General features: G+C 46.4%; 1 protein-coding gene across 1 annotated transcript; it reads left to right on the top strand.

Annotated features, from left to right (window-relative positions):
• The first annotated feature begins 57,577 nt into the window (after positions 1-57,577).
• On the top strand, positions 57,578-68,682 carry LOC119394928 (zinc finger protein 830). Its single transcript, XM_037662226.2, has 4 exons — positions 57,578-57,766; positions 62,095-62,172; positions 67,709-67,785; positions 68,385-68,682. The coding sequence occupies exons 1-4, from the start codon at positions 57,578-57,580 to the stop codon at positions 68,545-68,547; spliced, it is 507 nt and encodes a 168-aa protein (XP_037518154.1). The 3' UTR covers positions 68,548-68,682.
• Positions 68,683-72,089: the final 3,407 nt, after the last annotated feature.

Below are 72,089 nucleotides of genomic sequence, written 5' to 3'. Positions count from 1 at the left end.
TGTGAAACATCGTGTATATATGAAACATCAAACTTTTATTGTACTGTTGGTTTACGTGGTCCCTTCATTATCACTTGTGATCGGTGAAATGCAAGGAAGAAGTCCGCTCCCGATCGAAAGAGCGCCAAGAGCGACCGCATTCCCCGCTCGCCCTGTGCGAATTAAAGGCAAGGCTAGAGGGAAGACAGGACGTGCGTTCCACGACGCGAGGTCGGTGGCATGCCCAACGAAAGCCAACGGAACGCGATCGTGCAAGTGCTCCGGCTTCGCATCGCCTCATGGTTCCATTTAGCGTCCCAAAACCAAATATATTGCTCAAGGTGTGCCTTGCGTTTTTCGTAGAAATAATTTCTTTATCATGTACATTAAGACGAAAAGTTGAAAGCTCACTAGAGTGTATCGCCCGCAAAGTATGTCTTTTAGTGTGATTTAACTCTCGTACGGCAGGGTCCTCGCGCCGTTGCCGGTCCACCTCGCCCGTTGACGATCGGGCGAGGTGGCTACATACAACTACTGCTACTACACTTTAAGAAAAACACCTGGCGTTCTTTCGTTCTGCTTTTACAAAACATCTGGCGTCTTTCGTTGGTTTATTTCATCAATCAACGGCGTTTTGAACAAAATTTTTATTGTTTAATCACGCACAGGAGAAATCTCACCAGGCACTACCTTGGAGGTAAACAATGGCTGCTAATGGGAATGAGAGACAGAAGAAGTCGGCTTTTAGCTAACACTTACACTTCTACTTCTACTAACGTTTCCTACTGGAACATGCCAATGGCTGCTAATGGGGAATGAGAGACAGAAGAATTCGGCTTTTAGTTAACGCGCACGCTGCGAATTTTTTATTGTTCAACAACGCACAGGAGAAATCTCCCACCGGCACCACCTTGGAGGTCAAAGCGTAAGACTTGTTACGGACTACTACGATGACGACGATTACGAGGGACGAACGGGTGCCGTCTTAAGGAGCTTCGCCCCTAAAAAGAAAAGTTTAGGGCGTTGTACCACGCAATTCTCGTTTCCCCGCAGCAGCACCTCGCGGTAGCTACTGCAGCGCCACCTGCGGCGGCAGCTTTTTGAGCCTCACGAGAAGCTCCTCGCTTTTGCCACTACAAAGATATTCTAGTTCACTGAGTTCACTGTACTTCAGCGGCTACTCGCGAACCACGCGGAAGTGCGTCACAGTTCTGTGTTCTGAGGTGAACGAGCGCTGCACCCGCTAGGAGGTGTTAGTTGCACCCGGCGCTTGTCGTTTTTGAAACCGAAACTGACACTGCTCGGTAATAAGGAGCTTGTAATTAATTATATGTCGCGCTCTGCCGCAAACGACGTGCTGTGTTAGGACTAACAGGCCCCCAGCAACACATTACAGCAAAAAAACGCAAAAAACTTTTTCTGTCAGTACCCCTTTAAGGATATTACATTGAGCTGGTTGCGTATAGTTATAAGATTATAAATGACTACGAATTTATATACTAGGTGTCGTTCCTTGCCCTTCTACTTTTCCCAGCTTGGGTGAGGGGTGGACAGAAAAGCGGTGAAGTGGCCCTTTACTCCTTCCCTCTGGTTCCTACGTACGTAAACTGTGTAAGCTGAAATTTTCCTGGAAAAAATGTGGGTCATTATAACGTTAAACTACCCCGCATTGTTTCCTTCCGTATAGGTAGTTAGCTGTTAATGATTGGTCGAATTTTTCTGGGTCATGCTCACAGCACCTGCTCGTAAAACGACGCAACAAATGACGCGTAAGTGATCGACCGCGTAATTACCGCTCACGCATGACTGCCTCAAAAATAATAATAATGAACTATTTTCAATACGGCGTATTGTTTGTCATTGGTTCTTGGCTATTCCTCAAAAATTTTTCATTGTGCCATAAAATCGCCTCTACGCAACGTCATAAGTCTGCGAAAACTCGCGGCGTTAAAATGAAGTGTGCGCAATAAGCAGCGCATTACTGTGGTGAACAATAACTCATTTTTTTTTCGGGATAGCCAGACAGTGTCTCTTTCTGAACGTAATTTCAGAAGGCTGCCCGCCAATCACATTGGCAGCGGCTGGTTATAGCAGCGGGAGAGATGGATTCATGAGTGTATAATAGATACTTTCAGTTGTAGTATAACAATGCTGAGCTGTTCTTGCGCGTGTGAACTCATCGTTGTTGACAAAGAGGTAGAGATAGAAATAAACATTATTAGGAACAGACACAGTCCTTTCCAGCCTTCCTAGTACAGAAAACCGTGGACGCTGATCATCTCCCTGGTGAGGTAGATCAAGTAATGGGGCAAACTCGAAAGCTGGGCTTCTCAATGAGCTCGAGTCCACTGCCTCGTTACAAGCCGCCGCGATCGCTGCAGGCTACCATATGATAGGCCATGTGAAGCAGGATAATCAGAGACTAAAGTGGGAATCTATTTTAGCTGTCCTGGCTAGGCACAACTAAAACACTGGACACTTCTGCACACTAATGAACTCACATCAGCTTGGATATGGAGCAGTGGCTATGCTATTCGTTTTCAAAGAAAGAAACTGAATTTCCTGAAAAAGCAGAGCGTTTGTTCGGGCTATAAGACGTTTACTGGTTCCCGCCCGTATTTGTGTCGCCGATTACTTAAATTTCAGGCCAGACAGGGCAAAATAAAATCAAGACAGATTGCTGTAATGTTATAGAGCCCGTGCAGAGCGATAGCCTCCTCTGCAATGCTCGAGCGCAAAGCGCGCAAGCGTGGAAAATAAGCAGCCCGCACCGCAGGTAGCCTACTGTGCGTGGTCATGACGCACGGAGGACAGTCGTCACAGCAGAATCGGACAAATTTTATTACATAATTACTTTATTGCTGCGTTCAAGTAAAACTTTGCCTGATTTGTTAGTTTCCCAGTCTGCAGCCGACAATAACAACGTGTCGAAAGTGGGGGGGGTGGCTCTGCCCCCCCCCCTAGAATTTCTCAGTGGGGGGGGGGGGCTAGCGCCCCTCTGCCCCCCCCCCCCCCCCCCCCCCCGGTAGATACGCCTATGTACGGACACCACGCGGGTGTGACCGCAACAGCGGCGCCGGTCACCACGGTGCTCCCACCGACCGCCGCCGCCACCACTGCGGGAACTACGTTTGTTTCCAGGGGCGTCAGCTACGTGCTACCCCAACAGCAGCCGCAGCAGCACCACCAGCGCCAGCAGACGCTGACGACGGTGCATCATCCGGGGCAACAGCAACAGCAGGCGCCCCAGACGCAGCTGCAACAGACTCATCAGTCCAGGGGTTCCAAGAGCAGCGGCCAGATGAGGGACAGAAGTGAGTGTGGGCAAGCTGTGCCTACCACGTGACCTGCTTTTCGGCACTAAGGTGCTTCAGAGTATAGTTAGGTATGATTAGATGCACGTTCTTCGCGTCTCATTCCAACACCGAGGCATGACGCACCGCGTAGTGGATAACCTCCCTTAAAGTATTCTACGTCTCATAGGAGTGGAGCATCTGTGCTTCACCAGAGGTCTAATTCTTGTTAGTAAGGTAGGGTGAACTCCAACAGTAAGGGCTTATATTCAACCCGGCGACTTTAAAATATAGCGCGTCCAATTTGGTCGTACATGTTCTGGCACACACTCAAGTCGCAAGGCGACCGGATGCAAGTAGCCGTAAATGGTTGCTTTTGCTGTAAAAGTGATTGTTTTGGCTCGCGGCTCGTGTACGTAGTAGCCAGTGTGTAAGTTGCGACCAACGCGGTCGCGCGACCTCTGGAAAACGCCAGTGTGTAGTAGCGCTGTTACTAGTTTTATGTAGTTGCAACGTTAACAGGTGGCACTTGTACAAACAACCGTTGCCTACCCATCCACACAAGGACAAACTAAATTAAACAAGCAGAATGAAACAATTTTCCCAGTTTTCTTTTTCTTCTTTTTTTTCATACTTGACAGCAATGCGTCAGTCTGAACGTTTTGCAAATAGATTTGTGGATATCAAGTTGTCGCCACGGAAATAGGCAGAGTAGAGGGACTTTTTGAACATTATGGCAGAACAGCGAAAAATACGGGGCAGTAAAACACGCAGGACACGTTCATGAACTAACTATCCCACCTTAGGACCATTGTGCGATTTTTTGAGCTCTGAATTCAGTTTTCGCAAACAGCGGCTATCAGCACCAGACTCCGGGTATACGCTTATACACCTATATGTGATATCAAAAAGAATATATTGAAAAATCAAGATGATTCAAAGAGAGGAAAAGTAGAGAGGTCAGAAAGGCGTACGTCTGGTGCACTGCCTTGAAAAATAGTGAGGGGGTAGGAAAGAGAACAGAACGGAAGAAATAGGGGACCCAGGCCCTGCCGGAACACAAGAGGATGCGTCTACACAAGGAGAGGCAATGACAAAGCCTTTAGGCCGTTGCATTGTTGTTGCATATAGAAGCCTACGCACAGTTGCATGAAGACTTGACATGGTCTACGTCTGAAATCTAGGCTTTTCTTTCGTTACTGATAGCTATCAGACCTTCAGAATAATAGTTCACACACGCCTGCAATAAGTAATACTACATATGATTAGGACAACCGTACACATGGCCAGAGAACTCGTGTTCCAAGTGAGCGGCACCTACTGAATGAAGGAGCAAAGGTTCCGAAAGCTGCCTGCTGTGCGCTTCGTTATATTTCTTCAATTTGAGTGAAACCGCTATGCATAATGTGCGCAGTTTTACCGGTTTTCGTAATGAGGTAGCTAAAGTGCCGATTTGCCATCATGCATTATCAGTCCAGCAAAGATTTGCTCGAGTCACTAATTATATTAAAGGTACACTTCATGACTGTGATTTATAAATCTTACAGTTAACATTTATTCACCTGAGGGACAGGATTGTGTGGTGTGGATTCACTTGGGGGAGGGGAATGTTGTGGCTTCATGGGAGATTTCACATTCTGCAATCACGTTGAAATGTAGCACAGCTAAGCAAAATGCGGCACAGTAACTGAAGCGGTGTTAGGAAAGCCTCTACAGAACGCCGCTCGCTGTTGGAATCCTCTTTTAAGTGCTTCGGGTTATTACACTTCATTTCGTTTAGCCTCCTGTGCATTACATAGGTTAAAACTGAACACATAATTTTGTGACAGCATTATTGGGTCTTCTATATAATACATGCGTGAGAGTGAACACAGTGTAAAATGCATGAGGCTGAACCCACTGGCTGTGGGGAAAGCTCTACCTAATGGCTACCGCTGTCGAACGTATATATATACAGACTATACACGTAGATTGTTTTTAGATGAGTGCACGAATCACAGTTTAGACTGTCGTCGACACCGGTCAACGGAGCACGAAGGTCCAGCGAAAGCAGCATATACATCTAGTCATAGCATATATACGTATAAATATTTCACAGTTTTTCATCTTGCCCTGCTAGTAAAATAAGTACGAAATCCTGATCAACTAAAAAAAGGGGGAACGCGCCTCTTGTCGGGAAGTAGATTATGTAGCAGATGCAGGAAGAATCATGCATGATGTAAAGAAGCTAGCAGGCGATTGTCACTTGGACCCGTATTCACAAAAAAGTGAGATTGCTGAGGTTTGGTGGGTTCACTTTAGGTGCGTATAGCAAGACGCGTGTAGCAAGCAGATGACAGTTATCTTTTAACCGAGCTATGATGAACGCTTAACCTGTTGTGTATAGCCTTACTGTGTTGTCTGTAAAAGAAAGGCTACTGCGATGTTGCGCTGCATCAAAACACACAAACACCGAAGTTTCTCAATGCAGGCCTCAAAGGTGTACAGGGGATTTCACATGTATCAGAATTAGATGTAAGGCACCGGCACTAAGACACAATAACAAGAATGGGTCGCTGATGAAAAAAAAGGGAGAGAGAGAAAAAGTGAAAAGACGTAGGACGCAGTGTGCGCTCTAAATACTCAAACGAGAAATGAATTTATGAATTTTGATAAAACTTGAAAATAATACATCTTAAAAACGGAGATAATAACTCGTAGCACGCACAAAGCGACGCATGCGTCAATAACAGTCAGCTTGTTGTCCTTTTTTTATTTACACGAAGTATTTTCTGCACGAAAAATCAAGTAAACCTCTGAAGGATGCCTAGGCTTCCAGATCACAACTTCTATGGGAAAAAAAGAAAAATCAACATCTTGCAGTGTTAAGAGTTCTGTAATTCTCGGGTGAAATTGATCCAACGGGCAATGTTTTAAGACATTTTCCTACTTCGCCATCCGTCATGTCATGGCTGAAATCGAGAACATTTCAGTAAGCTGCGTTAAGTGTCATGAATTTCCCCGAATGCACTTTTGCAACAGCTTATCTTGAATTTAGACATATATCAAGAATGCAAGTGAGAATGAAGGTCAAAATATTCATTTATCCTTTGGTCATTTGAAGCTGGAAAGAGCATCCAAACGGATTTCTCAGAAATCAAGTTTCTCAACTGAAGACATATTCACCCGGGTCCGGTATTCATGCTAAAAAACAGGTAGATGACAACCTTTCCCTTTCACGAACCGCGCTCTAGCTTGTGGGCTTCGGCAGAACTGCATTGCCGTGTTCAAAGATGCAAGGTGAGCAGGAAAATCACTGTAAGTCGTCGCCAGAGTTGCCGAACGCTGTAACGTCATCTACAAACTGCGTGTTCCTGAGGCACTCTATTACTGAGCAGATGAAATCAAAACTATCTCTCTTCTCCTTAACATTATCATATATTCGCAATGTTTCAGCTGCGGTCTGTGTTGTGAACGCTGTCGTTGTCGCAATTCGGGTCTACGAAGCAAGCGTCATCGCGCGGTCGTCGCTATCATATTGTCATCACTGGGCAACTACTGTTGTTCTCACTGGCACTTAAAGTTCGCTTTCAGGGCGTCAAACTCACGTATAGCTCCCCTTCCCTATACACGGAGGAGTGGGGAATTGGAAAAAAAAAGGGAAGAGGAAGATCATAATTAGAGGACGATAAAACTCCGTTCATTGTGAAATCAAAGGAAGTCACAGAGCGCTCAGTATATATCTTCGGGAACCTTGTTTTTCAAATAGTGTCATGCGGCAAGCAAAGTCTGTCTTTTATTACAACAACGAAAAGAAAATGCAGTAGATAGGTGCTATGACATTGTGGACCCCTTACAGACACACACGCACGCACGCACGCACGCACCTAAATTACCATTGTCTGTTCTGGCCATTCCTATAGGTAGATATAGACTATCAATCACCTGTGAAGCATACCCGTACACCGCAGCCCGTGGTAAACGGGTATATGACACACGTGTCTGGAGTAAAGGGTTTGACGACGTACGCGACAGGATTTTCACGTTATTCATGTCATAACCAGACAGTCATATTCCCCAAATCCTCTTACCCTCCCATGCAAATTTTGGTACACACCAAGTTAACGAGGCGATCAAGAGAGAACCCAGACGTAGGCGGTTAGATAGATAGATAGATAGATAGATAGATAGATAGATAGATAGATAGATAGATAGATAGATAGATAGATAGATAGATAGATAGATAGATAGATAGACAGACAGACAGACAGACAGACAGACAGATAGATAGATAGATAGATAGATAGATAGATAGATAGATAGATAGATAGATAGATAGATAGATAGATAGATAGATAGATAGATAGATAGATAGATAGATAGATAGATAGATAGATAGAAACGCTCAAAGTGCCTAAGGTTCGCTAAGAAATGTTTCTCATTTAAAATAGAGGTTCCCAATATAGCTCGAATAGATCAATATGTAAAGATCAAATTGCACGACGAATGACGGGCTGAAAGGGGCTTACATTTGAAATAATCGACGCGTCGAGCAAGTGATACAAACTTTGCCAAAAGCACGCCGATGTATCTGACGCGTTCGTACGAGGACCGCAGCGGCAGTAAAACGTTAAAGCATCCGCCTCCAATGTGGAAGGCACGGCCGCTACATAGAAAAGAAGGTAGCGGCCGTGGTACTGGGCTCGTTTCCCAGTGCCGCCTTGCATCCACCTGTTTTTCTAAAGGTGAGAGAGGTACCCCGACCTGACGCTCCGTAGTGTACGGGTAGCAGTAGCAGTGCGTTTAGAGGAAAGACGCTTATTTGTGCAACCCAGGACGGAGCACGATGCAGCGTCGTTGGGTGGAGGGGAAAGGGGAGTGAAAGAAGGGAGAGGTAAGGAGAGGCCATTGGATTGGATTGGAAAAACTTTATTTACGTCCTGCAGAACGCGCTCAGCGCGTAGCGGGCGTCTCCCACGTAGGGACCGACAGAGAATACCTGGCGGCCGCCTCGTGGGCCTGCTGGACAGCCCATTGCTGGTCGGCGAGAAGCGAGCTTCTGAGGGACGTCTCCCACTTGTGTGAGGTAGAGCCGGGATGAGCGTTTCTACACTCCCAGAGCATGTGTGTGAGTGTCGCCGTGTGTCCGCACGAGGGGCACGTGTCGCTGGGGTACGCGTCGGGATAGAAAACATGAAGCTTGGCGAGGTTTGGATATGTGTGCGTTTGCAGTAAGCGTAGGGTTAGCGCCTGCGGCCTGTTAAGTTTCGGATGCGGGGGCGGAAAAATGCGGCGTCCAAGGTAAAAGTGTTTTGTGATGTCGTTATACGTAATGGGTGCGTCCCGGTTGGCTTCTAACTCGGCGAGATGAGGTTTCCCTGTGACGGCGCGGTCGGTAAGCGCGCGCGCTGCGTCGTGGGCGATCTCGTTGAGGTTGGGCGGGGCGCCCGGCACCCGGCCGAGATGGGCAGGGAACCAGATGACGGTGTGATGCTTGAGAGTACTCGGATCCACGCTGCGGAGGATGCGTAACGCCTGATCGGAGACGACGCCACGTTCGAAGGCTTTCATGACCGCTCTAGAGTCGCTGTAGATGACTTCTCGTTTGCTGTCGAGCACACTTAAGGCTATGGCTACTTGCTCAGCTACTTCGGGGTCTCGGGTGAGGATAGTGGCGGAGTTTAGGATCCGCTGCGTGGATGAAACCGCGACCGCGGCGAAGGCTCGGTTGTTGCGATAGGCAGCGGCGTCCACGAACGAGACGTCGTCCGCTTTCACGTCTATGCGCTTGAGAAAGGCGGTCGCCCGCGCAAGGCGCCTGCCTCTGTTGTAGTCGGGGTGTACATTTCGCGGAATGGGATTGATCGTGATGAGATCTCGGATTTCACGGGGAACCGGCGTCCACTCTGGGGGGTCCCCGGCCGTCGAGGAGAAGCCAAGCTCGTGCAGAATATGGCGGCCCGCCTTGGTGGTCCTGAGTCGGAGCAACTGCGCCCGTTCCTGAGCCTCGGCGATCTCTTCAAGCGTGTTGTGCACGCCGAGCTCGAGGAGTTTCTCCGTGGAAGTGCTCATAGGGAGGCCGAGGGCTCTTTTAACGACCTTTCTAATAAGGGCGTTCAGTTTATCGCGCTCAGTACGTAGCCATTTGTGCATGGCAGCGACGTACGTGAAATGGCACAGAACAAACGCGTGTACGAGACGCATCAAGTTGTCTTCTTTCAGGCCGTGGTGCCGGTTGGCCACTCTACGTACTAGCCGTATGGCGTTATCAGTCCTAGTCTTGAGCTTCTGCACCGTTTGGGTATTGGTTCCGCGGCACTCGATGATCATGCCCAGGACCCGAATGGAGTCTACCCTGGGGACTGCACGACCATCTCTGGTGTGGAGGATGATGTTGCGTTCGACCGGGGGTTGCCATCCTTTGGGCTTTGCGCCGCGGCGTTTGGGCAGGTATATCAGCAACTCCGACTTCGCGGGGGAACACTTGAGACCGGTGTGTTCGAGGTAGGATTCGGTGGTTTCGATGGCCTCCTGTAGGGTGGACTCGATGAAGCCATCCGACCCTGTGGAGCACCATATGGTTACATCGTCCGCGTAGATTGTGTGGTTCAACCCCTCGATTTTTGAGAGTTGTTCGGAGAGTCCGATCATCACGAGGTTGAAGAGCGTCGGTGAGAGGACGGATCCCTGGGGAGTGCCTCGCTGTCCGAGCTCGACTTCTTCCGACACCAGGTCTCCTGCGCAGAGGACGGCTCTGCGCCCAGTGAGGAAGGAGCGGACAAAGTCGTAAAACCGACGCCCCAGCCCGAGGTTTGCGATCGCCTTCAAAATGGACGAGTGTGTGATGTTATCGAAGGCCTTTTCTAAATCGAGGCCGAGTATGGCACGAGTGTCCTGAGTGTTACCTCCGTCGAGAATCTGATGCTTTAAAAGTAGCATAGCGTCTTGAGTCGATAATCCTGACCGGAAGCCAATCATGTGGTGTGGGAGGCAATCGTGATCTTCGAGGTATCGACCGACCCTGTTGAGGACGACGTGTTCAGCCACCTTGGCCACGCATGATGTGAGCGAGATGGGACGCAGGTGATCTAGGCTCGGCGCCTTGCCCGGTTTAGGAATGAGGATCGTGTGGGCGAGTTTCCAGGCATCGGGTAGCTCGCCCTTTTTCCATATTTCGTTGATGGTGTCTGTGAGATAAGTGACGGAGGGGTCGTCCAGGTTGCGTAGAAGCTTGTTGGTGATGCCGTCGGGGCCAGGGGCGGAACGGCCATTGAGTTCGTGGAGAGCTCGCCGCACCTCTTCGACGGAAAAGTCGGCGTCTAACTGAGTGTTGTCGGTACCAAGGTATTCTGGGTGATGAGTCGAAGGGCCCGTGGGAAGCGGGAGATATTTCTGCACGAGGGTCTTGGTGACGTCTTCCGGTGGCGCGGTCCGTTTAGCCTGATGGAGTATCTTCGCGAGCGAATGACGCTGATTCGTGCGGGTGTTGGTGTCGTCGAGCAGGTGTTTGAGGAGGTTCCAGGATTTGCCATTTCGGACCTGACCGTCAATCGAGTTACAAACCTCGTCCCACTTTTGCTTAGAAAGGGCGCGGCAATGATCCTCCATGTTCTTGTTCAGCTCAGATATGCGTTTACGCAACCTCCGATTAAGGCGCTGTCCTTTCCAGCGGGCCAGTAGAGACTGTTTGGCCTCGAGCAGGTGGGCGAGGCGACTGTCCATCTTCTCGGTTGGTAAGTCCGTAGTGATGGTTTTGGTCGCCTTGTCGACGTCGACCTTGAGCTGGGCCGTCCACGTCTCGAGGCTTGGGGCGGCGTCTGGAGGATGTCGTTCTGCGCGGGTCTTCCGGAAAAGGTCCCAGTCAACCCACGTATACAACTTGGTCTTCTTGCAGACAGTGGGGAGGTTTACGGCCAGTAAGAAATGATCGCTACCAAGATCTACCGCGAGGTTGGACCAACGGGCGTCGGCAATGTTCTTGACGAAGCAGAGATCCGGGGTGGTGTCTCTTTGTGTTGATGTGCCGGTGCGTGTAGGGAAAGCCTTGTCCGTGATGAGAACAAGGTCCATGTCGTTAGCGTTTTGCCAAAGCTCGTTACCCTTGGGGGTGTCGTACGCGTACCCCCAGGCACGATGTGCGGCGTTAAAGTCACCCGCGATCACTAGCGGATTGGACTCTGCGAGACGGATGGCTTTCTGGAACAGGCGTGTGAACCGTTGTCTGTGGTGGCTGGGGCTGCTGTACACATTGAGGATGTACACGCTTTGTCGGGATGTGTTTCCAGGGATGATCTCTACTATAACATGCTCGATTTCGGGCTCATCGAGGCTGTGTGCTATGCAGGTAATCTTGTTAGCAACCAGCGTGGCGGTACCGCGTCCTCCCGAGGGGCCGGGTATCCACTGGTATCCGGAAAACGTGTCAGTTGGTACTGCAGTTTCTTGTAACAGGATGACGTGGGGTTTGGCTTCGTGACTACGGAGGTATTGCTGCAGGGAGGCTTTCTTATGGGCGAAGCTCCTGCAGTTCCATTGCCAGATTCGCAACTCGTCATTTGGCGTGGCCATCTTGAAGCATGCTGGTGTTGGCCTGAGCACCCGACGGGTGCAAAAGGGCCGCGTGTGGGAGTGAACTTGGTGTGGTTGTGCGCTGTGAGACCGGCTGACCCGCGGCGACGGCAGGGGCGACGATGTGGTCTAGGTAGTGTTCCACCTGGCCCAACCGATTACCGTGGGCCGCAAGGGTTGACTGTACAAGGGCCATACTCTCGCCAAGGAACCGAAGGCTCTCCTTAATCGCTGAAAGCGTGCTCTTAATATCGTCCAACTCCTTGGGCCTTAAAGCTGGCTGGTCGCGGACGATCGCGCGTTTCTTAGGTGCGCTCTCGCCGTCATCATTATGGGCGCCTACGGGCTGCAGCTGTGACGAAGCGACTGCATTGGCGGCGTGATCGGTGGTGGGTGTAGCGGTGGACGCGCTTCTGTCATTTTTTAGTTCGGCGATGGCGACCGTGAGTTTGCGTATTGTTTCTTTCATCATCGCGTTTTCGCGCTTTAGATATGATATTTCAGATGTGGTGTGTGTGTCGTGCTCTGGGAGTAAACCCGACCCTACCTGTGCCGTAGCTTGTCCTTTGCTCCTGACGGTGTCCGCCCAAGTAAGAGCTCCTCGCTTATTGTTGGCGTTGCTTGCCGGTGATGGTGCCGACGGGCTCGACGATCGTTGACCATGGACACCGCTACGGCCGGGGCAGGATCCGGAACGAGAACCGGAGAGAGACCCGGGACGGGAGCCGGAACGGGATCTGGATGCAGACCCATTGGGCGCCCCACGTCGTGTACTGCGGGAGGGGGCCCGAGGACGGCTCCGGGACCTCGATGCACGTCTGGAGCGGCTTTTGGAACGACCCCTGGATCGGGACTGGGATCGGTTGCCATCGGACCGATCATCTGTCGCATGTTCCGAAGGTTCGTCGTCGTGAGTGGCTGCGTTGGGCTTGTACCTTGCATCAAGATCGTCGTTTCCGTCTCGCGTCGAGCGTGCTCGCTCCCATCGTCGTCGTCGCACCACGTAGGGAATGTTGTAGCGTTCTTTGCATGCCTTGTCGGCAGTGAGGTGGTCTCCTCCACAAAGCTTGCATTTGGGTGTACAACGATGCTCCCGATCAGGGTTCGGGGCACCGCAGCCTCGGCAGATAACGTCTCCGGGGTTAGGACAAACGTCCGCACGATGGCCAAGCCGGCCGCAGGCATAGCAAATATCTATCTGCCTGCGGTATAGCGTACATTGCAATAGCACAGACCCATATCGCACGAAGTTGGGCACGCGATGTCCATCAAAGGCCACGATTACTGCGGTGGTACTGCCGATGCGCTTGGCGGCCAGGGCCAGTGGATTCCTGTCGTTAACGATCTTTGCATCGATGTCCGCCGAACTGTCTTGCACGGGGATCCCCCGGATGACGCCTTTGCATGTAGAATACGGTGCCGCTTCGTAGGCACTCACTTCGTAGGTCTTATCAGCGATGCGGATTTCTTTAATGCGCACGTAGCGGTTGGCGTTATCTCTTCTCGGCGTGCTCGCCACTAAGATATTCTGCTTACTGTTTGGGCAGAGCGTGTCCGCATGCTGTTCCACAGGGCTGATACCTGCCGAGACGGCAATGGCGTCGGCGACGATCGTTGGGCCAAGCTTAGCGATATTAAGGCCCCCTCTGGGTCTTATGATGATGCGTATGTCGTCCTTCGGTAGTTGCGGCATTCGGCTCGCTCGGATGATTTTGTTCTTGACGTTTTCACTATCGCAGGGCTTGTTCCCTCCATGTTTCAAAGCGCCATTAGGCGGCGTAGGTTTGGAGGAGAGGCCATCCTCTGGAAAAATGAGTGCTCACCACCGAGCGCCAGGTCAGGGTGAGACCCGCTCAAGTTTGCCCGCCGACGCCAGCGATTGCCATTCCCCTGCCCAGAAAAAGCGTACACTAGTAGCGTGTTGCGACCCTTCCGCTCCCTTTGGCTCCTATGCATTTGCGAAGCGCGCGCTGCACGTGAAACACCCCTCGTTCCGCGATGTCACCTTGACAAAAAGGGGGGAACTATTGCTCAGGGCTGGGCAGAGATACTCAAAAAAGTATTCCGGAATACAGATATCGAAACACATGGGCTGGAAGCCTAAAATACAGATACTGAGATACATTTGTCTTTGACGTAGATGATATTTCGGAGATACTTTAGCAAAATGACGAAAAAAAGCATCCCGGTATACAGATACAGCAATACAGATACTGAAATACTTTTCTTTATTTCGGGGATGTTCATACTCCGCAAAGACATTTATTAAATGCAGCATAATATTGTAAATGTTGCAGCGCATTGAAACTTGCAATTTCCTTATTTATCACAGTACTCTGAGCGCCATTAATGCAGTACAAAGGAGGGTTACACTGTACATAATTGTTAATAACGACATATTTACAGATGTCAATTTCAATAAAAAATGCTATTTTTCAGCAAGAGTAACACGATTTGTAAACCGAAATCGGGATATTTGGTGGCAACAATATCAGCTATGCTACAAATAGCATAGTTCAAGCAAATCGCTGGAATCACTAACGAACACCAGTGAATTGAGAAAATGTATACATTTCACATCAGATCCTCTTTGCTGAAAAAGTTGGTGTGTTAATTACACTTAAGCAACAGGAGCTTCTCAAATAGGCCATCATCCAGACACCGTCGGTTCGGCTTCAACACAAGACTCTCGAACGAGAAAAGTCTCTCTTCAAAGTCATAAAAACCGTGATTAATCACCACCGATGATGACGGCTCGTCGCACGTGTCTGCTTAGATTGGTGCATGCGCCTCAGCAGCTCGCACGAGCAAGCTCTCAAAGTCGGAAGATTTAGCCACGTCGCTTGAGATCCACCGCATCTTGAAGTATGGGTGTGAGCCGGATGCAAGTATTGCCTCATCATCTTCCATCCTGAAAAGCGCAGAAAACCGTTTCTGGAGGCCTGATAGACCGCTTTCTAAGATGATAGATTCATGCCGAATTTTTTGCTTCATCGAAATTAGCTTCTTTTCTACCGTGAGAAGCGTTGGCAGAAGCTCTCCGTAGTAGCCGCAGCTGCTTTTCTGCAAGATATCTATTGGTGAAAAAAAATTAAAAAAGGTTTTATAAAGTAAGCTGCCTGATTTCCTCCAGTGATGGCGATCGAAAGTAACTTTTAATTAATAAACGTAGACGACTCTTGAAAACATATGTAAAAAAAAGTACCTCACCTGCAGCAATTGGGTAGAGAATCCCGCGATATTCCTCCAGAAAGTCCAACTCCGTGTCTCTTATATATGGTAGGTCGAGCTTCTCTGAGAGTGTCTTGAGTTTCTCTTTGTTCTTTCTTTTAATCCCATAATCCCATTCCCCCAGCGCAGAATAGCAAAACGGACGTGTGCCTGCTTTACCTTCCAGCCGTTAGTACAAAAGGTTATGCAAAATATTGGGCGACTCTTAAGCTTGGCCTTTAAGAGTTGAACGCGATAGCGATATTCGGCCCCATCCTCATCGCGCGCTTGCGGCCTGAAAGTCCAATGAGACGGAATGTACAACGAGATTGAATGTCCAATAGTGGACATTCAGTCTCGTTGGACATTCCGTCTCGTTGGACATTCCGTCTCGGTTGGACATTCCGTCTCGTTTGGACATACAGTCTCGGTATGTCCAACGGTATGTCCAACCGGGACGGAATGTCCAACGAGACCAATACTGTCTCGTTGGACATTCCGTCCCGGTCACAAATTTCGCTTTTCCGTTTGGCAGTGTCTAGCGTTACGTCTAGACGTAACGATAGGAGCCGTTGCAGTTACGTCTGAACGTAAGAATAAAAAGTCTTAAAGTTACGTCCAGCGTGACAATACAAATGCAGCCCGATAAACCTATGGAACCGATTGGCCCTAGTGGCGCAGCGGTTAACGTGTCTTGCTCGAAACTGCGAGGGCGTTGGTTCGAACCCCGCTGCTGTCCCCCCCCCCCCTTTTTTTTCTTGTTTTATTGTTTGGTGTTGCATTAGTCTGTTACCAGACTGAGAAGCGCGAAGCGGCTCGTGGGTTACTTGCGCCCCAGTGACACGGGCACACCACGGACGCTGGCACGGACGAGCGCCTGCCCCGAAGGGGCAGGCGCGCTGGCTAAACAGCGCGTGGCCGCGACAGCGGCCAGTAGCGCGTGACGGAGACCCTGCCAACCGGCCATTGAGCGTTAGCGATATGGCCGCACTCGCGAAGCGAGGGCGAAGCCACGATTAGTTTTCCGCACCCGAAGGGTGCAGAGGGCCTTCACTGAGCAACAGGAGAATAATGTACTCACGCTTGTGGAAAACCACATCTTGACTAAAGTCCCTAGATTTTTCCCTGCTCTTCAACAGGGAAAAATCTAGGGACTTTATTCTGGACGTAACGATAGCAGTGACTACAGTTACGTCTGGACGTAACCCTAGCCACAGCCTTTCCGTTTTCGTTCCACACATCCCAATATGTGCTGTGAAAATTTTCCGAATGTGCCCTAACATTTGCGACGTGCGTGAAAGTTCGTTTCGTCGTGATAGGACGTGGCGCTGAGACTGCGTATTACGCACGGCGCGTAATACTGCTCGATACCTATAGTCTTCTACAAATGGCTGGGATATATATATATATATATATATATATATATGTAACGTATGAACAAGGCGATGGTAGGAGAAGGCGACGAAGAAGAAGTGCGCGTGCATTAGAATAAATGCATGGCAACTGAACCACGACGCGTCTCTGGTTTGTAACGTTACACAAGTCGACAGGATCGACCTCATCAATCTGCCATGGCTAAGCCGAAGCCTCCACTCAACATACCGAAGTACAAGGGAACACCAGAAGACGTCCCCGTCGACAAGTGGCTTCTTCTTTTCGATACGAAGGCGGTCGAGGCATCGTGGACACACAGCGATCGGGTCAGTCACTTCAGCGAATACGTCGAAGGGGAAGCGTTCAAGTGGTACCTAACAGAGATTTTCGGCAAAGGCGAGACATGGGACGATATCAAGAGCGGCATGCAAAACCGCTTTGCTACGACCGACGGAGATGCCTTTCGTCTCTTCATTCACTACCGGCTGAAAGGAGGGCAGACCATCAAGGACTACTACGACGAGAAAAAACGACTGGGCTCCTTGGCCGACCTTAAAGAGTGCCACATCATTTCTGGACTGACTGACGGTGTTCCTCCTGATGTGGAACTAGCGCTCGCCGGACTGTCTTTCACCTCGTCATCAGAGTGGCTCGCCGCTGCTCAACGGGTCGAGACATCCTTAAAACGGGTGAGAAGAGTTTCTTTTGCTCGTAATCCTGGCACTACATCAGGAGCTTCACGTCTCTTCAGCAGACCGCAGCAGCCAACGTTGACTTCTCGACCGCGTGCCCCACAAAACGAATGTAGATATTGCTCAGCTGCTGGCTTCCCACGGCAGTTTCATTGGCACAACGAATGTCCGCGCCGCGGCAACGTATCCGCTATTGAGACTAGACCGGGAAACGAGGAGAGCGACCCAGAGTTTCATTAATACGCTTCAAAGCTCTCATCAACGGAAGGTCAGTAACTGCAATTCTTGATACAGGAGCCACCATTACTTGTATCAGTGAGGATGTGTACAAACAGCTCAAACTTCAGTTGATGAGAGACTCCAGCATCGCTGTCCAGCAAGTTACTTCAAGCATTCGAACTTTGGGTCGCGTAAACATTCATTTGCAAATTGGGAATGTAACAAAGAAAGTTTATGTACACGTTCTGCGAGGCATGAGAACGCAATTAATTCTTGGCCTAGACAGCGCTTCGTACTTCAATCTTTCTGTAAATTTGGAAAGCAAGTCAGTGACGCAAGGACGTCAAAATTTGAACCTACCGGATCATAATGAAAAGCAAACCATTGAAGCCCCACTGATGAACACCCTGACTTCGGAAAACTTATCAGAGCGTGAATCTGCGGTGCTCGACTCTCTTTTAAACAAGTATGACGAGATCTTTTCGAAATCCCAAACAGATATTGGGTGCATCACTACTGAGCAACATAGGATCGCACTTACCAATGCTGTCCCAATTCATCGAGCACCATACAGATGTTCACAGGCAGACAAAGCGGAGATTAACAAACAAGTTGACGCCCTCATTAAGCAAGGGGTTGTGAGGCCTTCGTTATCCCCCTACGCCGCACCGGTCATCTTAGCGGAAAAGAAGGGCGAAGGACGTACTCGGCTATGTATTGACTACCGCAAGCTCAACGCCATAACGGTACCCGACTATCAACCAATTCCACGTATAGATGATATTCTTGACCACTTGGGAAAGGCGGAGTTTTTCACTACGTTGGATGTAACGTCCGGATACTGGCATGTCCGAATGCATCCCGATGACGTTCAGAAAACTGCGTTTGTCACGGCTAATGGTCATTATGAGTGGTTGGTAATGCCGTTCGGGTTAAAGAACGCTCCGGCTACATTTGAAAGAGCCATGAAATCAATAATAGCCAAACATCAGCTCACTAATGTTAACAACTACTTTGACGATGTGGTCGTATACTCGGAGACATTTGACGATCATATACGACACCTTGAGGCTTTATTGAAAGCTCTTAAAACCGAGAACGTAAGACTAAAACGAAAAAAGTGCCAGTTTGCAAGATCCAGCATTGAATATTTGGGACACAAGATTTCACATGGAATAGTGACACCTAAGCAAAGTAACGTGGCTGCAATACTCAGATTTCCGACACCTAAACGAGAGAAAGATCTCCAGCGTTTCCTGGGCACTGTAAACACTTACAGACAGTACATCCCTCATTTCAGCGATATTGCTCTTCCCCTCACGAAACTACTCTGCAAAGGCAGCAAGTGGTCGTGGACAGAAGCATGCGAGCAAGCCTTTCGGGAACTGAAGGAGCGAATGACTGAAGAACCGGTGCTTCGCATATACGATCCTTCTATACCATGTACTGTGTACTGTGACGCGTCTGCCGAAGGCATTGGTGCAGTGCTGAAGCAGCCTGACGACAAAGGCAAGGAACATCCCATTGCCTATTATTCCCGCAAACTACTGAAGCATGAGATGAACTATGCTATTACAGAGAGAGAATGCCTTGCCATTATAGATGCCATTGATAAATGGCATTGCTACCTTCACGGAAAGCCATTCACTGTCGTAACGGATCACTCTGCACTTCAGTGGTTGAAGAATGTTAAGAATCCGCAAGGTCGTCTCTTCCGGTGGTCTTTAAAGTTGTCAATGTATGAAGTCAACATCAAACATCAAAAAGGCGTAAGCAACGTAGAAGCGGATACACTCTCCAGAGCCCCCATAGTTCAACTTCTGTCACACGACGAACTTCAACGATGCACCAATGAGCACCCAAGAGGACCGTATTCATTGGAAAACAACATAGTCATCGTCAAAAGAAAAGGACTAATGAAGATATATGTGCCACATGAACTGCGCCCTACCATTCTTAAGAACGCACATCAACATTTTGGGCATGTCGGAGTGAAGAAGACACTGTCACTCCTGTCTCCACAATACTATTGGCCGGATATGGTAACCGATGTTGCCACCTATATTCGGCATTGCGATACATGCCAGAGATGCAAGAAGACGAAAACAAAGAAGTATGGGACACTTGAATCACTGCCTCCAGCTGAAGAGCCTTTTGACCTCTTCGCAATGGACACCATTGGAGGATTTTCTGGATACGGCTCATCAAAAAGGTTTATCCATTTGGTTATTGATCATGCTACTCGCTACGTATGGGCGTTCGCTCATAAAAGTGAAAACAGTGACGCCTACATCTCATGCCTGAAAACCATTTTTGCTGCGGGAAAACCAAGGAAGTTCCTTTCAGATCGCGGAACGGGATTCACTGCAGGAAAATTTAAGCAGTTCCTAAAGCACAACCGAATACATCAACTCTTCACTTCATCTCATCATCCGCAATGCAATGGTATGAATGAGCGGACAAACCAGACCATTGTAACCAGACTTAAATGTAAGATCAATGACGAGCCACAGAAGTGTTGGACAAAACTGCTCTCGGAAGTAATAGACGAGTACAACAGAACGCCCCACGAAGTTACCGGCTACGCACCTTCATTCCTGATGTATGGAATTCCATCGTATCCAACTATTCTGGAACAACGAGAAGAAACTGTTGAAGAAGCGCGGAAAGCTGCGGTTCACAATTCCATCGCCTACCACAATAAGAACAAAATCATCTATGATAGGAAATTTCTCCCGATTGAGTTCCAAGTCGGTGACTTTGTCCTTTACGAGACACCATGGCATCCCAACAACGGCAAACTGAGTTCCATCATGGAAGGTCCTTACAAGATTCTACGCAAGGTCTCACCAGTGAACTACGAGATCGACCGCTCTGTGTTTCCTTTAGGTAGAAACTCTGATATTGTTCATGTTAGCAAACTGCGGCGTTATTTTGTACCTTCTGAACTGCGACTTTCTCGGGGGGAGGGGGAAAAGTGTAACGTATGAACAAGGCGATGGTAGGAGAAGGCGACGAAGAAGAAGTGCGCGTGCATTAGAATAAATGCATGGCAACTGAACCACGACGCGTCTCTGTTTTGTAACGTTACACAAATATATATATATATATATATATATATATATATATATATATATATATATATATATATATATATATATATGTATATATATATATATATGGTAAGGGAAGAGAACAGAGACAACGCCCGCGCGCTAGGCCGGCTGTTCTATTCTGTTCTGTGCCGCGTAAGCCCGTCATCCACAAACCAGTTCGGCTTCAATCATCACATTCGGCCACACTGCGTCGGTTCGTTTCATAAAAAAAAACACACGAAACGCGACTTGTCAGTTCTGACGAAGCTCTCTTTTCTTGAGACGAGACACGTGCACAGAAAAATTGTTTTTCCTGCGTTTGTCCGCACTCGTTTCACAGGACGGATAACCTACACGCCACGTGTTCTCACCCAGCCTTTCAGTGATGACGAAAGGTCCTTCATACTTCGGGTAAAGCTTTTTGCCCGGCGACTGCACGCATCGTTGTACCCACACCTCGTCTCCGACCTTGTACTCCGGCCCTGGTCGGTGACGGCGGTCATAGTACCGTTTCTGGGCCTCTTGCGCGTTTGCAGCTGTCTTGCTTGCCCTAGCCCGGATGACGCGGCAGGCGGTCTGTCGTGAAGCGATGCGCCCGACTTTTAAGGGGGTGCTCAAATTCTTGACGGCCGTCAGCTTCGGAATCTGCCCGTAGACAACTTCATAAGGTGATGTTCCAATGGAAACCTGGAACGCCGTGTTAATCGCGTACGCGGCTGCCTGCAGGTGCTCATCCCAGTCTGCTTCATTTGGTTTCTTGTTGTTGCAGTAAGGAATGAGTCGAGCCAATAGGGTCCGGTTGTACCTCTCCGTTAGGCCATTCGCTTGTGGATGGTATGCTGAAGTGAACTGATGATCGACACCTGCATTTCGGAGGTACGATCGGAGTTCATGACTTCGGTAATTGGTTGCTCTGTCTGAAATGATCTTCTTAGGTAGGCCGTGCTTCCATTCAAAGCGGTCCTGTAGAAATTTGATTACAAAGCCAGCGGCGAGAGAGGGCACCGCAGCACCTTCCACAAACTTCGACAAGTGGTCCACTGCCACTACAATGTATCTGTTCCCTGCGGCTGTAGTTGGTAATGGACCGACGTGATCAATCCCGATGGTGTTGAAAATAGTGTCAGGGAGTAGAATAGGTGTTAGTAGTCCATGTTGGCATCCCGGGCGACGCTTATGCTTTTGGCAGACCTCGCAGCTTGCGACGTACAATTGAACGCTTCTCTCCATCCTCGGCCACCAGAAACGTTCCTGGATCTTCCGCAGAGTAGCTCGTCGGCCTACGTGTCCACCTTCCGGGGAATCATGGATGGCGTGCAGGATTTCAGAACGCATGGTCGATGGAATCACTAAGAGGTGGCGTTCTTCTTGGTTGCTGGTCCAATGGCGTCGATAAAATGTTCTTCCGCGGAGAACAAACTTTGAATTCATCTGCGTGTCTTCAAGCGACGTTATGGTTGCTGCCAAATCTGAATCGTACCGCTGAGAGTTCGAAACATCCTGCTGCGAGAACCAAATCCAGCCTTCTTTGGATTGTGGTAAGCTTTCCTCGCAAGGGTTCCGCGACAGCGCATCGGCAACCTGGTTTAACGCCCCTGCTCAATGCTTCACGTCGTAAGTGTAGTCTTGCAGTCGGATGATGCAGCGGGCGAACTTGTGCTTCAGGTGTTGCTTGGAAAACATCCACGCAATCGCAGCGTTGTCCGTCACCACCGTGAACTTGCGTCCGAACAAGTATAGTGACGAAACTTCTCGTCCACGCCCCAGACAACAGCCAGGCACTCCAACTCGTTCGAGTTGTAATGGCGTTCCGTGTCCGATAACTTGCGGCTGGCGTAAGCTACTTGTTCTACTCCGTCTGGGTCGCGCTGAACGAGGACCGCTCCTAGACCAACCTGGCTTGCGTCAGTGTGAACCTCAGTGTCCCATTTCTCCTGGAAATGACTCAAAACGGGGCACTGTGTCAGACGGTGCTTGAGGGTTTGAAAGGCGGCATCTGTGAAGGGCCCCACACAAAAGTCGATGCTTTATTAAGCATATTGGTGAAGGGAGCTGCTGTCGATGCGAAGTTGGGAACAAACTTGCGCAAGTACGACGCGTGACCTAAAAATGCCTGCAGCTGTTTCAAAGACGTTGGAGTAGGAAAGTTTGCTACCGCTGCTACTCTTTCAGGCAAAGGTTGAATACCGTCTGCAGAAATGGTGTGTCCTAAGTACGGGATGGTGGCCGAGAGAAATTGGCATTTTTCTCTGTTCAATAGGAATCCGGCATCGAACAGCCTTTCGCGAACTTCATCCAAGTTCTGAAGGTGTTCTTCCTCTCTTGTGATCACGACCAATATGTCGTCCAGATACACGACACAAGCATGAGCTTTCAATGTGCCGAGGGCAATATTCATGGCGCGCTGAAACGTACTTGGTGCTGTTCGCAGCCCAAAAGGCATGCGGTTAAACTCGTAGAGACCTGAAGGTGTCCGGAACGCTGTTTTGCACTTGTCTTCTTGAGCAACGTTAATTTGCCAATAACCCGCACGAAGATCAAGTGACGAGAAGAATTTAGAGTGCCGTACAGTGTCAATGGCGTCGTCGATGCGGGGCAGTGGGTATGAATCGGGAATGGTGTGCTTGTTTAATTCCCGATAATCGACACAAAACCTGAGGCTCCCATTCTTCTTCCGGACAAGGACGACGGGTGCGGCCCAGGGACGTCTAATTACGTTAGCGACCAGCATTTCCTGCACTTGTTCGGCAATGACGGCTCGTTCGCGTTCGGCGTAGCGTCGTAGTGGTATAGGATGGGCGCATGGCCATCTGTGGGTATGCGATGTTCAAGTAAGCTTGTATCTGCGAGCTGTGATGTACTTTTTGCGAAGATCCGTCTATGTCGTTCGAGCAGTGAGGAAAGGGTAGTAGGTCCGTCAAGCTCACCTGCGGTGACTGCAGTAGTTGCGGAACCCGAGGCTAATGGACGTAAAAAACTCCACCACCCTCGATGACAAGCTGTACGTCACCAGGCAGAAGATAATCCGCTCCCAGGACCATATCGGCGGGTAGGTCCTCGAAGACGGGAACGGCGGCAAGTAACTTGCTCCCGGCTTCGGTGTGTAGCTGCAGGTCCACCGCACCTACAGGGAGTACGCTGCCGCCAAGGCCCCGTAGGGGCGGCTCGGTCCAAGGCTGGAGAGTGTCTTGGGCGTGACGGCGAAGCAGCACCGTTCAGAGGGCTCCAGTATCCGCGAGTGCCGTGAGCTCACCGATGCCGTCGACGCGGACCAGAACTGTTGGAAGTGGCCGCGATTGGAACTGGATGGATTGGCGCGGCGCTTGTGGACAGGCCTCGTATCCATGCCCAAAGCGCCCGCAGGAGAAGGATCCGCGCCTCGCGGTAGCGGGTTCCTGTGGGGAGACTGCAGGAGCGCGGCGTCTTGCAGTTTCCTGCAGCTCTGCCGCTTGTCGGATAAAAGCATCGATGTCATGATGAACTGTCTGCACAGACAGTATGGCCGCATGCGTCGAATCGTATATGCCATCGATGACATACTGTCTGCTTGCCGGAGAGGGCCAGGCAATGTCGCAAGCTTGCAGGAGGCATAATTTGTCGCATATGTATGCGGCAATGTCTTCAGTTCGGTCTTGCCGGCGAGACCGCATCTCCATGAAGCGAGTGTCATAGGCTCCCTGAAGAGGTGCAAATGTGGACGTGAGGGCCGCGCACCAAGTAGTCCATGAGGCATACTTGCTTCCCTGAAGACGATGTCAGGCTTGTGCAGCTCCTCGGAGGCGCCCTTCCGCGACGGATTTCTTCGTAGACTCTGGCCAAGAGTGTTTCGTGGCGACAGAGACGACGCTCGAGACCCAGATGGTAGGATCGTCCTGAAACCCGTGAAATTCCGGAATAGCAGTCTCAGGTAGCGGCCCAGGTATATATATATATATATATATATATATATATATATATATATATATATATAGAAATTTTAGACTAGGGCGCGTTTATCTCATCTGAATTGGACATTTCGTCCCGTTGGACATTCAGTCTCGTTGGACATTCCGTCTCGGTTGGACATTCCGCCTCGTTGGACATTCCGTCTCGATTGGACATTCAGTCTCGTTGGACATTCCGTCTCGTTGGACATTCAGTCTCGCCGGTCACGTGACCCATTGGACATTCCGTCTCGTTAGACATTCAGGCGCTGAATCCTCATCGCGCTCTGTTTTGGTTTTCGCTATGTTGAGTCGCCCAGCCAGCCAGCCAGACACGCACACACACGACATATCTATAGTAAATGTTTCTGCCTGTTTCAACAGCGTTTTTATAACAGTGTACCCACTACGTGTGTGTAAGAGAATGTACGCACTAATGTGTATGCCCTTTGTAATGGGTGGCATGCTTTAAACCAGCAGCAATTACACGCGTGATACTTTTCCAAGTTGCGATGCCCCCACTGCGTGTTCGTAAGGAAATACGCACAGTAACGTGTATGCCTTTTCTAATGGGTGGCCGGCTTCAAACCACCAACACATTATGCAGTTCACATGGTGTGACGCCCGATTGCAATGTACGCTTGTACCCTGTTTTACTGCAATATTACATCTCGTGCTGTGACATCTGTATACTGGACACGTATGTTTGTGAAGCATGAAAGTTAATTTCAGTGCGGTTCCAAGCAATGGCGTATCTCCGTGGTAGTACACCTGCGTGCCACGCAGACGGACTGGGTTCGATTCTCAGTTGAACGGAATATTTTTTTTATTTTGTTTGAATCTTTCTCGATTTTTCGGTCATGGACAAGATGATTTTTCGCTCACAACCAAGGACGCCGACACCGACACCGAAATTTCTGCGAAACGAGCTTTTTAACGCTAATGCGTTAAAAAAATTACACCATCTCCCGCTAAAGGGGACCATGAGGCGATGCGAAGCCGGAGCACTTGCACGAGCACGTTCCGTTGGCGTTCGCTGGGCATGCTACCGACCTCGCGTCGTGGAACGCGAAGAGGAACACTACGCGCGTCGTGTCTTCCTTCTAGCCTGGCCGTTAATTCTCAAAGGGCGTGCGGGGAACGTCGACAGGCGAGCGAGAGAGAGGCAGCGTAGGAGGAGAGAGAGGGGGAGGGGACGCGCATGCGCTGGCCCTCATCGCGGCGCTGCGCAGGAGAGAATTTCGGCATCTCGAGGCCGCATTTCGGAGGAGCCAACCGAGGCAAGCGCTCGACTGAACGCGCGCAGCGCTCTGCCATTTGAAGGAGAGGAGACTAGAGGAGGAGAGTAGCGTATGCGCCGTGAGAGCAGAAGCGAGAACGCAGGAGAAGCGCAAGCAGGTGCTGGTAGAGAAGTGGAGAGAGTAACGCGCAGCTGTTGGAGAGAGGGAAGGTGGAGAGTCGCGCATGCGTAGTGTGAGTGCGGACTACAACGCTGCGTGCGGATGACCACGCCGCGTTACATACCCCCGAGCAAGGGGTACTTCGCATCTAAAAAAGTTCATGGCGAGTTGCCATAAAGCTGCTTTGTGAATATGTGTCAAGTTATCTCCTCCCTTGCCCTACCGCCCGAATCCCACCGCTCGCTCAGCATATACATACCACTAGCTAGGTTAGAGCTGACCTACTTATGCGCGTGCCTGCCCTATTTCTCCGCGACACTATCGTGGCTCCCTGCGTCCACATATTCACCGAACAAACATTCTACATAGATAAACTGTAGCTTGTGGATGATGTCGCACGATTACCGAATTTGATCCGATCGAATGCGTAGTGACATCACGACAATGCGTGAAATGTAAGTCTCCCATCACTGAGCCGCTTTAATCTTTTTTGTGATGTATTCTAGATTTTCGGTCACAATTCTGGTACGTGAAATACAATGAAATTATCTATTCATATGATTACATATACATAATCTGCCTTTTGTGACCTTTGACCGAGCTGCTTTACGGGCCGATTCATCATCTATTTATAGAGATAAGAAAATCAGAGTTTCGCCGCAAGGGCGAAGCAATGAATGCGACAGGAAGAAATTGGAGCGTTGTACGAAGTAGGACTTGCAGCTAACTCTTATGGATCCCGTCTCGCGTAAGTCTACAAAACACTGGTTAAAGTGATTGCGGCCGCTCCAGGGAGCGAAGCTCTTTTTGTGCTCTCTGTCGTCTAAACACAAAGTAATTAGCAGGGAGGGCAAACCGCGTGTGCAAAGCGTATAGGCTCCGTACAGTGGAGTTTGCGGCGACCCTGGCGCCACCTGCCGTAGCGACGCGAAAGCAACGGGGCGGTGTGCTGCGGCTAAGCCGACTGAAGCGCATTCGTTTCCCGCGCATCGTGCGTCGCGTCGTCCAGGTTCGGGGCCATTTCCGTTTGTTTCTCCTTTTTGTGACACGTGTTGGGACCACATTGGGACGGTGCAATGGCTTGTGCCTCGGGAGGAAGTGGTGGAGGCGTGAAAAAACGCCCCTGGAACGCCCAGTGGTTTAAAAGCAACCAACTCGACACTAAACTCGATATGTTGTACTTATGTTTAAAATACCGAATAAATTAGAGCTCTTTTGTCTCGCTTGTCACGCGAGGCAACGCGTAGTTGTGCAGATTAGGTCGCAAAGTAGGTCCCTGTGTAGCGCGCCAGACTACGCCGACGCGCGCGCAGCGTTAGAGCTCCACAGTGGCGCACAGCTACCATCAATCAAGATCGCACCCGATCCGGATCGAATAGCTTAATTTCGAGCAACCATGGTAGGCGCTACGCGGGCAAACTATCACAGTCGAGCTGTTTTACTGCACTGGTCATGACTGTGCTGACACCAACTCGCCTGTGATCGTGAAGCTCCAGCTCGATACGCGGATCGCAATCGATTGAAAACAGATCGAGCAAAGTCACAATTCAAAGCAACCATGTTGTACCCGCTTCACATCGAAGTGTTTATCTAGCTGAAATGAGAGTGCGACAAGGGGGGAATGGAATAATATAGACCGTGGCGTACAATGCGCCACAGTGAAATGAGACACGCATTGCCCCCAGAGAGGCGTCGAATAAAACATGGTCAAACTATTCAAAACAACATTTTAAAGGTGGCAGTTCAGTCATTTCAGCTTTAATGTAACGATAGGTTTTACTCACGTGAAGAATGACTTCATACAGCTGTTTTCCTTGCTGCGAGCGGCACTTCGCGTGAACGTCCACACCAGTAGCGCACCCAGGAATTCTCTCAGGGGGGGGGGGGGGGGGGGTTGAAATTCTGAGAAGCCTACAGGAGTGTGGGATGGGGGGGGGGGGGTGCGGGCACATTGCATAATACGCCATTTCGTTGCTTAGGCTGGAGGATTGCAACGACAAAGAAAATATGAGATACCAAATAGTAATAACAATACTACTACTACTGCTAATAATAATAATAATAATAATAATAATAATAATAATAATAATAATAATATCAAATGATGATGATGATCCTTCAGCATTTTACAGCAAGATCTTGAAAAACTTGAGAGGGCCAAGAAACTGTTCAGTGAAGCAACGCACGGAGAAAATAAATGGCAAATTGAATAAACCAACGCGTAATATAGTTCCAACAAAGATGCCTGGCAAATACTTATTTTTGCTATATAGTTCTTCAGCTCCGGGTAGTGATAAGGGTGCTGACGTGCCGGCCTGCTGGCGGTCGCGCATTGCTGTTAAAAAAATTATTACTATGTTAGCGCAAACAAATGGGACGCAAGAAAGGCACACGAGGACACCCAGCGCCGTGTGCCTTTCTTGTGTCCCATTTATTGTGTCTTGTGCCTGATTACCACAGTAATCAGGAAATATCATACAAACAAGCCCCATTGGCAACTTTAGCAGTTAAAGAACTCTGCAACTGAGAATTTTGTGCACAATGTGAGCAGAACATCCTATATTATACTTCCTTCAGGCCTCGCCAAACTACAAATCTGGAAGTACATCGTAAATATTTACTATAAGCTTTGTGACATTGATTATAAACATTATATACGTACAGCTCAATGCAGCACACGTACAGTACAATTCTCAGCTCACGGATAAACTGCACTGTAGCCACGCTTACCGATTTGCCATGTCATTCGGGTGCACAGGTTCGGCGACTGAAGTATCCTCAGTGATAAGTGACTGATCGATTGACGCATCTGAAGGCGATAAGTGCTGAGTCATCGCTTCCTTTTTGGCCGCAATCGGGCATTCCGGTGCTGTCGCTGCATCTCTTGAATCTGAACACGGAATCTTTTTTCGGGAAGTAGTTGAGGATCGTGTTCGACTGGCGCTTCAGCGAAATCCCTGTGATGTGGTAGCTCATTCGACGCAGATTCGCGCAGCAGACACAGAAGCAAGTACTAGCGAGCGAACTGAACGTGTGCATGGGGGCACATCAAACTTCGTAGCTTCCGTCCGATGTAGAACATACAAAAAAGAAGTGGTGAAAAGAGAGAGAGCGAGAGTTGTCTGAAAAAAAGAGAAAGAAAACGTGGCACCCCAATATAACTCTCGCACTTTCCAAAGCCCTTTTTTCTTGTCACGCGTCCTTGAAAACAATTACTCATTCTGCCCCGTCGTCTTACTCCTCCCTTCTTCGCAACGTATGGATTTTCGCATAGCATTCGTGCTTGCTTGGTGTCCCTGCGTGCGCGCGGGGCGGTACTGCGGCATGGCTGTCGACGCACACACTAGTTGCGCCAAGGCTTGCTCATAAATGCAGGAACCACAGTGTATGTGCTTAAACGAATATCGCCATGTGCTCGAGCTGTACGGCCTCCCGGGTTTGCTGTCGCTTTGACGAACGAGCCGCGTACGAGGTCGCCTTTCTTCTCGCCGCTCCAATACAGCTCGTCCGTCCTCTGTCAACAAAGTTAAAAAAAAAAGTGCGCGGCCACCCCGCTGGCGACACCATTTGCCTGTAGAAAACGCAAGCCCCGAAGAAAACAAAAAACACTCTTTTCGAAGCGCCGCCGACGCCCTCTCATCTTTGGAACTTTGAGTGAACATTTTTCCCTACTTTTCGGAATACATACGGTTCCTTCTTGAGCGGTCGAGGGAGGGATGAACAGGGCTTCTTTTCTTGTTTGGTGGGTATGAAAGGGTGAGGTAGGCGGCGGCAGTGCTCTTCGTTTAAAGAACAGAGGAGTGCCAGGGATTGACCGGTGGGAATGAGTTGAAGAGTAAAAAGTGGTGGTGAGCACCTTTGCCGTGTGGATGTGTCGAGGTGCACTGTTAGATGAGAGACAGGGAAAGGGGGATACTTGGAGTGCCGGACTGTGAGGCTGTACGCGTACATCTTTTTTTCCTTTTCTTTTTCTTGCGCTTTGCTCGGGGAAAAGCGAAGTCCTGCCAGCATTCATTTCCGGTAATTGGCTTCAGCTGCGATGGATTGGGGACGTCTTTTCCGTCTCTCTCAGTTCCGCTGATGCAGCTCGCGTCGCAGCCAGTACAATCAGTTTTGTTGAAGATGGCTTGGGTACGCTCTTCCGGTGGCCGGTTTTTGGGAGAAGGCATAGAACGCGCTATTGTGTTCGTAATGCTGCAAACATTTTCACGAACCGCCGGTCCCCATCGTCGGCTATGGGCCACGCGCTCGGAGGAGTGGTGTGTCAACAAGACCGTTTTTTTTTCTTCTTTTTTCGGCAGCCTAGTACGCCGGCGGCTTTTCGAACATGTGGTTTCGCTTTGAAGTCGCGCGCGCCACCGTCAGCGGTTTCGAACTGGCTTCGGTCAGGTCTTTATCCCTCCCGTTTCGGACTGCACGTGTGTATGGCACAAAGGCGGCAAAGCGCAAGAGCCGACGGGCCATTCGCGTTCTTACTGTCACGTTACTCAGCCGGCCGCGGAAACGGGCGATGGTTTTGCTGGCGCCACGGATAGCGGAGATATGTATTTCTGTCGTGATGTTGATTGGGAGACACCTGTTACTGGATTTCTCAGCTTGCGTCGTTGTGTTTTTGGAAGCGAAATGCTTCCTGAATAAAAGATTTTGGGTAGCCGTTCCTGGCGCGTTTCCTGAATATATCGCGTTTTTCTTGTTTTTCTTTCTAAAGTTGTGTGCTGCAGTGCGTTCCGGCTCTTCTTTACTACTGATGTATTGCGGATTTGTGTGGGGTTCTAAAGTGAACTGAAAATATCGACTTGTGTAGGTGTGTTTGCACAGTTTCATTTGCAAGTTACAAGGGCATCTAAAAACGACAGGGAGTCTTCTGTTTCAAGGGTGAACTGAATACTCGTTGGATAAATTTAGATGAGAGAATAATTGTGACTTATGACCTCTTGACGCTCGAATGACAGTCGTTGAGACGTATCTGTGAAAGATTTTTGACTGCGGCTGCAATGAATTAAGAGCTTGTTCCTCGATGTGTTTCATTGTTATATTTGCTATGGCGACAGACATGGGCACAGGGTTCCAAATAGTGAAACGTTTATGAGAAAGTTTGCATATTTAGCAAAATTAATGCATTGTGATAAGGCAGAAAAAGAAGATTCGCACCATATGTCTCTGGAAGGGCCCAAGTGCTTCAAATGCTTTTCTCCTTTTTTTTTTCGTTTTGGAGGATCGACAGTTACCTTGGTTCGGTCCTGCCAATTAGAATTACGTTAGAGCTCGTCTGCACGTAAAAAGTGGCGCTAATTGGTAACACCGTGAATATAAAGGGCATTTTAGCGGTGACACGTGGCTATATACTTTAGAGCTTGCCGTTGAATGAGTGCCTTCATTTTCATTTTGTGTTTTGTCACGGCCGCTAGATGAAAAAGCTTCATCCAGAGGGCGTGGTTTCGTAGAGCCCATCTATATGATGAAAAAAGAATGTTTGTCGGGAAGGAGAGCGTACATTATTGACTATTTAAAGGAAAACAAAGGTGCTCCGTGACGGACACAATTCGTGTTCACTATAATATCAAGGATTTAAGAAAAAGTAACGAGAATGCCACCGGCATCGCAACAGGAAGTGTTCATCACGCTTAAGCGAGTTTCGTTTCCATGGCGAGTAAGGCATTGAATGTACATGAAAGCGCTTGTTATTTCTATAAAATGAGTTTTATGACGTAGAATTTGAAAGAAGTTGCACATTCAAGACAAAACCAGCATATATTCATTGCGCAATTTCGTCGTCGCGCCATTAGTGCCAATAAATCAAGCCATGTGACACCGACAATTTAATGGTATTTAGGCACTTGATATCTTAATCTCTAATTACATTAGAAGCGTCCCAGTGAACCAGGTATAATTTGCATGTGCGCAGGTAAGTGCATTAGATTTGCCCGTGTGAACCGGATAATAACGTTACAAACGGTAAACAACACTGCGAACTCTTGTTCTGGACAAACATGTATGTAGCACTGCGTACACAGCTGGATGAGCTGCTATACGTAATATTTTTCATGTCACATGCACTGTGCACCGACGTCTGTGGTCAAGTCACGCGGCGCATTGTCATTGTACACAGCCCCTTTTAGACTTCCCCCGAGAATCAAACAAATAAAAAAAAACAATAGCTTGTTTTGAAGATTCCGAAATATCTCCTTGCTCTATTGCAATAATCAGAGGGGGCAAGAAAAGAAGAGGGGTCAAACTGACGACCCGTGAAAGCATCTTTTCTTTCGTCCAAAGCCGCTTCACTGGAAGTGAACGCAGAGCCACAGAGCACGCGGTTTGCGCTCTTTCAGTTTAGGAGTAGATGGGTGAATACTACGTATTTCTGGAGTAAATGAGAGAAAATCGACCTCAGACCACCTCTTGAATTAAAATAACAACGTCTGAAAGGCCCGTGAACGTGTACGCTGGATTCTCGGCGACAATGACCGTGAAGCAGTTACGGGGGGGGGGGGTCAGGTCGGCCTCAGGGGGGGGTTACAACCCCCCCCCCCCCCGTCGGTGCGCCACTGGTCCACACCGTCCACTTCTTTCACGTCGCGGACGTGTGAAGCAGCATGTAGCTTCTCTCCGCTGGTTAACGCGGCACCATGAAAGTAATCGCGAGGTCCTTTAATGGGCCTAAACCCCGCAAAAAGTACTTGGGACATCGCCAAGCAACAGGCAGCCTTGCAACTTCGCGCGCACAAAACGTCGGATAGCGGGCACACACGCGGACATCCGCGTGGTTTCGTTTTCCCACCGCCCTGTTGGTACGCCGCTCGCAACGGGCGGCGCTGAGCGCCGCGTCGCTGCTCTTGCTCAGCAGCGCCGCCTGTTCACTGTACGGAGCCTATAGGTATGTCTATCGAGGTAGCGCGTGTGCCGGTGCTCGCGACCGCGCCCTTATGACCAAAATTAGCGGTTACTGCTCGTGTGGCGTAAGCGTAACCTAACTTTGCTCAAACTGTGATATAAAATATGTAAAGCCGCAACGTCACCGCAAACCGCGAGACCTAGCGCGCTTCAGCCATTTTCAACAGCAAAGACACCACTTCAGTGCTTTGCGCCACACCGTACAAGCGACGCCAGACAACACCATGTTCAATATTGTGGAAGGATGCAGCTGCTGCCTGCGGAACGAAACCAAAACGGTTGAAAAAGACTTGTAGGCAGTTCACTTGACGAAGGAATGCAATCCGAAGCATGTACTTCCTGGCTGCTATTCTGGACATTGTCAAATCCTGCCATGACGTCAAATTCTGGCATTCGTCAAGTCTGATTGGCCGAGAGGGCTGCTACGGCATCTCCGATTGGCTTGAAATGATGCCATTACAAAATTGGACGACATGGCGCAATTTGACAGAGTCTAAGATAATAATAATAATAATAATAATAATAATAATAATAATAATAATAATAATAATAATAATAATAATAATAATAATAATAATAATAATAATAACAATAAAAACTCACAGGGTCCCTTATGCATCCACCTAAGACAACTGGAAGGCGAAAGCCATCTTTGTCTTCTCAGTCGATGTATTGATTCCGCCCCACCACCCTCGGAAAGCTTTCTGCACCTGACGTGATTTCGCACTGCCTCCAGGATTGCAGGCACCTGACGTGATTTCGCACTGCCTCCAGGATTGCAGGCACCTCACCTGGTTTTGCACTGCCTCCATGATTGGCACACCTTCGAACAAGCTACGATGTCATGTGATGAGGTCATCGCGTGATGTGATGTCACAGTGACACCAGTATGACGTCACAAATTTTTGTGATCTGTGACGTCATCACATGATGTCACAGATCACAAAATCACAGATCACATGATGATCAATGCACGCCTGTGGCTTTGTGCAGCAATAGCGTGGCATGTCGACTTGTGGTACTGGTTTCACCGCAGTTTCGCCGCAACAGCGAAGCAATGAAGGCGATAGCAACAAATTAGAATTTCACACGAATAACGGCAAGCAGCTAAGTAATTGCAACGCGCGCTCGAACGCAAAGGACTGGCTAAAAGAACACACACAGGACGACTGCGAACTAACAAGGCGTAACAACTGTGACAGTTGTTAGTTTATGCTTGCCCTGTGCATGCCTGTGCGTTCATTTAGGGCGTCCTTCTTTGTGCTTCAGCGGCACGCTGCAAGTATCGAGCTGCTTCTGGTTCGCCCTTGCGGCGAAACTATGACTTTTTGTTGTCGCCACAAGGCTGTTCCTTCACGGAAGGCGTATTAAGAGAGTATCACTAGAGTTTCACAATAGGGTTCGTGGCGTTTGCATTGCCTGGGTGCGTATGCTATTCGCGTTTTATGAGGCATCTAAGGCTTTCTTTTGCCTTAAAAATGTGAAGCTTATCAACTCACTCAAGATAGGTATTTTACACTTAGGGCTCACTCAGACTCACCAAAATTTTCCTCAACCAGACTCACTCGGACTCAAACTCGCCAACATATCACTCACATTCATAGACTTGCTCATAGACTCATGAGCGAGTTGCCAACCTATGCACAAAGCTCTGTGTACCCTAACACTCTATTGTTGCGGCAGTGCATGAAAGTTTGATATCCCGCACTAAATGATTACTTAAGTCAGTAATTTATGGTTCAATCTCAGCATTATGATTTTTCAGGGATGTATACTTCTTTGAAGTTTCGTCGAACGCTTTTGCATCCAGTGATATCAATTAAAACGTCGCCATTGTTTTCACATATGTGTGTCCAACGTGTCCAACATGGCTCAAGTTGGACACGTTTTGGCTAGTTTTTCCAATTTCCTGGCTATTTTCTGTCTTTTTAGATGACAGTGGTAGCAGATGACAGAGCGAGTGCGCATAGGTCAGCTAACTTCCCCCTCCATTAACCGGTCCTAGTGTGTTGTGAAGTGTACACAATTTACAATATAATCATGACATTACTTTTTGGACAAACCCTGTATGTCATTCAGAAGCACAATGGCACTAAAGGCATCTTTCAGGCTTTGTATCACTCAAAACGTAGCCTGTCTTAGTGATATAAATTGCTATTGGGGCCAAGATATCAATCTAGAATGTTAGAAACTTAGTCAGCGCTTGCAGCAATGCCTGTATGTTAAAGAAACACTATTTTCAGGAAACCATTTTTTTCCATGATTTCTCGCCTAATACCAGTGTGACCCCCACCCTTCATGCAGCATCACATTTACACTTTAGAAATTCACGGCCATAAGTCTCGGTTGAGCGTCTGTCCTGTCAATTCCTTTCCTCTCCAGCTGCCAACTCTGGCCCTTTCACCTAAAATGCCACATTATGCTTGAGATGTCGCTGAACGGAAAGAGGCATGTAAGTGTGCTCCTGTTCAACATTGTTTAGGTGTTGTGTGCATTACTTTCAGATGCCCATGAAACAAGCGAAGATATCACTAAGTAAGGAGCCTGTGTCATTTAAAAAAGCTTTGACTGATCAGCTGGGAGTCCTTTTGAAAGGGACTAACGTAAGTAGTTTGATTCGATTGTGACAAACACATCTTTCAACTCTAGAACACATAATGTGCATGAAAACATCAAATAAAAAGCCTTCACATTCTTTACCTTTTTTTTTGTTCCTTGCTCACATCATTCACTTCATCAGCAGAACTTAATATGAAGCTCTGCATGTTATTGTCTACGAGCTATGTACAATCGGATGCTACTTTTAGAAGTCCGGTAAGGACCCACCCAAATGACCCAAGCGTGGCAGCCTATCGTCTTCGCGACTTTAAAAAATAGTCCTGCTCATGCACTTGGCAATGTTCTCCGAAGGCAGGTTCTCCGGCTGTTCGGCTCATGACGTCAGTCCAAAGTGTGCGCCCATTGGCACAGGCCTGAGTGCATCTGAAATGCCGCGGACTTCTAAAGTTGTATCTGGCTATAGTCATACTTTAAAAGGGTATCAACTTGAGCTTGTTGGCACGGCTTCATCGTAAAAAACAGCGCGGGCACACAGGACTAGAAAGACAGACAGGACTTTGCCTTGGCTAACAACATGAGCGTTTATTTCGTGTGAACAAATATATACGCTTCCTTGGAGAGAGAAAAACAAGAAAACATGAGGGAAAGGGGAAGCCCCACTCGTGCGTCTCAACTAGTATATGAAAATGCAATGTTCAATCATGGAGATAAATAATCTCCTTGTGGGTTAGTACGATGGACGGTGCACTTACACATGATGGACCAATGGAATTAATTGTGAATGCTTCATAGATTTCCCGGGCGCGGCAATCGCAATATCTGCATAAGATGCGCGTCTGTTCGAAACTCTGAGTGCAGCCACACTCGGCACAGTGAATTGCCAGATTGCTTCCAGTTTCGTCCTTGAGATTGCCTTTGTGCTCTCGCAGCCAGTCGTTAATGCAACGACCCCTTTGCCCAACGTAGTGGCCACCGCAGGACATTGGTATCTCATAGACTTCAGTCTTGCATGGCACAAACCACGTCGCATGTTGCTTCTTGCAGACGGAAGCATTTGGGTGAGGGGCGCTCACTTTCTTGCACAGTGATTCAAGTTTAATTGGCACCGATAACACCATTCTTATGCTGGGACATGCGGCAGCCTTCTTGATTTTGTGCGAAACACCGTGCATATCAGGTATGACCGCCAATCTTGCCCTGTCATCTACAGCACGAGGCTTCGTCGTCTTATGGTGCTCCTTCAAGATCACTTTGGCCAACCCCGACAGGAATTGGTCAGAGAAGCCAGCCTTCTTCAATCTGCAAACTTGATTGGTGAAGCTTGAAGTGATTTGATGCTGACATGATCTAACAAGAGCATTCTTCATAGCGAAGAGCGCGATAGCCCGTTTGACGAGCTTAGAATGATGAGATGAAAATGGAAGCAAGTCTTTCTTTGAACGAGGTGAATACTCCCAACAAGTGTGCTCTGCACTAAACTTCATCTCGAGGTCCAGGAAGCGTAGTTGACATCCTCGGGAAGCTCCCTCGTAAACGAAAGTCCCGCAGAGTTCACACAGAAGCACTCGAAAGTCTCGTCGACCTTGCTGCGGTTCCCTGCCGAGTTCTCACGATAAAAAATGAAAAAGTCGTCGACATCCCGAAAGACTTTCACCCAACCGGTCGCGCTGACAGATTTTTTCAGTTGCTTGTCATAATGGGCCAGAAGCAGGTCGCTCAGAAACGAGCTCAGAATACACGACCCAATGCAGACGCCTTCTTTCTGCACATAGAAGTGTTCGTTTTGTTTCACGACGGTCGAGCAGAGGTACAGAAAGATAGCTACTACACGCTTCCAAAATTCTGTCGGCACAAGCGTTTCCAGGTTTTTGGACTTGGTTTCCCTGCTTAATTTAATATAGTTAGAGCATATAAGCCGGTATAACAAGCTTTTAAATTGAAAAAAAAAAAATGATGAATCGATGTGAGGGTAATATGTTCATATAGCCTGGAAGAGGGGCTTCGTGGCAGTACGGATTCTCCCCGGAAAGGTGTATTCACGGCGTAGCACCCTCCACTGCAGTGAAACCACCTTTACAAAGGGGCTACATGCGGACTAATATACACTTTAATAAAATGCTTCGTTGGGCGCGTTGGTTCATTCTGTAATAAATTGAGCGCAATCGGACGGGACACAAGAAGTCAAGTGTAGTCGTCTTGTCTTCTTGTGTGCCGTCCGTTTGCGTTCAATTTATTACAAGAGCGCTCGTGTAGTCGTCTTGTCTTCTTGTGTCCAGTCCATTTTATTACATAATATACACCTATTCGTTCATTTTGAATACTGCGGAATTCCCAATAATTTGAATTCTAATTGAAGCGATTTCGAATACTGTAATATTCGAAGTGCTCGAATATTCGCACAAGCCTAGTCGAGACGCATGTGTGGGGCTTCCCCTTCTCTCACCTTTTCTTTTTTTCTCTTTCCAAGGAAGCGTATATATTTGTTCACTCTAAATAAGCGTTCATGCTGTTAGCCAATGCGAAGTCCTGTCTGTCTTTCTAGTCCCGTGTGCCCTCGCTGTTTCCTAAGATGAAATCGTTTACTTATTACTAGGCTAGTTCGAATAGTAAATTTTCGGCTCGAAGCAAATAGTTATTTGGTCGAATAATTTCTAATCGAATTCAAATAGTATATATAACATATTTTAAAGGTACCCTCACCAGGCCACATAGCAAATTTTAGTTAGACGCTGGAAGTTGTGTGCCGAATGAAGAGCAGTATGCCGCAAGAATTTTTCAAATCGGTTCATTACATGTTTACGTGGGAAGCAGCGCAAATTGGACAAGGCACGAAAAGGAACGAAGAAAGACAGGACGACCGCTGTCTCCTTTTCGTGCCTTGTCCAATTTGCGCTGCTTCCCACGTAAACATGAACTATCACCAACTCGCCCAATTTTCAACTTTACTGCGGTTCATTACGAGCTGAGAAAAACAATAATTTGTAGCGGCGCGAAACCATGATGCGAGGAGGCGAGTTTGAAGCCCTTGCCACTCGCCCCGTGTAGCCTTAGCAAGCCAAATGCCTTCCCTGCCCTCTTCACTTGACACATACGCATGAACACGTCGTGCGCATGCATGGTCACGTGCGCATGACGTGCTCGAGCCAGCCCGAGCACGCGAGCGGCGTTGCACGGCCGCTGCCTTTTTTTTTTTTTATGTAGCGGCCGTGGGCATTTTGTCGGCGTTCTGTGTGGTGTACTGCCTGTTTCTGCGGGACGGGCATGAAAGTTTAGACATTTGTACGGGCACGAGAGTGGCGGTATCATGAGCCAGTGCCGCATTAACGTTTACTTGGACGCGGTACAATAAATGAGCATAATGAGTGCTCGAACGCGCCAGAACATCACTTTCGTTTCCAGGGCTGGCGTATGCTCGATGCGCTAACCGCGTGGACGCGAACACATGGGAAAGGGAGGCACATTAGCCCGCATATCGCAGCAATTCACGAAAAAAAGAAAAAGACGCACACATTCCCTTTGTGTGTCTCATTATTTCTCTCAAGTTTTATTAATCTATTCAAGCAACAAATTACACAAACTACACATGTCGTGCCAAATAATTATCGCAGTGTCACGTGCTACTATTGCCGACATCAGAGCACAGTCGTCTACGAAGAGGAGCGACGTCACAACACTACCATCTACGTAGGGCCATTTTCTCATGTACGTCATCCCCTCATTCTCTGAAGCGTGCACCCGCGAGAGGAAGGGCAAGCAGCGTTCACCTTGAAATTTGACCCATTTCCGCGGCGCGTAGCGTTGCAAATTTTGGCAGACGTGATCGTGAACGCCCAGTGTATGCATTGCGCTCGTTAGCTCAAAATTGTCAAACCTGGTGAGGGGCCCTTTAAAGAAAAATGACCATATTTGTCGTGACCAAGCTAACCCACACAATATTCTTTTAAAAACGGAAACAAAGCATGTGCAAATGTTATTCTTTTTGGTTCAGAGGAAGTGGAAGTAACTTTGACTAGTAGCAGGATTTGACTTTCGGTAGAATGCAAGTGATAACCTGTAAAATATCTCGCATTCTAAAATTAACCATAATTAGAGCATATAAGCCGGTATAACAAGCTTTTAAATTAAAAAAATGATGACTTGATGTAAGGGTAATACTTTCATTTAACCTTGAAGTGGGGCTTTGCGGCAGTGTGGATTTTCCATTGAAAGGTGTATTCACGGCATGGCATTCCTCCACTGCAATGAAAACACCTTTACGGAGGTTACATGCGGACTAATATGCACCTATTCGTTCATTTAAATTCGTTCAATTTCAATTCGAATTGAAGTGAATTCGAATACTGTGATATTCGTTCGAATATTCGAAGTGCTCGAATATTCGCACAAGCCTACTTATTACATGTTACAGTGCCCATTTACACGCTACACAGTCGATTCTATAGGTACAATTTGTTAGCTATCATTTAAGTTCACATTTTGCCCGCTGGAGTGGCTTAGCTGCTCTCGAATTCGATAAAAACCAGTGGGAAACACGAACCATAGAGAACGAACGCGACGGGACAGGCTAGACAGGCCAGCCTGTCCTGTCGTGTTCGTTTTCTATGGTTCGTATTGCCCGCTAGTTTTTATTCAATTCGATATGTACGTACCAGCTAGCCCAGTCCATCGTCTTGTTAGTTGCTCTCTCACATTGAATTTTCAGTTCAGTTCAACGAACCACGACAGGCAAGACCTTCAGATGCCTGCAGTAGGAGCATCTCATAATCATATTGTGATTTTGACACATAAAACCCAGAATTTCAAGGAACGTTACTAGAAAGTAAGGTTATGCAGACGCATGGTGATGAATCCATATCGAGATTCCTCACTTCTTTATGAGTTGTGTTGCTTATCAATGTGGGAGGACTATTTTATGAACTTGTATTGCTTATTGCATATATTCTCTAAAGAAAAAACCTTGTTTGGTTTTGGCTTTTGAACATTTGTAGCAAATGTGTCTGTGTATAAGAGAGATCGCTTAGACGGGCATTAACTTATCGAACGATTCCATAAATGAGCACACACTGAAAGAAAACCTGCTGTTACAGAGCACCGTGGAGCTAGAAGACGACCGGAAGATAAGAGTGTCCGTGAACAACACTGAAGCTACAGAAAAGGCATTGGAAGCAATATCTCAGGCTGCTGGCTTCACATATGACACTCCGAAAAAACCAGAGGTAAAAGGTAAGAAATACTTTTTTCTTAGAGTTGTCCTACCTCCTTATTCAACGTCCTCTACCCAAACAAAGCATTGTTAGAGAGATCTAACAAATGGGTTACTCACTTATGCTGAAAAGCTCAGGTTAGTAGCCTTTAAAGGGTCCCTGCAACACTTTTTGAACATGGTCAGAAAATGGTGCCGATCGGTTGAGAAGGCTCCTACAAAACATGTGACCCAAACATTATAGCGCAGCACGCGGCATGGAATTTGCAATGACGTTTCAAAGTCGGCTAGAAATCGCTCACTCTTTTCCCAACAAATGATTCCATGAGCTTAATTTGGCTTATGGCCATTGGCTGATTTGAGCATTGTGAGCTGCATAGTTACCACAGTTGTGCCGAGGTGCCGTGATGTGCCCACACCGTGCTAGAATTACACACATAAAATTGCACCAGTAAGCTCGTATTTACGCTGAAAGGGAGCCGGGCATTCAAAGAAAAAAAAAAAGATCAGTCATAATATGCACCGATGTACGGATGTGGCATTGTGTCCCCTTATCATTCCCACTGTGTAACTTTCAGCGCGCTTGCTGGCACAAAAGGAGAGAGAAATCGCTTAAAGGGGCAATGACACTGAATTTTTGATCGGAATCTGTGTTATGGTGGGTTAATCATTGTGTTCATAAACAAGCTGGCAAAATTTTAGTGCATTTGGTCTATCACTTAATTTATAATTGAATATTTTTCTAAAAACACGAGCGACCCGAGAGTCAAGCAACACTGGCACGCTCACGAGCCATGCCTTAACAAGCTGTTTGCTGTGCGAGCGTCTGTATTTCAGCGAACGACATTGTTCCGTGCTCAGCTGCGCATGCAATCAAGCTATTTAATCATTCTTCACTCTGGCATCGAAATTTAAAGCTTGCGGTTGAAACTTTGGTGGGGGACGAGTTTTATAGCTGGTCACTTCTAGGGCTTATTTTGTGCTGAAATATTCCTTCAGTCCGTTTTTCTTTTATGTATAGGCAAAATAGAGCCTCTACTTCAATTTTTTACTGAAAACTGCAAGTTGTCGGGTGATCGTGTCATGGCCGTGCGACAAAGCCCTGAAACTTCGCTCGTATATGACAGATTCTAAAAATTGTTGCAGCAGTTGATTCATAAGCAATAAACTTGGGTAGTGAGGTCATTCAACGATTACTTGGAAAACTGCTGCAGGGCCCCTTGAAGTTTATTACGCCAAGCTTAGCACATTGCTACGGAACAAGTGCAGCGTGTAGATTTGCTGGCGACGGTCATCTTGGAAAAGTGCAACACACTTGTTTAGTGCAAAAGCTGGCAAGCTTAAAAGGGCCCTGCAACACTTTTCTGAGTTAGACACAATATCAGTGAGAACTTACAGAGAATAATGCCAAGGAAAGTATACTTTCCTTAGCATTACTGTCTGTAAGTTCTCATTATTATTGTGTCTAACAAAGTAAAACAAGCCCTTAAAAAGTCATCTTCTTTCCTTCCCTTTTGTGAGTTGTAATTTTCTGAGTCTGCTAAGTACGAGCGGAGTTACAGGGATTTCTCACACGCTTCAAGCGCTTTCTCTCTCCTCTCGTACCATCGAGCGCACTGAAAGCTACGCAGGGAGGGGGATGACAACGAGGCAAGAACATGCGGCCCTTCGTCAGCGCGTGTCATGACCTTGATCACTTTATTTCCTTTTTCTCTTCGAACGCGTGACACACTTTCAGTGCAATCGTGTGCGCAGGCAAGTGGCGGCATCCCACGGTAACCACGGTAACTATCCACTCAAAATGCTCAAATCAGCCAATGGCATAAACCTCAAGTATATGACGCAGTGATTTTGAGTATACAGTATCATTTCTCAAGAGAAGAGGGAGCGATTTTTAGCTGAATTTGAGAATTTATTGAAGTAAGACACGGCCTGAAATTTATTGTAAATTCCAGGCCGTGTGCTGCGCTATAATGTCTGGCTCGCGTGTTCTCGGGAGCCTCGACTACCAATCGGTAGCGTTTTCTGACCTAGCTCAAAAAGTGTCGCAGGGCCCCTTTAACGCAGCTGATGACGCGTCCTGATGTCCAAGTCTAGGAACTGCACTCTGATTTACTTTGAGATTGACACGTCATTGTCATACAGGGTACGAAGTAAGAATTGCTTTCACTCTGGACTAAAAACAAAAAGAGGAATCACTTGTTCAATTTAATAGGTCATGCCATGAGATTAAGAGATTAGAAGACAGTGGAGTGGCTCAGACAAGAAACAGGTGTCTTTGATATTCTATTTGATATTACGCAAGAGAGTTGCACCTGTGCCGTGCACGTAATTAATACGTAGGACGGGAAACGGAGTGGATACGAAGCAAAAGGTAAAGAAGCCCAGGATGGCAGCAAGTTAGCTGGGGCAATGAAATTAAAAAGTTGGCAGGGATTAAATAAATTCGGCTTCTGCAAGCCAATACAAATTTGAGATAACTGGCAGCATGTGCTGATGAATTAGGTCTATACTTGCTTTTCCACCACAGTGAACCCTTTCAGTTGAAATTTGGTGTTTGTGTTGTCTGATTCTCTTCACCCATGTTTTTGTTTGCATGCCTTAACCATCTGTTATGAGGTTTGTAAGATATTCTAAAGCTGTGGTCTGAAAAATTTGGTATCATGTATGCCACGGCACAGTATAAAACAGCACACAGCATTTGGTTTGCCTAGGACAGTGTGGAAACTGCATGTATTTTACAAACAGACACACAGCTTCAGTACAGCAGTATTGCAACATTCAGTTCTCTTGCATAGACTTCAAAACTGAATGTGATATTCAGTACTACCTCCTGAGGAGTGTTCCCAATCAAAGAAAGCGTTATTTTAAAATGCTAAATAAGCAAATAGATTTGTTGGCCTGCTCTGAAGTTTTCTTCACACAATTTTAAAAAACCTACCTACGTGTGTGCTCTACCTTATTTTTGCTTGCTGATGTTGCCAGAAATTGTGAATTTAAATGGTGCTGTAAAAATATTTTTTTTTTCAGGAGTCGTTACATACTACATAGACAGGGCGGCAAGTCCTCCGGCTCTTGTAGCAGAATACGAGAAGAACCTTTCCTTGGTCATGCACAAATTGGCCCTGCCCATATTGAATTTTTTGAAAACGGATGAAGCGAAAACGGGGCTCGCAGCACCGCAAAATTCAAAAGAGAATTTGAAATGAATTATCCGTCGAGCCAGTGTGCGTGCTCACCTGTGCCATGTTATGGTGAGTTCCTCGTCAGGGCAACATGCTGAACGGTAGATAACCAAGGCAAGCTGTGGTGGTTCTTTGAGGTCAGGAAATTTTTAGAACAGCTTTCCTTTGTTATTTTTATTCTAGTGGGGCTAAAGCTGTTCATTGGGAGATCTGGAGCCTTCAGGGCAAATAGAGTTCGCAGGTATGGACCTGCAACTTGCAACTGAATGTCTATAGAGGTGCAGAAATAAATACTGTGCTGTACTTCTGCCAAGTGCAAAAGGTAAGAAGTTCGTCATGTCATTAAAAAAAAAAGCCTTGCACGTCTTGGCAGGCAGTTTGAATAAGATGAATTTCATTTATCTTTTTATTTGTACATACTGCAGACTAGCATCTTGGTCTAAGCAGGACAGGCAAAATTTCATATATTAATTGGGCACCATGCCACAATTAAGCAAAAATTATGCACTGTGGCTCAGTCACCGCACTGAAGCTTGTGCAGACCATATATCCGGTCAGCTGCCTTTAGCCAACCAGGATTTCATTTGGACATTACGGAATGGGTTCACTCTGGAAATAAAAAGAAAACACTCACATTTGGAATTTTTTTCAGTAGGCACCAGAATCGTAAATAGAAAAACGAAACCACTACGATTGTCTTTTAGTATCATTGAGGTGCCATGCTACTAAATTTTAAATAGGCTTTTGTTTTGCCTCATCACCTCTGGTGGCTTAGGTGAATAGACTTGTACAGTTGGGTCCACTGTTAAAGGGAACACTTGCATGCAGGGCATATTTGGATTTCACTGTCTTGCAAAACTACTGGTGGTTGACAGTTGCGACTCCTTTTGACAGAACAGTGCCATGCACGAACGAAGTTTCCCCACCCACTTGCCGTTAGGGGGCCAGCAATATGAAGGGTGCTCATTCGAGCGTTCCCTTTAACAGAGTGGATGGTACTGTGCATAAGTTTGTACATAAGTTAAAATGAGGAATCTAATACAGTTCAACCAATATATATCTGACCTGAAGGTGATCAAAATAGTTCAGTGGAGGGGCAAATCAATATGGGATATGTAGGACACCCACTGAATACTTCACTGCAAAGCAGTTCCCTCCAGTACAGACACATAGCCAGGAATTTTTTTTTTTTTGGGGGGGGGGGGGGCATGGCCTAATTGTTCGAAAAAAGGTCTTTCTATGACAAAAAGAAAAAAAATTGGCCCGGGAATATGGAAGGTTGGACGAATTCAGCCCCCCCCCCTTACCTAGGTGCCTGCTCCAGTAACAGTGTGCATAGTCACATAACATCACTGTGTTGCAGTGCAAATTAGTAAAAGAAATTGTTATTAGCTATCTTTATCTCGAAAAGTCACCATGCTCATTTTTCCTTTATGCCATGTAATTTATTTGAGGTTCAATGGCTTGCTTGATATAATCAGCAACAACAGTACTGTTTTTTGAACATGAATATTTTTAATCATGTAAGAAGCTATACAGGTACAGTTTAGGTGAATGTTCTACATACAGGTTTCTTATTAAGCTAACCTAGACTTTTGCATGGGACTTGCAAGGGCATGTTACAATGGTTAGGTTTATACAATAACTCGGTACAACAGGTTCGATATATCGGTGCCCGAAGGTGGTATACATAGTTTGCTGAGCATTTTTTTTTTTTTTTTGTAAATGCAGTTGTTGATCCTGCATGTGGTTGACAGAGATTCTGAGCTAGAGGTTGCGTGGGCCGTGTGTCTCAGTTCCACAACGAAGGTTCTGTTTGGTATTTGCTCGATAAAGCAACACAGTTCGAGTAAATTCACTTACCTCCTCGGCAATTTCAATGTCCCCCTAATTGACGGTCACAGCTGTCCTCATCGTACCCCCACTCAATAGAATTTATTAATCTAACTGTAGACTTTAATTTATCCCAGGTTGTTCATCCCACGACTCGTGGTAATAATCTGTTAGACCTGATTCTTACGACTGCGCCAGATACTACGGGGCAGATTACACATATTGTGACGTCGCAGTTGACACGCCTTTTAATGTGTCTTCATGACTAGGTGAATCGATCACATCCGAGGCACAGAACAATCTCAAGATGTGTCCCCACAAGCGAAGATGATAAAGAACACCATGTGATGATGATAATGTACAGATGATAAGGAAGTGCCTGATAAATGCCCACACTAATTTCCCCTGCGTGCAAGCGGCCATCCTGGCCGCAACTTAAAGGTGCGAAGAACGCCTTGTGAAAGGCTTCATACAAGAGACATGCACAATCTCGGTACCGCGACGGTACCGGTAAGTTGGAGCAATGACAGGTTCGACGCGATAATTGACGGGAGAGGTCTGCTCTAAGGCTGTATATGGGCCAAGACAGCGAAATTAAAATTTGTCGCACAAGCCAGGAGTGCGAACTGGTGACCGGAGTAGGCGATCGGCCATAATATAAGATGGTTTCAGTGACCACAACCTACTTCAGACAACCATTTATGTCCCCTTTGAAATCGCAGGAGTTGAAACAAAGACTATACGCGATTATAACAAGGGAAACTATGTTGAAATTCACAAAAACTTGACTCTTTCTTTAGTCGTTCACTTTTACTGTTGTTCTACTCAAGGCCCATTGAAGATAACTGGATGATGTTCTAAAACGAGTTGTGTGCATTGGTCGATAAACATAACAGCTGATAAAAACAATCCATGGTTCACCAAACATATTCGACAGCTTCGAAACAAAAAGAAACGCTTATATAAAGTTCAGAAGTGTTGTAGTTCGAGCGAGTTAGTCATCCATGAGCTTAGCTTGTATTAGCGCGGTACATACCAGAAGTAGACAGGACACACAAAGAAGAGACAGGTAGGTGCTAAACTTCCAACTGTTTATTCATGACCTTCACACCCACCTTATACATGCGCAAAAAACACAACTCATCTAGCACGTGACCGTGAACCAAGAAACGTCATTTCCTTTTCCGTCAAAGCAACTGACGGCGAGCTAACACAAGTCCCCCAATTCTGCTATAGCTTCGGCTTCTTTTATTTCACGTGTGGTCTGATTTCTAAACCGGTCGATAACTACACAGCCAGGGCCGGATTAACAGTGCGGAGGGCCCGGTTCAAAAAAAATGAGGGGGGCCCCTCCCCCCTCGCCCCGCCCCCTTTCTTTCCCGCTTTGTCACCTGGTCATGCTTGAGACTTGACGATTTTTAGATTTAGCTGCAAAGAACACAAGCCATATTTATTCTAAGCCTCCCCGGAGTGTTTAATATCACCTGGGCGTTTTCGTTCTTGCGGAGCACGTGGAGAGATTGTCATCGTAATAATTAACTATATCAGAAGACGAAGACACATGGACAGCATTAAGATTTGTCTGGTTCGTTGGATCATACTGAAAGAAGAATAAACTGTGCGAGAAGTTTAGACGAAAAGAAGGAATGCATACGACACTTAGAAGTGCAGTCCAAGCACCGTGTTTGTTTCTTCCTTGCCAGAGTATTTTCCAGCCATATTGCTCGCATTGTCGTATGACTGGCCACGACAGTCTTGGAAGTTAACTTCAAGATTTTCTAAGAGGTCGAGCGTTCTCTTCGCGAGATCTTCCCCTTTGTGACTGGTTATGGGCAAAAATCCGAGAAAATGTTCTTCAGGCTCATCGTTAGCAACGTTGCGAACGACCACTCTAAGTTGATCCTTGTGACTCGAATCAGGTGTAGAATCAACTGAAAGAGAGAAGTACTTGGCACTCGCAACCGCGCAAGTGATTTTTTTTTTTTTTGGACTTCAGCTCCGAGGGCTTCCACAACCTCTTCCACAATGGTTGAGAGGAGAGGTAGGATGTTTTTCCACGTCCAATGTTCCCAAAGTTCTTTATACGGGCGGCAAGGAAAGGATCAAACTTGGCGATCAGTTCAAGACACCCAAGGAACTTGCCATTTTGAGGAGACCCGAGTAAATCATTGGATCCTCCGAGAGAGAGCCCTCGTTCTGCAAGGAACATTACCACTGCAACTACGTGGCGAAGAACATTTCTCCACCAAGTTGCCCGTTCCGAGCATTGCTCTTCAAAGGAGGGAAAAACAGCGCGAATGTTTGGACGAACACGAAAGGGAGACAGACGGCGACAGGCGCTGACTTACAACTGATCTTCATTTCTGTGAAGAAGGCACATTTATACCATGTCAGTGTACACACACGTGACTGCCATTAATGTGCTAACATCCCTCTGACATCGACATCACCGCATCACCGCTCTTTAAAGGATCCAATGACCGACGTTCTAAGAGAACGTCACTTGCACAGGTCAAGCACGCATTGTCTATGACACTCATTTTCCTCGTGTGTCTATAACTTTGCATATGCCTTGTTCCATGAACTGAACCCATCTGGTTCCGAAAATTGGCTCTTTCTTGCTGACATCAGAGTACAGGGAAAGCAATATACAGATCATTTGGAAGGGCTGTGCAGCAGCCATTCGCACAAGACTGCTTCGCCGTTGGTGCGGTGAGCCTAGAACATTTCTTGCTTGAAGTGGCGGTGGTAGCCCTTCGGTGCCACGTCATTTGGCTGAAAGTACCGCTTCGAGCGAGAGTAATCACCCTGCATGTTTCTAGCATTTTCACAGACATCCTGGGTTTGTGCCACCCAAAAGTTGACAGTGGCTACGCGCAGGGGAAACCAGTCCGCGGGATCCATAGACATGCAAGGACGCTCATCAGGCAATGGCTGATCTGTCTCAGTCGGGCTGCTCGTCCATGGAGAACTGGGCTTCATCGCAGTATGCGATGAAGTTGGTTCCCCGACCATGCTCGTTGGGGCTGTTGGCTTTAAAGCCATTGAAGAGAGCGCCTCGCTTGCGCCAGCTTCGGAACAAACAGTTTCGCTGAGCGCACGGTCTCACCTTCTCTGGTCACCTTCTCTGGTCTCACTGGCCGACGGATTACTGGCCGAGCTTTTATTGCCACTGGTAAAATAGCTAGAAAGCTTAGGCAGTTTTCCTAAGGTGTCGCTGAAGTGTTTTACAGCGAAAGCTGTTATGAGATCATTTCACCGGTCGGTTTTGGCGCCGTAGTTGTCCGCCGCCGCCGCCGCCGCCGGTGTCCGTAACCAGTATCCCTCGAAATAAGAAAAAAAAACGAAATAAGAAAAAATTTCCAGGATGGAACGAGGTTCAAACCTGGGTCCTCTGCGTGGGAGCCCAGTATTCAACCTCTGAGCCATGCCGGTATTTTTTTTTCTTTCATGGTATTTATTCAACATAGGATATCACTTGAAAGCAATTGAATACAGACAAAGAACTAATATGTTGATTATGCTCTTATCGCAACACAATGACGAACAGAAGACACTACAGAATTCGCAATCACCTCTATAGCGGATACATCACATAACTGATTTTTCAATTGTGTGCTAGAACAGCGGTAAGGATAAGCACCTCACCAATGCCGTATGCCATTCTGGTTGATATTCCATTTGCTCGTAGACATCTCTTAGCTGAGTGACCAACCTAATGAAGTGGGCTGTTGAGGAAACTATCGGCTCTGCGTTTCTCTGCAACATGCGCGTCTTCCACAGGCTATGCATTCCAATGAGGAGAAACATGTCGAATGGTACGTCATTACAACTCGCTGGCAAGAGATATCGCACGGAATGGGAATTTAGCACAAAGTCTTTTTGAAGAGTTCGTTGGAGCACATCCCAAAATAAGATTGCATCTCTGCAGTCTATAAAACAATGTTCAATTGTTTCTGGCACATCACACAGAGGACAATCAACGGACGACACAAAAATGTCTCTTGAACGAAGCCAAGTCTTCACAGGCAAAGTCTCTGAATGTAATTTAAAAAAGAACGTTTTTGTCGATGGTGTCAGCGGCATTTTACGTACTCGATCTAAGACATCATGTCCTGGCAGTCCCAAGTATTTTGCACGATAAAGTGGTGGCGGAAACAGCATCGCTATTAAATCTCTGTAAAGATTTTTGCGTGATACGCAGTACAAATATTCATTTGAAAACCTAACTGTTAAAAAACGAACAGAGAAATAAACTTCTCGCATAAATCCCCATAAACATGGTCGTGGAGAACAATCGGATGAAACTACTAGATCAGGTAGCACATTTACCAGGTTTACCTGCAAGAATGCTCGAATAATAGGGTGAGAAGCGTCGCGGAAAAAGAAGTAGCGAGATACAATTTGCCACACGTACAGATGTACTAGACCTAGCCCACCTGCACTAACTGGTCTGAATAGATTGTCTCGTCTCATGGATTCATATGTTGATGACCATATAAATGTTGCAAATTTACGATGAAAGCTCTGAATATGCGCTCTAGCACAATGCAGCACTTGTAGTACATAGAAAAGTTTTGTAGCCAAAAACTTGTTGCACGTTTCCGCTTTACCGAAAATTGAAAGGTTATGTGGTATAAAAGATTTAGCATAACGCTCAAGGCCTGCCACCCTATCTTTCCAGTACTGTGCGCTTGACTTGTGTGCACTTAGTGGAACACCAAGATATTTTGGTGGCACCACAGACCACTCAATACCGGCAAACTGATCAGGTGTAGATCCCCATGACCCAAACCACAAACCTGAACTCTTAGAATAGTTTACCTGTGCGCCTGAGACGCTACCAAATTGCTCTACTGCATCAACAATCCTTTCAATACTGGGTTTGTCAGTACAAAAAAAGGCAATGTCATCTGCATATGCTAAAACTTTAACTTCATTCTCTAGCAGTCTGAAGCCATGAATATTGTGAGACTGAATAATATGCAAGCACATCGGTTCTAAGTATAGAGAAAAAAGTAGCGGCGACATAGGACATCCCTGCTTAACAGAAGAGCAGATAGATATAGGCTGCGAGAGATGACCGTTCACTATTAGGCGCGTAGAGCAATTATTATAACAAAGTTTCACTCCTTTTAACAATGTTGAGCCCACATTAGCTTGCTTTAAAAGGGAAAACAGAAACGAGTGAGAAACACGATCAAATGCCTTTGCGAGGTCAACTTGCAGTAATGCAAGTTGGTCAAAAGAATTTGAGCAAAAATCTAGAATAGTACGAGCGATGTGGATGTTAGTCTGTATAGAACGGCCTTTCAGTCCACATGTTTGATGGGGTCCAACAACAATCGACATTACAAACTGCAACCGATTAGCTAAAATCTTGGCAAAAATCTTATAGTCTACGTTACATAACGTTATGGGCCTGTAACCATCAGCATGACGTAATTTTTCTTTATCAGCACTCTTTGGAATCAAAATTGTGTGACTTTTTGTGAAAGACTGCGGAAAAGCCTCGATCTCTAACGCCTCTGAGAAAATTCTCATTAGAATGGGACATAGACGTCCCTTAAAAGCCTTATAAAATTCACCTGATATTCCATCAGGGCCTGGTGTTTTCGATAAAGGCAATTGATCGATGGCAAGTTCTAGCTCTTTCTGAGTAACAGGACTTGAAACTGCTTTGCAAAAAGGTCCTATACAGGCTTCATGTCGGGAAGTAACCACATTAGCATATGCAATATAGCGTGGTAGAAGAGTAAAATAAGCACCAAGCGTCGCACAAAGCGAATTCTGTAACCAGGCGTCACACAATGCGAATTGCGCAACGAGTAGGTTGCTGAATGCTTTCAACCCATTACAAAGGACTCTGCCATAATTCTTCATCGTCATCAGGCACAGCATCAACAAAGTGCGCATAATGCCTTACATGGGTTTAGCAGGTACCAACGCTCTCCGTAGAATGACGAAAAATGGCACAGTGCCTGCTGCCCTACTTCACAAAAATTACAATGATTTATAGCGTAGTGGGTTCCTCGCAAATGCATTTGTTTGCCAAGGAAGCCCATGAGCGCATGATCCACTTCCTTGGAATCTCAGTAAAATTATAATGATTTATAGCGTAGTGGGTTCCTCGCAAGTGCACTTGTATTGGTTGCCAAGGAAGGCCATAAGCGCATGATACATTTCCTCGGGGTGTCAGTAAAGTTCTTCGCTACCCCCCCCCCGTCACTCTCCCACGTCAACATATGTTATACAGCATGACGGGAGAGGGGAATAGCGACCGGGCGTCACCCAATGCAAATTACATAACTAGCGGGCCGTTTAAAGATTCCAACCCATTACAAAGGGCTGAGCCATAATTCTTCATCGTCATCAGTCGTCGCGTCAACAAAGTGCACATAATGCCTTACAGACGTGTAGCTGGTGCCTCGCTTCTCCGCAGAATGATGAATAATGGCTTAGTAGGTGCTTCCCAATTTCACAAAAATTGTGATTTATGGCGTAGTGGGTACCTTTCTAGTGTACTTGTATTGTAGCCCCAAGAGAGCTTAACGGGCTCTAGAAACGCCGTTCTTCCAGCTTTCGCTGTGACTGTGCTGCGGTTTCAGCGCAGGCCTGGCGTTTTTTTTTTCTCCGTTGCCAAATGGCGCTTTCGAGCGCCAGGGAACTCCTTTTTCCGTGGCATGGTACAGTAACAGAGCCTGCAAACCAAGTTTATGATCTATAAGTAACTTATTCAAAGTGTGCTTTTCTAGAAATAATTTTTAGTAAGAGCGACAATGAAGAATACTCTCAAAACAAATTTATGAGTAACATTACGGTAGTTTAACAAGACAATGAAACGCTACCGAAGAAACCTGATATTGGCGATAAACTCACTGACGAGAGTTTATCGCGTAGTTTGAGTTTCTGCTACTTCCTGTCTACCGATTACTCTCTCGACATTATCTCTATCTGTCTACAATATGAAGGAAGTGCACAGAATAAGACGATACAGCCGGAATTGACTTTACAATAAGATCTCTATATCATTATGGTTCACATATCTTCGCAACGAGTTGCATTCTCAAGCGTTCTGGTTCAGGTGAATATTACAGCGATGCTCGCTCATTCCAATGAATGGTCGCCGACAGTCTCCAAAGGTGGCAAAAATAAAGCACAAAATGTCCAAGCTTGGCGAAATCGGCCGCTCTGAGTAAGTTAGTAAGAAAAGCTCGCACTTGCTTATTCATAAAATTAGTTGATAATGACGGAGGCAACACAAGAGCAAATGCACCCACTTAGTCATTGCGTAATAATATATTCGCAATAAACGTATTCAAATGCTAATCCACTGAATATTATTTTAATATTCCCAAGGGTCTCGCAAAGATGTTGGTAGTGCCTCAATCTTTGAAAGTAAGGACAATAGAAGCTCTGCAACTCTCGCACGAAACGTGCACACTACGTGTTAGCCATCGTAAAGTGCCCAAATATAGAAATGCGCTTGCAGTTTCCAATACTCGCACGAATGTAAATTTTGAAGTGCTTACCTTTAAGGTCAGCGTATCCGATTGTTCTGCAGTGACAACGACGAGTACAGAGCTCCAGAGCGTGAAGGCGCACGAAATTTCTTTATTAACATACAAATATATCATGGTGCGTTGTTTACACTATAATGAAAGCATAATATAGCATACCTATGCGTCAGCTTCTTACCGGTTATTTTCATTCAGCGCATTAAACGATATTTCAAACAGGAACCACTCTCTATGCGCCTTCGCATTGCGTGTTGGACCGTAGCTGCTAAAATCCTCGTCAGGCTGCTCTGTGTGTCCATCCGCTGGATCAGCTCCATCCCTCTACACGATGCATGGTATTGGGCGAGTAAAAGGTTTTTACCACAGACTGCAGAACTGTGAACTGACTTCAAGATTATGCACGTTATGCAACGAACAACCTCTTAGAAGCTTGTATATTGATTATTGAAATAGATAATCTGTTTCTATCAGGGGAATTCAGCAGGAGGGTTAAACTTTTTCGAACAAAACAACGAAGTCGGCCATTTTTTTCTGGCCCTTGGGGGGCCCTCTACAACCGGAGGGCCCGGTTCATTTGAACCCTTTGAACCCTGGATAATCCGCCCCTGTAACACAGCCATGCAGATTAGGGGAACACCCACACCTTTTGCAGTGCGCTGCTAGGAACCCTCCCGCTGAAAGGCTATTTTTTGCACTGTAGCTGTGCTCTGCATTGTAGCGAGCTAATGTCCGCGTCGTTTTTTCAGCGCCCAAAAAACTGGGGGAGCTTTGCAGGTTGACGTGCCCAAATAAAGTCGCTCACTTAGCTTGTGACAAGAAACATCAAGTTAGAATTGTTGATTGCGAGTGCTGTGTAGTCTACAAGTTTTCATTATCGTGCGGAAAATACTATACAGTCGAGCACGACTATATCGAACCCGTTTATATCAAATTATCCCGTATATCGAACAATTTCTAAACACGGTAAATTTGCATTGAGAATATATAGCAAAAGTTACTGTTACATCGAACAAAAATAGCAACAACAACCGATATATCAAACTCCATGTGTCTCAAAAGTGCCCCAGCAAGTTGGCCTTCCCTCGCAGTGGCGGGGAAAACTGCCGGCACCACTCTAGAAAAAGTGGTTTAGACCCGGCTGTGCACGGCGAACACCCCCCTGCAAAAAATGATCCTGGCCTGCTCGCAGCAGTCACTAAGCCACCACTGTGAGACTAGCAAATGGCAGTGCTATGCAAAAGCAGCCATGCACTGTCAATTTACTCTATTCAGAGGGAAAGGAACAAACAAGTGACAAGAGTAGAAAGTAAAATGTTTGCTTTCGTTTACAGCATAGTATTATGGATTCTTGAATGCAAGGATGATGCCAGTGCACAATGAATAATGCCTTAAAATGTCTACATGGCACAGTCTCCACCTGTATATTGAATTGGACTTGGAACCCTAACCGAAAATTTAAAGAACATATTGTTTTTGCATGAACCAGTACATGACTGTAACATTGAAGTTTTCCTTCTTTTACTTCAAGACACGAAAAGGAAATAATAGCGGTTTTCTTGGCCCTTTCTCGCAGTGCTTTGCATGAATGCATTGCCTGCCCTTGTGCCTGAATCACGTCACCTCATTTGTATATGCACAGAAATCTGCTGTTCAAGAAGTGGCCACACCATTAGCGCAGTTTGTGAGGTGTCATATCAAGGAGGCAGGTTTGTTAGGCTCCAACTGTTTGAAATCATTGACTAAGCAGTGTTGTTTGGTGGTGGGAGACCCAGCCAGTAGTAACCACTGAAACGAAGCAACTCCTAGTCTGGCAGTTGCTTTTGATCACACTACTGGGTAACCTGAAATAAGTGCAACAAATGTTGGCAGCCACCTGGAAAACAAAGCGTAGAAAGCGATAGTAAGGTGCATATAGCAGTACACCCCAGCCCCTCTAAGTAGCTGCAGTGGTGGTTCCATTCCGCCTAAGAAGAGACCAGGAAACATTAATACATAGATTACGGTTGGGTGATGCTTATACATGAAGATACCTTTGCAAGATTGGACAGGAGCAAAACCCTAATTGCAGTGTGTGTCACACGTCAGAGACTATTCACCATATCCTGTGCATGTGCCCTCAATACGCGATCGAAAGACAGTCACTTAAGTGCGTCATAGATCGCCTGGAGTCTCGACCATTTTCGGAGGAGAAGTTTTTGGGTGCTTGGGAACGTGCAGACCACGCCCAACGGAGTTTGAAGTGCATCTTAAAATTTCTAATCGAGACAGGTTTAGATGATCGTCTTTAGAGCATGTGCGGTATAAAGACTTTCACGCGTGTCCTGTCCCCGTGCAGGACAGAGTGAATTATTGTGCCATACCATACTATCATACCTCCCTCTTTCTCTTTCTTTCCCCTTACCCCCGTGAGGAGTAGCAGGCTAGAAACCTGCTTTCCAAGCTGACGTCTCCTCTTTCTTGTCATTAAACATCTTCTTCTTCTTGAGGAGAGAAAAAACAGTTCTGCAACCCAAAAGGGAGCGCGGCACAGCATCGTTGGGGGGGAGGGAAAAGGGAGCGAAAGAAGAGAGTGAAAAGGAGGTCCTAGAGGTACATTTACAGCGCAAACGTAAAGACGCACCACAAAGAAAGAAACGACACACACAAGCGCTGACTATCAACTGACTTTATTAAGGCGATCGATTGTCAATGCATTTATACCTCCAAGGCAGCCTTACCGCACATGCGCCACGCAATCAACATAAAAACAAAACTGAAACAAGGTGGAAACAAAGAATCGGTGTATTACATACGTGATGAAATGAAATCAAACTCAGATGAGTGCAGAGACAGAGACGTGTCGCTTATGCAAAGATGAGCCCTTTTTCTGATATGATAGGCTTCTAATGCCAGCCGCGCATGCTCATTGTGGCTCCTGCCAAGGATCGACGTCCCTTCAAATCGTGCCTCACAATTGCAGCAAGCGTTAATGTGAGCCACAAGATGGGCTCCTTTATCTGCATTCTTGTTAATCTTTTGCGCGTGTTCCCTGAGCCGCTCGTTGACGCATCTTCCAGTTTGACCGACATAGGTCCTACCACACGAAAGCGGGATGGCATAAACCACACCGACGGTACACGGGACGTAGGTCACACAATGTCGTATTTGGCATCCTTCTCTGCTCAAACCGCAGGAGCGGGAGCATAGCTTGGAAAGCTTGTTTGGGGCAGACAACGCCATAGAGACACCATGCCTGCCTGCCACTTTCTTGAGCTGATGGGTGATCCAAATGAGAGGAGTTTTGTTTTTATGTTGATTGCGTGGCGCATGTGCGGTAAGGCTGCCTTGGAGGTATAAATGCATTGACAATCGCCTTAATAAAGTCAGTTGATAGTCAGCGCTTGTGTGTGTCGTTTCTTTCTTTGTGGTGCGTCTTTACGTTTGCGCTGTAAATGTACCTCTAGGATTATGAACCAATTAGGCCCAAAAGAAGTTATACGGAAAAGGAGGTCACCTTGAGAAATGAGCAGCCCCAACACCAAGAGCCAGGCCGAGCCACCTCTCTCCTCATCAAAAGCCAGTGGGCGGCCAGCGAGACTGGAAATCGAACCCAATACCTCCCACATAGGAGGTGGACTCTCCAACCACTTGACCACCGGTGCGATGCTGCTCAAATGGCATTCTAATGTGCGAGAGTGACACATTGGTACAATGATGCAGGGTGAGGCTATTAGGTGTCCCACAACATCATAATTATGATAAGCACTGTCAGCGGGGTCACAGGTGTTGCTGCATTATTTGATTTTTTTAGCGCAAAGCAACACATGCGCTAACTTTCAACAGAACCCTTGCGTTGCTGCAGAATGGAAAGTTGCGAACGCGAGTCTGAGTCATGAGGAAGCCGCATTTGAAAAAGGGTAATACATAAAAATGCTCGTGTGGTTTGTGTTTAAACATGTTGAAAAGTCCCAGCCTGTCAAAACTAACTGGGAGTCCTTCACTACGGGGCCTGTCATAGCTGCATTGTTGACTGACAAGAACTGCTATATAGCACTATTTTGCTAGAGGTCTCAGCACCATGCATTGAAGCCATTCAAAGTAGGTAGTCGGCTGTTATTTAGTGCTTTAAGATTTGGCACTAAAAGCTACAGTATTTATAGTATGATTTAGGGGTTTATGCTTTATTTCATGCATGTTACATTGTAAAAAATGTTGACATTGACAAGCAGCGCTCGCTTCACGTTAACAAGTGGAGTGGCGGAGCCGAACACAGAAGTTTGCAATTGAGTATGCGAAGTTCTTTGACCTCCCTTTGATGTGCAAAAGGTCATCAACTGATTATTTTCTAAATTGATGCCGCCATGTCATTAATAGTCAACTATCATTACTGGCACATCCTCACCAATACCAAAATTGAATCGCTTTCGTGCTCAGCTCACCTGTCGTTGTTTTCAGTGTACTACTTTACACTCACACAGACAGCAAAATACTGACAGAAGATTCTTCATGACGTTCACTCCATCACTGCAGTTATTCGAGTCTGTGACCCATGAGCTTTCTGTTGCATTTAATAAAGAATGGGTATATACTATAAATATTGGTTGTCAGTCCCCTTTAACATTTTGCCTGTTGAGAGCCTTCATGGATTCCTTAAGTGAATGAATGTGTAAAATGAATGTCTAGTGAAATCATCAACACGGCATTTTCTGTTTTTCCAGACTTTTTTGATAAACCCTCCGTAAGTCAGCCAAAAGAAACTACGCCAAGTCAGCCTCCGCAACCAAAGCCGCAGACATCGTCTAAGAAGGCAGCTGCAGAAGCCTTGCCAGAGGGCTTCTTTGATGACCCCATCTTGGATGCAAAGGTATACATAAATTTGAAAAAAAAAAGCTGCAATTCTTCCTTCCACATAACAATACTGTCTAGTTTACATTATATTATGGATTGTGGCATTTGCATGAGGATCATACTTTATTTTTAAAGCTTTTCGTCTTAGTGAGTGCTTTTAATTGCTTTGTTTACAAGTGTTGTAACATAAGAATGAAAAGGTGAATTGATCAAGGGGCTCGATTTTATTTGACACACCCATGTGAAGGCAACAGATAATGAAGCCATGGCGGGCATTATTTGTAGGTTTTTGAATAGAGCTGTTGTACCTAACAAAATAAAAGAAAATGAAATTGAATGAAAAAACTACTCGGCAGCACTGGGATCCAAGCCCGAAAGCTCCACATTACACGTGCTGTGGACTAACTACCCTGTGCATTAAATAATTCTGTGCAGATTTTTTGCAGTAATGCCCTTTTAATGTGCATGAAAGCATGATGCAGCTAAGCCTGCTGAACAGTGCACACCAGCACAGCCGATACCACAAAAAGTTAAGGAACTTTTTCTTTGCAAACTACCGATTAGAGTGTTGAAGCAAGCCGGATCTATGCTGCATGATCACCATCTCACGGAATAAGGTGGTAATGATGCCCTTGTCAAAGTAGGTAGTGCCATCTAGTAATGGCTTGCAGAAATTAACAAGCGTGCTTCGAGCATGCTGCTCAGGTTTCAGTGGTTCGTCGCTGCACTGTTGGAGTACACACATGCAGCTGCACGTATCATGCCTAGTGTCTCTTTTCTGTTTCAAAATTTTTGCACTCCAGAGTGAAAGTGCTGGCTTTACATGAGTAAACTCAGTAACTGACACCGCTGCATGTAACTCTTTTGTCGCATGGCTAATGTTCACACTTCCTGGTGATTTAGTATGGCTACGATGTCTACGATCTACGATATGGCTACTCCTTCACAAAAATACTCTATGCAGGCATCATGTTGGGCAAGGAATCGTGTTAACATATGTAATATAGTGTGGTAGAAGAGTAAAATAACAACCTGGCTTCACACAATGCGAATTTTGCAATGAGTCGGTCATTGAATGCTTCCAACCCGTTACAAAGGGCTCAGCCATAATTCTTCATCATCAGCCACAGCACAAAGTGCACACAATGCCTTACAGATGTGTAGCAGGTACCAAGGTTCTCCGAAGAATGACGAAAAATGATATAGTGGAAACTTCGCTACTTCAGAAAAATTACGATTATTTATGGCGTAGTGGCTACCTTGCATGTGTACTTGTATTAGTTGCGCCAAGAGAGTCTACAACGGGCTCTAGAAAGGCCGCTCTTCCAGCTTTCGCTGTGACTATGCTGCGTGTTCCGCACAGGCCTGGCGATATTTTTATCAGAACAGCAGTCTCGTACATCAGAGAGTGCACTCAATGACGTGCTGCTTCTGAAATCGTGCTCACACCCTTGACACAAAGCATTGAGCCCGCTAAAAAAAATCATAATTGATTTTTGAGAAAAAATTGGCCGCGTATCTGCGTGCTTCGCTGCAAATATCGTCTAAAGACGATAGAAGAGGCGCTGCGTGAGATATGGACGCCATCTGGCAATACGTCGGGAAACACGAGTGCTGTGTTGCGGGCTGGTAGTCCCGGCACTGCGGCAGGCGAAGACCGGAGGTGACCAACGCGACCGGTGGGGACGCCGGCCAGCCCGAACACGCTGTTTGGCGCGATGCGCCGAAGGAGAAGAAACGTCCGCACTCAACGAGTACTCTCCACAAACTCTCTTACTTACACGTCGCCTGGGTAAAACAGGAATGCCAGAGCGGCGCCCCCTGTCATTCGTACAATGCAATACTGAACCGAAACCGAAACAGAACATGAGCTTGTGCAGAGGGCACGGAGGAAGACAAGTTTCAGCGCAGTCGCATTTTCAGCGCACCTTAAGAAGCTGGGTTTGTAACATTGTAGGGCGAGTAGGGCCAGAAGGACCGTCACGACGAAAACCTGCCTCCTCAGTCGTATTCGCCTGGAACGTTGGTGTGGCTTCGCGTTCCCTCCTCCGCTCCTGGCCTTTCCACAAAGCTACTGCCTAAGTACGAAGTCTCCTACCGCGTCCTACGTCAAGCATCCCCAGTTAACTATATGATTGAGCCTGTTCAATCATCAACGGACCGCCGTCGTCGCGGCCGCGAGACTGTTCGCGTCGATCGACTGAAGCCGCATTATGACCCACCAGTTGTACCTGTTCCTTAGGTCGCCAGGATGGCTCCTTTTCCGCGGTGGAGTGATTTGTAACATGGTAGGGCGCAGACAAGAACGCCTGCGATAGAAGAAGACGAAGACGGTTGTTGTTGGCGCTCGCGCTTGCTCGGCTTGGACCGCTGATCGCTTCAGCTGTGGCAATCTTTTAATAAACGCGTTACTGTCTCAACGTTAAACGCATACCATCGAGGTCTTTAAAATTGCGTATCTATGTATTTTCTGTTAAAGGAACACACCGCCTAATACATACCTAGTGATGTTGCGCCTCAGATATGCGTAATGTTTGCTTTTTGATCAACAATGTACACAAGTATGAACCTAGTCAGCCGTTCACGATGGCTGGCCCTTGGGCAAGTGGTTCAACTTTGGCCGAGTGGCTGAATCGAGGGACGTGCCGACAAACAGAAAGACAGACAGAAGGACAGACAGAAAGACAGACAGAAAGACAGACCAAAATTTCTGCGTTTAAGTTCCCCAAGAAAGACTATCGTCTTTAATAAATACTATGACTTCGAAGGGTACTGGTTTATGCTAGTTGGTAGGAATTCGTGGTACAGTTACTTCCGCTCCTCTGAAGAACGTGGGAAGAACGTGTTTTACCTCTGTCCCACTTTTTTAAGAGAAGGGCAAGTAACTATATCGCAAATGCAGTGTTTTTTAAACTTTTTTATGATTACCCTAACTTCAAATTTTTGCATTAAAAAAAACCTTTACAAACCGTTACGGAACATTTTTTTTCGTTCCGTAACAGAAACGGAACGGAACTTCTTGCGGCGGAACGAAACTAAAACCGAAACGAAAATCATTTCGAAAAACATTTCGACCAGGGTGTCGGAACAAAAAACATTTCGTTCTGACACCCTGGTCAAAATTAACATAAGACTCCCTCACAGCAGTGCTGTAGCCACTTTGTTGCTTACCAAACCCCATCAACAGGGGCGGAACAGCTGCGCCAAACTTGTTTGCCTGCGCCATCCTACGCCGAATCACCCCTGTTGCGTCAAAGCCCCGTCAAGCCCCATGCCCGAAAACGTGACTGAAACATCGTGTTTTCTGTTTCATCCAAACAGTTGCAGTTTCAGTTTCATCAAGGCTGTGATTGGCTATGGAGGTTGGCTCAACAGGCACTATGCTCAATGGAAGAAAAAAAAAGGAGAAAAGAGAGGACGTCTCACAAGTGTTTTTAAGCTGATTACACCAAAGTGTCTTGTATGCAAAACTAAACATTATTTGAGAGGAATCATCTTTTGTGTCCAATATTGCACAGCACCAAAATAACAAAACACCAAAATTATTTTGCTGTTCTGGAGAAGTTTAACCTAGAAGAAAACTTTCTGGATACGAGCATATTTGCCCAGACATTGTACTAAGTAGTACGACTGCGTCCATTGCGCGATGAACTATATAAAACAGAACGAAAAGGACAACAAACGTGTGTACACAGCTAAATAAGGCTATTGCACAATTTAGCATAGTGTTTGCCAAATGCAGCATTGGACAAATGCTGCTTCGCAATTGCTATGAAACGGTGCTACATCTGCTCTGAACAGTCTTTCCGACTGCTCCAAACTTGCCCGAAAAGGTCTTTCTGGCTGCTCCCAGCCTGATATAAAAGGCACTTTTGCCTGCTCCCAGGACTACTCCCAAACCCATGTACCCTGTTCCACCACTGCATCAGTCATCATCAATGAAATGATTATATGAAACAGCAAAATTTAAAAAAATGTGTTGCCCTGGAGAATTTATGTGCAAATATTCTGCAGTTACATTATAAGTGTGATGGTGCCGGCAGCCAGTAAGGTAGTTGTGCTTTTATATATTTGTTTTCGGTCTAATCTTCACAGTAAGATGTCCACAGGGTGGGCGCATCCATTTTCTACATTAGAAAAAGTGTTGCACCCACCTTTCAAGTACTAATATGTGTAATTTTCATTTGCTGTGTGTCTGTAGTTACTATATCTTTCCTGACTACTAGTACTCGCAACCTGTATCATGTGAACTGTAGTGGTGGAACCATGTTTTTCTTGCATGCCCTTTAGTGAAACTAACAAACATTTTTCAGAAGCTGATTTGTCTGTGGATTTATTATTTAGGCAAGGAATGTTGAATACGAAGACCCAATTGAAGAGGAGTGGGAGAAATTTAAGAAGGAAATTGCGGAGGAAACAACGGTAAGACAACATTTTCCTGAACATTTATCATATTAGTATCTGCAAATCTTTATCTCCTGTCAGCCTGCTCTGTTAGAAGGATTTCCTTTATATTTCGGCTACTATATGCATTTGAAATACATAGTACGCTTGCACAACAGCTTTCATTTAGTGTCGCTGACATATGTGAAAAGTTGAGTGTGCATCAGACACCTGAACATTTTGTGCTAATATCTTGTGAAAAAGATGTCTCAAGTATCTGCGTGTTTTCATCGTACCGATGTGCCTTGTCGGACTTTGCAAATGAATGACCGTAAAAACACAAGAGTGAATGGCCTCCTCCATTTCTTTCAAAGCTGAGCCGCATTACCACTGTAGTACATCCAGTAAGGTCAACTTGTTGGCTAGTTGGTAAAGCATGATGAAACGGGAAACAGCGCGGTAAACGACGACAAAGAAGGAACACACACACCACACCACACGAAGCGTGTGGTGTGGTGTGTGTGTTCCTTCTTTGTCGTCGTTTACCGCGCTGTTTCCCGTTTCATTAGTACATCCAGCTTGACTACAGAAGCTAGATGAATACAACATGCGCTTGTGCACAAAGGCTCTTGATGCCCGGACTCATCTCCCTAGCCATAATACCTACGTTCTTCTTAGTCAAAGGAAGTGATGCAGCGAGTCCTTTTTTTAGCATCTACTGATCTTTTTGCCGTGATTAAAGACATCGGGCACATTCATTGAACAAAATTCTGTGCGAGATGCAGGGAAAAATAATTTGCATTCTTCCCCCTTGACGCGCCTAAGACTTGTGGTCCTTCAGAGGATCACGCTCATTAGATGCCATCAAGGGCGTCCGCAGAACGTTTTGCAGGGGGGTGCATACGCAAGGGGGGGGGGGGGCATTCAGCCCTGGCAGCCTTTCTTTCACTGCCGTGACATGACAGGCAAGATTAGTCAGTAGTTTGTAACGCGCGGAAGTGAATGGCAAACCTAAAGGCCAGGACCTGAGTGTGCTAATCAAGCTGTCTAGCTTATCGCAACTGCATAGAAAAATATTATCCGCAATTCCAAGGGGGGGCAGCCGCCCCCCCTTGCACCCCCCTCCGGACGCCCATGGATGCCATCAAACTCTTTCATAGCATGTTGTGTAAGTTTGACTGGATCTACAACTCGTTTTAGTGCCGCATTCAGGATCACAAACTGCAAGAGTTAATTTCAGCTTGATGTCTTGTATATAGAACTGTACGCTTATTGACTGCTGTATCCAGAGTCATCGCCCCCATCTCTTGTGGTTGTAATCAGACAGTGAGAAAAAGTGTGGAGAATTTTTTGTAACAGCAAAGCAGCTGATAAGCTGATCTAGAAAATTGGCCAGTACACCTCCCTTTAAATATCTGTCATTTAGTTATGCTTGTTATCATTGCTTATCTTTTGTCTTGCTTATCAATGATGCATAAGCAAGCCATACATGTGCAGGTACACTATCACACTGCATCTCTTGTGATTGTAGCTGGTTTCAATTGATTGTGTTATGTTCAAAACTTTACAACAAAAATTGGTCACCTGATATCTCAGAATGGCTGATGTCTTGAAATCCTACAATAATTATTTACTCTCATACAGTGTTGGTTGGCAGTAACGTGTTACGTTTTTTTGTAATTTAGTAATGTACTCGTTACCATTTCGAGAGTGTAACGGGTAATGTACTTACATTAACATTTTTCGGTAGCGTGAGGTGTTACGTTACTCGTTGCTTTTTATTCCAATTACTCCAGGAGTCTTACACAAAACTCCTGCATCAAGAAGGGAGCCGACAGATGGATACACGTTATAGGTTTCAAAACAGGAGAAAGTGCCTCATATCAGGCTGGCCGACGTTTAGATAGAAGACCTATCTTTGTCAAAGGCGCCTTGTCATCCCTGGCGTGTTAGTTTTAAGGGGTTAGTGATGACGTCATGTGCAGCGGTGGCGCGTCTGTTGCTGTTGGTAATTTCTGCCTGGAAAGAGAGAAACTCGAAAGCAGAGGAGTGTAGCCCTTGCCACATTTCAAGAGTTTGCAAACACGTTCGGGTCTGCCATGTCAGATCTAAAGGAAGCTGCAAAGAAAGAAAAAGAAAAAAGAAAAAAAAAGGGGGGGTACCACCAAGCGAGAGGGCGAGTGCAGACATCACAAAGAGCTGCAGAAGGTGGTGGGGAAGGAAACTACAGGCGGCGAGAAAAACCAGGCGGCTTACGTTTAAATGTCCGCCAAGGAGCTGCAGAAGGTGGTGGGGAAGGCAGCTACAAACGAAAAAAAAAATAGGTACCCGGGCGGCGGACATTTAAAATTCCGCCTGCCTACTTTAAGTGATATTGAAAGGGTTGCCTGAAAAGCTCCTGCTTAATGGGTGAAGTAATTGGCTGGCATATGCATCCAGTGTCGTCGGTGGCTTCCAAAAATTGGGCGCCCGTCAACTAAGAGGGGGAAAAAAAAGAAGGGAAAAGAAAAAGGAAGGAGGGGCGGCCGGAGGGGCGGCCTTGGCGGACATTTAAACGTAAGCCGCCCGGTTTTTCTCGTCGCTTGTAGTTTCCTTCCCCACCACCTTCTGCAGCTCTTTGTGATGGCTGCACTCGCCCTCTCGCTTGGTGGTACCCCGCCCCCTTTTTCTTTTTTTGCAGCTTCCTTTAACTCTGACATGGCAGACCCGAACGTGTTTGCAAACACTCTTGAAATGTGGCAAGGGCTACACTCCTCTGCTTTCGAGTTTCTCTCTTTCCAGGCAGAAATTACCAACAGCAACAGACGCGCCACCACTGGACATGACGTCATCACTAACCCCTTAAAACTAACACGCCAGGGATGACAAGGCGCCTTTGACAAAGATAGGTCCCCTATCGAAACGTCGGCCAGCCTGATCTGAGGCACTTTCTCCTGTTTTGAAACCTATAACAAAGCTCCTGCGTCTCACAGGCGCCACATTCCCAGAGCTATCTTTATGTCGCAGTGGCAGAATGCTATCGGCCTGCCGGGTGTTGACAATAGGAGTATGATCTAATGGATTTGTTTAGTGCCTATTTACCATAGCTGCAGACATATTTACTAAGAAGCGAGGCATGCTGTCCAACGACAGCTTAGAAATAGAGCTGTTGCTTAAATTCTACAAGGTGGCCCTGCAATATTATAGCGCTGTTTATCAGTTCGGTTTTTAAAATAAAATTTGTTTCTATCCGCTTCTAACTGCGGGTGTACTTTTCTGGTTGTTGAATTGCGGGTGTACTTTTCTGGTTGTTCTGGGTGTTGAACGCCTTCGCATAAACACTGGCAATTTTCGCTGCAATTATACAGGTTAAAGGGGTGAAAATAAATTATGCTGGAAATATTTTTTCCGGGACTATGCAATTTAAGGATTTCTTTATTCCTACAAGATCTGCGCATATGTATTGTTTGCTAGTAAAAGCACACTGTCAGAATTACTGTAAATTTGTTGAGAGATCAGTTATGTTTTCTTTCCGGAGAGCGTTGATGATGGCATGTCATTTTATGTTGACTGTCATGTTGAGAAGTGGCTTTACCATGTGCTACGAAGTTATCAGCCATCACGTGCAACTCTACAGTAAGCATTAGGCCACTATAATATTGCTAAAGTCTGGCACACTTGTGCAAAGTTTCTAGTTATATAGTAAAAGCTCGTTAATTCAAATTTCGAGGGACCGAAAGAAAAGTCCATATTAACCAAATGCCGAACTACCGAAAGTGTGAAAAAACAATAAACAAATGTCTGTGAGATCAATACACTCTCATTTTCTTGATGAATACGTAAATCCTGCACTTATTTTGCATAAGAGCAGTGTAAAAGCCGCAATTTTCGTCATCCTGCGACTAAGCTCACAATGCGACCACAGAGCGAGATTCCCGCGTTTATTTAGTAGCATGAAACGTGCTCTACACCCCTCCCTTACTACGCATCGCCACCGCCAACACGCGCACCTGACGACAGTGCTTTTTCCAGTAAAATGGCTGGCAACTGATTGTTCGTCCATCGCAATGTAGCAAGCGGGTTTTATGCCAGCATGTGGATTGCAGTTGAAAGCTCTTTAACCTCAAGAGCTTAGAGTTTTGTGACATGGGGCGCTCATTGCATCTAGTCGAAACGAAGCTACTGAAGGCCGGATCCGCGGAGGACGAAACCGTGGTCACTTGCCCGCTTCGGCCGCTCTGCCTTCACTGTGAACGAGTCTTAAATGATGAAGGTAGCGATGCAGACAGCGCCGCCTCGTTTCGATTGTTCGCGAACGCCATTTTCTCTGTTTTGCGTCGCACTAATTTAGCGCTTCGAGGATCGTCCAAATTAACCGGGTTGCGGCCAAATACGACTGAATTAAAGAGAGTTTGATGCAATGAAACAATGCATATGCTAGCCGGGACTAGAGAACACGTCTGAACTATCCGAGTTTTAGGCCTTTGCGAATATTCGAGCAGTTCAAATATTCGAACGAATACTACAGTATTCAAATTCACTACGAAACGAATTTAAATTATTCGAAATGAATGAATAGACATAGATAAACTGCATGTAACCCCCTGTAAAGGTGGTTTTGACTGCAGTGCAGGATTGCTGTTCCGTGAATACACCTTTCCAGGGGAAACCTGCACTGTCGCGAAGCCCCACTTCAAGGTTAAATGAACAAATTACCCTCACATCGATTCATAATTTTTTAAGTTTAAATCTCGTTATACTGGCTTATATGCTGCAAGTAAAGTAAATTTTAAAACGTAATATATTTTACAAATTATCACTTGCATTTTATGTAAAGTCAAATCCCACTGCTGTTCAAAGTTGCTTCCACTTGCCTTTGAACCAAAAAGAATGACATTTATACATACCTTGTTTAAATTTTAAAAAACATTGTGCAGGTTAGTTGGGTCATGGCAAATATTCTCATTTTTCTTTTTAATATGTGATATATAGTATTTGAATTCGGTTCAGAATTATTTGACCAAATCACTATTCGCTTCAAATTCACTTCGAACCTAAAATGCACTATTCGCACAAGCCTACCGATTTTTCAAATTAATGAGGGTCGAATTAAAGAGCTTTTACCATATCAGTAATTTAGTTAATTGATTTCGTTAGAGGCTTTATGTGAAATATAAATATGAGGTTTATTAAGTCGGAATGCTGGTTCCTGCAGCGAGGGTGCACCAATTCAAATTTGTGACCCTGGGAGAAGTAACGTGTGTTACTTTTTTTTCCGTAATGGTAACTCGTTTTTTTTGTAGGTAACGTAGGATGGTAACACATGTCTTTTTTGTTAGCATAACGAGCAATGTATTTTATAGTTACTTTTTTTGGTAACGCATACAACACTGCTCTTATGTGTGATTGTAACGAAGTTGTCTTCATGGCAGCATTAAACCATGGGCAGCGTGAAAAAGCAAAGTGCTTTCTTGAGCAGGCTAGCACTTGTAGTACTGTATTAACATGCTGAATTGAGTGCAGAGAGACTGCGATTTGTGCACACTGCGCATTTGCGATTTTTGAATTTGTGGCTTACAATCGCATTTTTTTCCAGGTGTCCGAAGCTATCATGGCCGAAGATATAGAGGAAAGCAAAGCAGAGCGCGACATTGAAGAAATAGACGAGCAAATGTAAATATGCCTCATTTTTGTCATGTCTCATCTTCATCTGTTAATGGCTGATGCAGCATGCATCCTTATAAAATGAGATGTGTTAGTTCGTTTAATATACAGTACTGTGGGAAGATAACATATTTTCATAAAGTGCATTATGTATTCGAGAATGTCTGACTGCATTAAAGGGACCCTGCAATGCTCCATTCCCCGCGTATTGGCCGGGGAATGGCGGTTTCTTCGTTAGATTGGGAAATTCGTAAAATCGAGTTTTGTTAGATTAAGTTTTAACTGTACCACTATTTCGTGTTCCACAAATATTTTACTGTTGCAGAACATACAAATGAACTTTAAGCTTTGCTGCGTATTGAGAAAGTAATGTTTGATCTGCTAAAGTGGACTTGACCAAGTTAAACATAACAGTGTGTCAACTAACCCGAGCAACGCCTGACCATTTGATAGAAATGCAATGCAGTGCATTAAAGTCCATTAACACTTAACTTTATTTTGACATTAGAAATTCTGACCCCGGCAGTTGCCTTATAGTATGTATTGCTCTATAAAATGATGACATTAATGCTTACTCACCATGGCTGTGCATAATTCTTCTTTTCCAGTCACAACTGGCAACGGGTTGAGCAGCTGCAGCAGAGGAAGGAGGAGCTCATGAAAAAAGAAGTTACCGCTGAGGAAGACAATCAAGACAACAAAAGCGATTTGGAAGATGAAGAGTACGAGGAGTTCCTCAGCTGGCGAGCAAAGGGCGTATGGAAAGAATGATTGCATTTCATTTTGTTTTCTCACCGAGTGACTGACGGATATCTTGCTCTACTGGTATCTCCTTCTGAGGAGTTTCAAGATGTGATTTATATCGATGCCTCATGTACTCATCCTGAAGCTTCCAGCTGCTCCAGCTAGACTCTGTAGTGTGCAGAAGGAACCGTTCCGACCTAGCCTCTAATGCGAGTTTTGCTGGCTGTCTGAAAAAACAGTTTTGCACCAGAGATGTTAAGTGTGTTGCATCACGTGTCATCATGCCACTGCAACATCAGCATTGTTCATTGCCATCATCACAGCTTTTGATTAACATTAAAGTTGCATAAAGTGTACAGTTTTGATAACATGGTTCACTGTATTTTTGTATTTACTCTTTGGAAGGTGCATGAAGCATGTTCCTTAAGTATGGAGTTGAGTTTTATGCCAAGTATGTTTAATAACATTTATTATTCAATGTGTGGCACTGCATATTTATAGGTTCTTATTATTTATTTCACATTACTGCTGATCTTTCGGGAGATCATAACAGGTAGGTCGCATGAGAATTCTAGTACAGCAAAATTTGTAGACAGGCCATAATTAAGAGGTCTGCATTGTGTAACATATGAAGGTCACTGCAGAAAAATAAATACTTGTCTTGCATGCCTTGGTAATTACATACACTGAAGGAAGTTTCGCAGCTCAATGGAATACAAACATCACATATGTGTGACCAGGCATCAACAATGGTGCATCCGTGTCATACGGTGCTGTACCCACCAAATGCTAATATACATTGTGCAAGTTGTCCATCTATCAATGTACAGTAGATGTTCAACTATATCTGTGAAGAAACATTTCACTTTTGTGTTGTATCGATTCCTGTAACGGAGGAATCAACCATGCGTTTTTCTTATTAAGGCTAAAGCTTATGCCTCATCAAATGCGAAAATTGACCGGCGTCGGTAGCGTCAACACGAGTGATGAAAAAAATCATCACGTGATGATGTCATCATGACATCACAGATTGCCAAAATTGGTGATGTCATCATGACGTCACTTAATAACGTCATCACATGACATAATGCTTGCTTGGTCAAAGGTGGGCAGAGCCCGGAGGGAGTGCAAAACAAGGTGAGGCCCAGAAAGCTTAATATGATAATTGTTGGGGTTAACGTGCGCAGAAAGCTTACAATGACCTCGACCCTGGAGGCATTACAAAACCATGTTAGTTGCAGAAAGCTTTCGAACGGGAGTGCTGCCACTGGAGGTTGAATACATCGACTTACAAGGAAAGAATAAGACGATGGCTCTCGCCTTCGAGTTGACTTAAGCGGATGCATAAGGGACCTGGTGAGTTTTTATTCGCAGATAAAATAACAAGCAAACCTAAAGACTACCGATTGTTTCCAAACTTTACTTTTGTGTCAAAAGATGCATGCACACGTCCTCAGGAAGGCTCATGAGCATTGAGGCCACTCTTAGGCATAACTGCAGAGATGGCGTGACGAAGCTGCACACGTGTAGACAAACACATGGATAGCACACTGCTGTCACTACCAGCCATCTATGCTGATGCTGCGCGACAGTTTCTAATTCTGATGCACCACGCGTGTTTTCATATGAACTTCACAAAAACAGATCTACAGCAATCTGAACCTGGACTATACTAATAAATTTTGATCTATGGCTTCAAGGAAAAATGCTATTTCAATGTTTAACGTTATACCGAGTTTCTGACTAGAATGATCAAAAATTACTGTGCAAAAACTGACTAGGCATAGATTGGAGCAACTGGGCCACACAAAACAGAACCTGGCCTAGTCTCCGTTGACAAATGACGTCACATTTGTATATCCCGTTCAGCGGCCGTGTGCACAATCGGCCTCTTTAATTTTCCTGTGCTGCCCTCTGCCGTTTTGGTAGGGGCCGGGACAACCGGTATTGACAGAAGCAAAGCCTCCGAGATTATGAGACGTTTCGCGGCTTTTCCGCTAGGGGGAGAGCGCATGCGCAGGGGCGCCGTGAAGAAAGCGGATTGTACACGTACAAGATAGGAGGTCCGTCGAGCACCTCCTAACTTGTACGTGTACAATCCGCGTGTTTCTTCAAATGGCTTGAAACGCAGTGTGCGCATTCGTGCAGGCTTCCCGAGTGGACAACTTGCGGTTATTTAACTTCATTGCTCTGCGTATTGTTGCAGAGGGTCACTTTGCTGGAGACATAGGCGTGCGCTCGCGGGGGGGGGGGGGGAGGGGGGGAGGCGCCCCTCCTATTCACATAAGAGGGGGGGGGCGCAAAGTCAGCCCCACACAATGACATAATAGGAAGGGGGAGGGCGCAGTGTCAGTGCCATACATTGACATAATTGGGAGGGGGAGGGGCGCTGCGACGTACCTTCGCTTCCCCCACTGAAGGAGAACCCTGCGTACGCCTATGGCTGGAGAGACTACCATGTTCGACGATCATTCCACGTGCCACGTTCTAGGACCAACGTCAAGCACATTGTAAGGTTCGGAGAAACCAGCGAGCCGGCGGGAGGCCGTTGGTGCCTGTATGCCCGCAACGTCGCCTGAGCAGAGAGAAGGCGCGGGGCTTGCAGACGGCGGCCACCGGGTCGCGTATTTGACAACCGTATGCTACATAACGCAGGAGAGAGAGGGGAAACCGAGGGAGACGCCCATGTTAGGGTGGCTAGAATGGGGAGGTGTGAAAAGCGAGCCGTGTTTCCCTTGCCCGAAGGTGCCGCGTTGCGCGATCCCTCCGCTAGGTCGAGATATAGCGCGACAGTCGGAGGCGCTGCCTGCTCGCATGGGGGATGGGGGAGACGGCAGTGTAAGCTGCTTGCGGCCGAAGCTTGTCAGCTTCGTTGGCGTGCACGTGCTTTTACGAGTTCCCTGTGCTAGTGTTCCTTTAGAGGAATGATGTGTACAAAAAAAAAAAGAAACTCAGCGACCATCTTAACGGATTCGTGCAAACGCACGGAGACAAAAGAAGATATGCGCAAGGACCGTGTTTTGTGCCAGGCGCTGCAATTCGGTGTGCAGAACATGTGCGGAAAAAGTGTCACTTTCCCGTGCGCCGGCATGCAGACAGATTAGCAGTTTGGAAGCGGGCAAACCCAAAGGCCGACAGAGCGATACAGCGAGAATTCGGCCATCTGTGAAAAAACATTTTGACACAAGGTAAATGTACTGAACCCGTTCAAGTGCCGCAAAAGTTTTTGCGTGCGCGTCTGTGACAAGCACGGGCAAGTGATAAATGAAATAACCTGAACGTTTTATTTTTTCTTCTGTTTTATTTTATTTATTATACTTTCATCGACTATAAAGAGCAACGCAGCGATGCTCACTTTGTGTATTTAATAGCGGGCTACGCAGTTACAAAGCGCATTCTGCTATCGGGCTGCACACACTGCAAAAATGCGTGCATCGTGCTAATAGAAAGCACTGCATGACAGCTGCAAAGTCAGATAACTAGCAAATGGGATATTTGAGGGCAGCTGTATCCATCAAAGTTACTATACAACTTGACACAGATATTATATGTAAACCAGGCTGACACTT

The sequence above is a fragment of the Rhipicephalus sanguineus genome, chromosome 5, assembly GCF_013339695.2.
Source record: "Rhipicephalus sanguineus isolate Rsan-2018 chromosome 5, BIME_Rsan_1.4, whole genome shotgun sequence".
In the NCBI taxonomy this organism is placed as follows: Eukaryota; Metazoa; Arthropoda; class Arachnida; order Ixodida; family Ixodidae; genus Rhipicephalus; species Rhipicephalus sanguineus.
This window is presented reverse-complemented; position numbering and strand designations above follow the sequence as displayed.

What these genes read in the sequence shown, in the direction of transcription:
- LOC119394928 (XM_037662226.2), top strand. Translation starts at nt 57,578, where the DNA reads ATGTCTAGTGAAATCATCAACACGGCATTTTCTGTTTTTCCAGACTTT. An exon ending in ACCCCATCTTGGATGCAAAG is followed by an intron (nt 57,767 to 62,094) that starts GTATACATAAAT and finishes TTTATTATTTAG; the next exon opens with GCAAGGAATGTTGAATACGA. An exon ending in GAAGAAATAGACGAGCAAAT is followed by an intron (nt 67,786 to 68,384) that starts GTAAATATGCCT and finishes CTTCTTTTCCAG; the next exon opens with TCACAACTGGCAACGGGTTG.